Genomic DNA, 72,089 nt, shown 5'->3' on the forward strand with positions numbered 1-72,089 from the left:
CCCAGCCAGTTTCCCCTTCCCTTTCCTGTTGAGATGTAGGCCGTGCCTGGTATAGTCCCACCTACTGAGATAATCAACAGGAACCACACCAATATGAGCCCCCGCACCCGACCCAAGCAGCCGTTCCAACTCCAAATTAACTCTCCCAACAGAAGAGTTCAAATGAGGCCGGTCATGGCGTCTCAGGACAGATACAAATTCAACATTGGTGTGTCTCGATGCCGACGCAATCTTTACCAGGTCACACTCTATACTGTACCCAGGATCTCTGTCGATGCTGTTCCCTGGCCCTCCCACAATAACCACGGTGTCTTCCCTGGTAAATCCTTTACAGAGTGAACCTAAATCCTCTGTCACCTGATCCAGACTAGCACTTGGTTTGAAAAAATTTGTGACCTGGTATTCTGGTCCTAATTCCTCCTGCAGAATTTGGCCTACACCTCTGGCATGAGAACTGCCTAACAACAAAACTTTCTTCCTTTTTGATGACTTTCCTACATTCTTATTCAATTTCCTATTGAAAGTTTGTTGTGTCCTGTCTACACCTACCTCTGCTTGAGGCTCATCAGTTTCTAACTGAAGCAACAGGTCAAACTTATTTTTGACATTCACCACAAAACTGTCAGACTTAGTTCTAGGCCTGTTCCTTCTGCTACCTGTTGCCACTTCCCACCTCTCTTTGCCCTTCTCCCTCCTTAACCTGTCCAGATCTTCCCTAGCCTGATCTAGCTCAGCCTGAAGGGCAGCAATTTTCCCCTCCTGTTCCACTATCTTCCTATCTCTGCTGCAAATCCTACATAACCACTGATGAGCCTGATTCACTTTCCCAACACCCACGCCACTGCAGTCCCCCCAGTGAAAAAAACTACTGCATCCATCACACCAAACCCCGGAACTAACAATTCTACGGCAAGTCAGGCACTTCTCACTCATGGCAGAAATAATACTTTAGCTAGAATAAATCAATTAAATTACCGAAAATCAAAAAAGACGTTACAAGAATTAAGCCTATTCACAAATGTATATAAGCAAGTTTCTGATTTAAAATTCCGCTGTTTTTCTGAGATCTGTATTAAAACAACGAAGGTATACGCTATTTATTATATATTTCACTCGATGGAATGAAAAAAAGGACAATTAAACGAGATACTTTAACTTTGATTCTCCAAAAACGTTACGAGAATTAGGCTTATAAACAAATGTATATAGGCAAGTTTCTGATATAAAGTTACGCTGTTTTTCTGAAATCTGTATTAAAACAATGAAGTTATACGCTATTTACGGTAGTTTACTTATTTGTTACCGAGAAACTAGTTAAATTACCGTGAAACAAGAAACAAACACGTTTACAAAATTTAAGCCTAAGCGCGACTTTGCGAAGTTACGATCTTTTCGTGTTTTCTGAAAAAATACGCAAATAAAAGTCAAACCTTTAACGGCAAGACTAAACGATACACTAATGCACGTATTTAATTTGTTGTCGGCGTTAAACTAAATTATATTCCTGTCTAAATCACTTAACTTTCTGGAAATGTTTTCTGGCGTCACTTACTCGGCGGCCATCTTGTCTTTACAGTCACTGGCAATAGTCACGTCCACTAAATATGTTGGAATATGCGTAGAGAGTGATTTAAAATGTAATGAAAACACGGATCTAATAATAGGAAAGTTGGCTGCAAGACTTTGACTGGAAGAATCCACCCACAAAGAAGATAGCTTAACAAAAAAAATTTCCTTCGCGGTTTTAGTTCATAATTTCATCACCACCTGTCAACTTTATCATCCTTAGAAGTGTCAAAATGTTCCTGATGGATTTCTTACTCAGGTGACATCCAAAGAGTAGCCCCCATTCGAAGTCACTGAGTTCTCCTGACCGACGCCTTCTGCTGTTTCTATTTTTCTGGTGACAACAGAACACTCCCCTCCTCCTTTTATACTGAAGGGTTCAGCCCTCCTGACTTCTAGTGGCAGATTCCGCATTACATAATGTCATCTGGATACGTGTGATCAGCTATTGTAAATGCTCGTACTTCAGTGGCGGATGGTACTGTGGTGTTTGCTGTTAAGACTCAGCAGTTGTATTACTTCCTCGACCACGTATGATGGAAAAAGGCCATGATGGTAAAATTAGAAAGATTCTGTTTCATACCGAGTATTATCAATAGTGCCCCCCCCCCCCCTCCCACACACACAGACACATCATTTGCGACTGGGCCAGGCACAGATGGAATTGGCAGTTTTGACTGTGGTACAAGAAGAACTGTCGGCCAGATTCCGTAAGTTCTTTTGTCGAGTATACATGTAGATGTCGTATGGTGGTGCTAGAGCCGGAGGTAATCAGTTCGAATAATGATGGTGGAAGAAATTTTCGCATCCAGTATTTGGCTGGCAAACGTGACGGATACAATCATGTTGAAAAGGAAGACGACATGACACTCGTTTTTATTCCTCAAGGTAGCGAGGTTGATCGAAAAATGCAAGATGCATGTCGATCTAGAAAATCGTCTTCTGAGCACTACCGAAGACGAAGGTTACACTTTTCTACATATAAACGATTCACTGAAACTGTACATATAGTTCATGCTTAATAACATGGCTCTGATGCAGGAACGCAATCTCGTTGTGACCGCCGACTGATTGCTTCCCTCAGTTGACTGTCGGCTGCCGACCTGCACACTTCGAGCGTTGTTTTTATTATCTCTTTACTACTCATAGTACAATCTTTCCGAACTGTAGATGCTGGGGAAGTTCTTCTACCACATTCTATTAAACTTTTGTTGTAAGAGGCAAATGAGGAAGCTGGAGTGGGTTTGTAGAAACTGCCAGCTATTCCAGTAGCACAATGAAGAGAGTAGAGGAGGAGAGGGAAAATAAAACTACGAGTATTATCATGGCTTAACTACTTTGAAAAGATGCAGAGGGAGGAGAAGGAAATATTATTTTTGGGTAATATTGACAAAAAGGTTGTCAATGGGACTGACACATAATACTCACATGAGAAGAGTTCTTAGTTTTGCGTGATAACGAGTGGCAGTGTCCACTACATTAGATCTTTATCCCATTATTGTTTTACGAGATTTCCTTCTGGCAGCGCATTGTCAGACTTGTTTTGCTTTGGTTGATCTTTTGTCTGTGTGTCTATTTCTGTTACTCTTGTGGGAAGTTACTGAGTTTGAACGTCAGAATTTGGTAAATTATACACGGCGGAGTCATATTAAATTTGATCAATGCTTATATCAACGTGCATTAACCACTCACAGAAGGCAGACGGCAGCACTAGCAGTGGGTGGTATACAAAATATGTCTAGGGGACGCAGACAGCACTGCAGCTGCAGTCATAACACATAAAAATAGCAGTTTATCCGACGTCCAAAAGAGCATGATCGCTGGCTGTAGAGACAAGGTCGGATGCATTTCCGAAATGTTAGGTACGGGGTGGTTAAAATATACTGTGGCTGGCAATATGGCACTATCCAGAACTGGCACTGTGGCGACTTTGGTACACCACGGGCCACAGATGGCAGAGGTGAACGACTGCTGTGGAGATGTGTGCGGATGAAAGTACGTGCACTGTTGAGCAACTACAGCCCAGATCAAGCAAGGGACTACCAACAATGTCTCCTCAACTACCATTTAGCGAACGTTGTTGCGAATAGGCCTCGACACCACGCCCCTGTTTCTTGCGCAAAAACCCATGATGTGTGGGTGTGAAATCGAACCGGAGTGATGGAATTGCAAGAAAACATGTTAAATTTTAATTTCTCAATGGAAGCACTATCTCAAAAATGACCCTAACATGTAATCTTCATGTGGGAAATTGCTGTACAATACTACTGAATGACTACTTTTACGCAAACGACTCAAACGATACTACACATAACAAAGTAATATTCCCGCTCACCAGATGGGGGTCCATGCAGCAGTGGCGTGGAGTCGTTCCAAATCAGAATTGAACGTCCTGAGACCGCTCTAAATTCGTGAACGCCCACAACAAACAACAAAACGAAAACCTACGATTTAGGAAACTTCTGCTCTCTGTAGACACGAAAGCTTCATCAGTAGTATCTACAGGAAACAGATGTGAGCAGCGCCACGACCTGCGATAAATCGTAGCACGTCTTTGAGACAAAGATTCTGGTGCGCGTAACGGGTCAGCGAGAGGCCGCGCGAGTGGGGGATTTGACAGTACGGCATGGTGAGAGGCGGAGGAAGCTGAGTGGTGGTTGCGGACTGAAGCGACGCGGTGCTAACCTGTGGCCTTCTGGCTTACGAGACTTCTGGATCCGATAGAAGACATGATGGTCACACAAGACGCGGGGCGTGGAGAATGTGGCGTTGGCTGGGACGTCTGGTTGGTACGGAGCAGAGTGAAGGGTCTGGTCTTTCTGCCTTAGGATCGGTTGTTGGAGATGTGACCTGTTGGAATTGCGTCTACTGAACTTCCCGCCGCCGCCACCCAGATTAGCTGCCTTTAACGCCGACTAGGAATCCGCTTCTGTGCTGCACGTAACTGGTGGTCGGTGCAGGTTAATTCTACGTCTTGTTCATTGGCTCCGCAGTAGCGGTTCCTGCCAGAATCATACCGCTCGCTAGTTGTGTTGTCAGTATCCGATATTTGACCAAGTTCTGTTGAGTGGTTCTGCTCAGTCTGCCTGTATTGTAAGTGTTACCGGGTTAGCGGTTCACTCTGAGGTATTCTGTGTGTGATAGCTCATAATGCTCATGCCTACGTGGCCATTATCCTGCGTGTCCTGGTCGTATTAACATTGCTGATGTAAGACATCAGTGCTGTGGATATTGATTTTACTGTTGTGTTTGTGCATTTTAAACAGTGAAACTAAGAGGCCCTGCGGGGGCCGCTCTGTCGTGTAACTTGCTTCCTTTTCACGTGAAGATTAAGGGGAAAATTAGCTGGTGTGCTTTTCAATTTTAAAAGCAGTGTGAGTCAGACCTACTTACATTTTCAGGCACTTTCTGCTACTTTTGTGCGCTTTCTTCTCCCATGTTAAATTTTGTCATTAGTGTAAGCTGACCTCTTTCTGGAGCTCGTCGCGAGTCGTTTACTATCCCTTGGAAAGGAGAGGTAACATCGTAACACTAATTATTCATTGCATTCTTAGCTCGCTCAAATGAAATGGCTCCAAGCATTATGGGACTTCATTCTGGAAACGCGCTGCTGCTACCTCGATCGCAGGTTCGAATCCTGCGTCGGGCATGGATGTGTGTGATGTCCTTAGGTTGGTTAGGTTTAAGTAGTTCTATGTCTAGGGGACTGATGTCAGATGTTAAGTTCCATAGTGCTTAGAGCCATTTGAACCAATTTTGGATCTAATAGCATGCTGCTGAATGAAGGGTTTCAGGTGGCTTATGTGGTGTATCCCCACAGATTGCCCTGCTGATTGTTATTGAGGTTAGATGGGCGACGTTCAACGACCTCTACTTGCTTTCTACCTTGCACTGGAGCACACCCATTGTGCCTGAACTGTTTCCTGTTACCGTTTTGGCGGTAGTGCAGGTTGTTCCAGCTTCCTGTTTTGCGGGGGTGATTACTGTTGTATTCATTGTCACTTGCAGTTCTCTCTCCGTTTGTGTGCCCTTATTCGTAAATGTTTTTTCTTCTGCCAGGTGTTGTCTTAATTATCAGGCCCATGACTTCTTTCCCTTACTCTCTGTTCATCCAGCATGAGTCCTGATCCTCGCAGGGTATCTTTAAAGGATTCAGTATCATTACAACATTTCCCAATCAGTATTTGTTGGTGGTATGGTGAGAGCTTCATATGGCACAAGCAGATTATTTTGGCATCACTACACAGATCATCAAGAAACTGGTTCTTTTTGACCAGAGCCTCGAAGAATTTGAGATGACTCTTAAATCCTGGGGCTACCAGGTTCTTGCAAAAGAAGATATCGTGTTTGATGCATTCCTGCATCATGGTCGACCAATAGATGGCCAAGAACGCAGCCCTGCATTCTTTGTCCAATGGGCATGTTGGAGCGATTGTACACACTCTTTCTGTGACACTGTCCTTGAGGTGCCCAACGACAAAATCTAATTAACACTCCAGTGGCCACTGCAGGTAGCGAGAAGGCAAATTGTGAGATGAAGGTCTTTGGGCGCAAGGTGTTCCAGTCATCTTTGTAATTCTGAAATTTTCTGGTGGTCACAGTGTTTGAAGTCGAACGTGTCGTCCGTTCGTCCTTATAATGTCTCTCCTGAAAGGCTCTCTGGTGGTGGTTCTGTTATCACAATATTGGCGTCACTTTCTATGGGACTCTTCACATTGTTCACTTGCTCATCAGTTCTGTATACTGGGATGCGGTGTTGTCATTCGTTCGTCTCACGATGTCTATTGTACGTGCTCCCATGAAATTAAATGATTGTGTAGCATTGATGCCTGGGAAGCTCCATATGGGGAAGTTCGGCAGCCGAGTTCCAAGGCTTATTTCTGATGACGCCACATTGGGCGACTTGCGTGTCGGTGATGATGAAATGATGATGAGGACAACGCAACTCCCAGTCCATGAGCGGAGAAAATCTCCAACCCGGCCAGGAATCAAACCCGGGCGCACTGCATGGTAGGCAAACACGTTACCACTCAGCTAAGGAGGCGGGCACGTGCTCCCATAATTCTGTCAAATCATTTGCAACTTCGCCACAAAGGAAGATGTATTTCAAGCTCGCTTCATTTATTTCTTGATGTGACACCTTTCAACCCTGCTCTCTTAGCTTCATCTCCATGTGAGTCTCCTTTGCCTCTCTGTTCGCTGTTATTACTAACAGTTTAGCCTCCTGTGCTTCCTTCAGTGCATGTAAAGCTAGTGTTCGGGTCCTTTTGCCTACTTCTTTCACTTCTACTCTATTTTTTTCGATCACTGCTTGTGCCCTCTGTGTTGCCCTTCCCTCTACTTCCTTTTCCATCTGTGTTACCCTTCCCCCACTTCCTTTTCCTCTGTGTGTTGCCCTTTCTTCCACTTCCTATATCCTCTGTGTTGCTCTTCTTTCTGTTTCCTTTTTTGGTATTTCCTTGAATTGTAGTTTCCTGTGTACTACCTTTTCTTCCATTTTCCTCAAGAATGTTAACAGATCGAACCAACTCTGTTTGGTTTCAATCCTATTGTTTCGTGGGAATGTGTGTGAATATGATCTTCAGATTGTGCAGATACTTGCTTTGTTCTGGGCCTCGCTGTCAGGTGTGTCTTTCAGATCATTCTCACTTTGTGACCTCTTCAATTTCCTCGTCTATGCTATCATAACAGTGGTGGATATCAGCGTCACCTTGGATGTGATCCCAATGAATCGCATGATTGACCCCTTCGTTTGAGACTGGCTGTACTGCAGGAATGACCATCTGACCCTCCCCCGTGTTCGCAAAGCTGTCGGCCTCAGTGTACTTCATATTCACAATTGCGTCAACTATCACTAATGCTTTCTGTCCTTGGGCCCTAATGCACGAACATATGCTCTCAATGCTAATAAACACGATTACAAAATTCGCTGCATGACACAACAGATTTGCCTAGATATCATAAATCAATAGAGGACGACCACAATATCCCTCCAAATCACAACACCGGTATTACCGCGGCAATCGATATAGAGATATGGGGCAAAACCCACAGAAGCAATATACTCAGCAGACACAATTAAATGAAAGATAGGAGCCAGCAGACTAATTTAGTACTAGCATAGATCTAATAAAAGTTGCCACAGTTGGCTGCAAAATAGAAATAACGAAACGAACTGCGCTTGGTCCGCTAATTAACTAGGTGATATATCATAAGACAAAGAGTCAGTCCGCCCACAGAATCTCTCAAAGAACGAAGATTGAGCAGGGTTCGCTAATTTATGCAAAACCCCTCTGTACGGATGTGAAATCGGACGAGAATGATAGAACTGCCAAGACTCCGTCACGCACCCCTAAAGACCCGTTAAATTTTAATTTTCCAAGTGAACCGCTATCTCAAAAATGATCCTAAGGTGGGGAATTGTTATAAAATTCTACTGAATGATTATTTTTCCTCTATAAATAATAATAACAGTGATAACAATAATAATGGGTTGACGAAAACTGCAACCCACTTTAAATGAAATACAGATAACATTAAATTGATATTTTATTATGTTAAAGGCAATGGAGTAGAATAGGAATCAATGGAAATGGAAATACCTTGCGGCTAGGGCCTCCCGTCGGGTAGGCCGTTCGCCTAGTGCAAGTCTTTCGAGTTAACGCCACTTCGGCGACTAGCGTGTCGATGGGGATGAAATGATGATGATAAGGACAACTCAACACCCAGTCCTTGGGAGGTTAAAATCTCCGAGCCAGACGGGAATCGAACCCGGGCCGTTAGGTAAGACATTCTGTCGCGCTGACCACTCAGCTACCAGGGGCGGACTAGGAATCAGTCATATGACTATTACGACTATTAGAAAAGATGATTGCAGTAACGGTATAAGCATTTGGTGGGGGGGGGGGGGGGGGGAGGAGGTTGAGAGGAAGGCACTGCCATCCCTAGCTGCCCATTCAATCACATAATACGAATGCAGGCCACCAAATGTTTTAGTCACTCCCTTTGCAAAGATCAACGGCCACCTATCGTCGGTGCTGATGTATATTCCCACCAATATGCAGTCCGGTAAGACGGCCGTGTGTGTGCTCGCATGTGAAGAACCAGAATCTCGCTCATCATGACTCGGCTACCATGAAGTTCCACCCACCGTCTGAAATCAGAGTCCTCAACGTCTAAAACCAGCGACCTTTCACCTTCCACATCCAAATCAAGAATGTCTGTTTTCACGTGTTCCTGCCCCTGACTCTTTTGATTGCACCGTTCTGCCTTGCTGTTTCTGCCAATAGCGTGAAAACTGCCATGTTTAATAAATTCCCACCGCAGAATGGCTCCAGACGTGGGTCAGTTACAGCACATCTTCCTCGCCAGTTTGCTCTAGAAATTCGCATCTGACGTCAGTAGGTGATGGGCAGATCAGAATGTTGTTCACAAGCTTCTGAATTTCTTGAACCTGACCAACGTGACTTGAAATCCGCGAGGGTTCTCTTCCCACTGCGCAGGCTCAGATATTCCAAGACTTGTGTTTTCTTTCCATAAATTATTAGGTGACAGCCAGCAGCTGAAACTACCACCGCCAGCCTTCTACAGAGCCGAACCGTGCCGAATAACGCGAACCCCGTCTTAGCTTGATTGACAGGTCAGTTCTGTCAGGTGGATCCTTAGAACAAAGCCTCTGAATGCTGTGTGGTCTCCTCTGGCACTACGTGAGTTCTGTGAAAACTGTTTCACACGTTCTTAGAATGGCTCTGAGCACTATGGGACTTAACAGCTATGGTCATCAGTCCCCTAGAACTTAGAACTACGTAAACCTAACTAACCTAAGGACAGCACACAACACCCAGCCATCACGAGGCAGAGAAAATCCCTGACCCCGCCGGGAATCGAACCCGGGAACCCGGGCGTGGGAAGCGAGAACGCTACCGCACGACCACGAGATGCGGGCGTTCTTAGAATGGAACTACAAGTCTCAAGCGACGACCACTTCAGTTTTATGAAATAGATTCCGCAGCATTAAATAATGTTAAGAAAGCTTTAGCATGATGATAGTAAAATGCCCTGCCTACAGCTATTCGTGTCAGGGGGCTGATGGATTTATTATATAAATGGAAGGAGGCTAGGCAGATGACTAGTAACTTTTCACATGGACACATGCTGATTGCTATTCATCGGCAACGAAGCGCGGAGTGGCCGTGTAGTTTGAGGCGCCATGTCACAGATTGTGCGGCCACTTCCACCGAAGGTTCGAGTCCTCCCTCGGGCATGGGTGTGTATGTTGTTCTTAACATAAGTTAGTGTAAGTAGCGTGTAAGTCTTGGGACCGATGACCTCAGCAGTTTGGTCCCTTAGGAATTCACACACATTTGAGCATTTTTCGGCAACGAAGACAGAGCTGCAACTGGACTCCTCTGAGTGGGGACAGGTGGCCTTTTCAGATGAATCACGTTTTATGCTCCATAGACGTAAAACGTCTGAAAGCAAACACCGTGTAAGAGTCCAGGTCGGAGGAGGGAGTGTTATGATCTGGGTTATGTGGTCGTCGCATTGCCTGGGTGGTATCGTCGTTTTGGAAGGGAAGCACAATGGGTCAACACGGGTTGCATCTGTCCTCGGAGGCCATGCCCACCCCTATATGCAGATTGCTTTTCCTTAGCACGATGACATAGAGCAGCTGGACACTGCAGAATGTCACACAGCTCACAGTGAGTGTGCGTTCTTAGAAGAGCACCAGGATGAATTTGCAATACTTCACTGACCACCAAACTCCCCAAATTAAATCCCAGTCGACAATGTGTGGGATCACCTCAATCGGGCTGTTCACACCACGGATCCTCAACCAAGAAACGTAGCGCAACTGGTTTGGCCACTTGAGCCGGCATGGATCCACATCCCTGTCGGTATCTTCCTGTACCTCACTGGCTCTCTTTCTACACATCTCGCTGTAGTCCACACCGTAAAAGGTGGCTATTTATGGTTTTCACAGGTGGTCACATACATGTGACTGAACACTGTGATTCGTACTGACGTAGTAGACTCGCTACCTGTATCTTAGAAGTTATATCAGACTTCCGTTCATGCATAAGCTTTAGCTGTCGAGCTGCACCTCCCCTAGCACGCAGTGGCCGTTCACAATGGAGCCTCCGCCCCTACCCGTGTCCCGTGCCCTGCCGAGCGGCACAGGGTAGCCGCACCTTGTCACGGTTCGCGTGGCGCCTTCCCCCGAGGTTCGAGTCCTCCCTCGGGCATGGGTGAGCGCGTGCTGCCCTTAGCGTAAGTTAGTTTCCCTTCCTTTCATCCATAACACAAACGTGACATGTTAGTGCACGTATAATTATTGTGTAAGCCTAGGGACCGATGACCTCAGCGGTTTGGTCCCATAGAACCTTACCACAAATTTCCAAATTTTTCATACCGCGCCGTCTGCACAGACAAGGGCCAAGTTATTTTTGCTCCCTCTACCAGGAATATATCGTGTCCAATACGGATGTGACCACCACTGCATACGGTTAGTTCAGCGCTTGTCTCACAGTGCTGCGTCAATCATGGCAGATGTTTGTGTTTGGGACAAAAATAGAAATCAACACTGGTATGTCATAGCCTCAATGAGCAACAGTCGTTTGATTTTTGAAAACACCACGGAGCTGTGGAGAGTTATCAGTTATTGGGAGAGTATCTCAAAGTAATCGTTATAAATAAGGATTCACGATAGTATCATGCCGAGAGAGAGCCCAGCAGTGGTCGACGCACGGGGTAGAACAAGAATGCCCGCGGAAGGAATCGATCATCCACCTGTCGGTTGGGGATTTAACCTCTGTGGTCCCTTGGCGCTACTCGAGATCAGCAGCTGTACGATGCATCGAGTTTCCCTCTCTCCCTTCCCTTCATCCATAACACAAACGTGACATGTTAGTGCACGTATAAAGGGGGTCAGCACGGACATCCATTCCACATAGACACACACCTCATACTTCTTAACGGATCTGAAGAGGGCAACATCAAACCATTTCCACAAGCACCTTGACCAAGACGGTAAGGCGGATTTCCTGCATCCACTTCTCGGCGTTCATTACCTGAGTATGTCCCTGACAGTGATATTTGAGGGAATGCTACATTCGAATGAGTTGTCGTCCTCAGTCATCAGATACTTGAATACGTAATGTCATACGCATCGGTTTCAGCCTCTAAAGTGTCCTACCATTCTAGAGTAGATTTAGTTTGTCATGCAATACGACATGTAAACCAGGTTAGGTGCAACGCCGACTTCCAAATTTTATCCAGTTTAACACCTTCGTCTTTCCTGTTAAAATTATTACGGTGTTTATTAATCTCGATAGCCTCTCTATACATGCGTGCATAATAATGCGAGGTTTTTGATACGACGCTCGTCTCGTTGAATTTTATTTCATGATCACCTTCCTAGTAAACATGTTCCGCTAAGGCCGATTTATCCGTGTGACCCAGACGGCAATTCCTCTTATGTTCAACAAGACGGGTGTTCACACTTTGAAACCTTCCCGTCGTCTCTTCTACATCTCTTTTGTTAATATAACATTCCCTTTTACAATAAACTATGAAACCTTCCCTTAGGATTTCTACCTCTTGCTTAATAATAACAAATGAAATCTTCCCTTTGAAATTTATTCTCTTTCTCTATCTTCGCATACAAATTTAATTCCTGCTTATTAAAAGTGATTTTCTGATTATTTCGACGAAACATAGAATGTGTCGTCGTCGTGGCCCTCAGTCGTTATCTGCAATAACCCAAAACAGTTCCTTACCTTTTTTACTGTTACTGGATCGCCATCTGACTGCTACATCAAACTGCGACATGAATATACTTACTCTGTTTTGCTATACTCTATTAGCTGCTGGTGGGCTTTCATAATAAGTGGCTGTATTTATTACCAAAGCTGACGTTATTCTTTAATAGCAAAGCTGACGTTATTCTTTAATTAATTTGACTGAAGTTACGTAATTCATAGTTACACTTTTTCTTGACAACAATAAAATTTTTGCAAAGTTTTACGTTGATGGTTTTTGGGATGGATTATAATCAGCAATGCAACATTGCTGGCAAAAATTAATTATATTCTGAAAACGTTTCTTCAAATATTTACTGCCGGTAATGAATGGGACTTACTTTTTACAATAATCTTACAACTAACATTGCGCAAATATACCTTCAGTAGTCTTCAGTTTCGGAAAGAAAATAATTCAATAATATTAGTTCCTCTTATGATAATAGTTAGCTGATGTCTCTGTACATGCGTTTATAATCTCTTGTAAATCGTAGCTGGTGGCTGGCAGGCACACCTTTCCTCTCAACTTCTCGCTTCATACCTGTTACCGACTCGGTTCACTTCTCGCTTACTACTGACTTCCTACGAACGCTAAAGTGCGATCTCTCCTGCCAACAATGCTTTCTGGTGCAGACAATCCCTGCTACCATTACAAAATGTATCAATGCGCGGTCTTTCCCGCTCTTTTCTTAAAATGTATCCGTACGCGGTCTCTCCCGCCCTTTCTAAAATTATATCAATTTGCGGTCTCTCTTGTCAACAATACTTTGGTGCAGACATTCCCTGCTACCACAATTATTTCCAACATGACAAATATTAATTATTCCTACTTAATCCTATTAATAAAATATAAACATCTTTCATAAATTGTGATTTGACAATAAACAATAGAAATATACACGTCTTACAACTTCTCTTTGTGGTACCGATATAAACCTGTCCACAACCACAAGGAATTTTATATAACCCCGCTGTAGCCAAAGGGTGTCGTGCATCTTTTGCCGATCTTAAATATTCTTTTATTTTTCTGGTTGGTCTGACAATAGTTTCCATCCCATACTTGCTTAAAACTTTCCCAATGCGATCTGTGACCTTACTAATGAACAGAAGAAAAACTTTGCCCTTGGGCGATTGTTGTTCGTCGTTGCTCCTGATTATCTGCCTAGAGCGAAGTGCTTGATCTATATCCTTGCTAGAATAGTCATTCTTCACGAAAGTTGAGCGTAGATGTTCAATCTCATCTTTTAAATAAACAGGTTCACAAATTTCGTACGCCCTCCCTACCAAGATTTTCATTACACCTCTTTTTTGTATGGGGTGTTGGTTTGAATCTTTATGCAGATAACGATCAGTATGTGTGGCCTCTCTATACACCTTACGGCCCAACGTTCCGTCCCGTCGTTTAATCACAGACACATCCAGGGAATTCAATTGCCCATTCCTTTCCGTCTCCATAGTAAATTGGATTTTCGGATTAATACGTAGATACGATAAAATTCCAGTATGTGTAATATGTAGTTGACGGTTCACAATCAACACGGGCATTTTCGTCAACTAAGCTGGTTGAAGGTTGTTGTATAGGATTCCACAAAGGCATGAAACAAGTATAACTTGTGTAATGAAAAGCATATACAAATGAGGTTCATAACAATTTGAGAAAGGCTTCTTGCATCACCTGACCTTTCACGCAAAATCGCTCTAAGCCTTACACAACAGGCATCTCACTACGATTAGGTAGTTCGTAACATCATGACCGCAAAGAATACAACGAATCCAAGGAACTTTAAACTCGGCGTTTTTCGACAATTTTCAGAATAACGCAGTAATCATAGAAAGAACCGTACAGACACAAATAATGGATATCACAGCCTTTTCAGAAAGGACATTAATTCTAATTATTGCTAATTGAATATCATACAAACATACACTTTTAAATATTGAATATAGGCTACAGCTCTGAACGAAAATTTACTACTTTCAAGCTGCACTTCCCCAAAAGTACTGCATTAGAGGAACCAACAAAATGAAAAAACGTAAGTTGCAATCAGATTGTGACAGACGAAATCATTTAACCCAAGTGAAAATTGAATTGAACTATCTTCAAAAAATTACGTAAATGAAGCCGAATGATGAAGATTACAAATCCTGCAATCACGTGGTGCTGACTGCAACACAGGTAAACGTTTTCTATTCAGCGCCCCAGGCAGAGAAAAGAAAGAAATTCTACCAAAGTGTTTCGCTCTCTTAGTTCTAACAAAGTATGCAATGAAGTTCGCAACGATAAATCGGGGCCGCGCGGAATGGCCGTGCGGTTTGAGGCGCAATGTCACGGATTGCGCGGCCCCTCCCGCCAGAGGTTCCAGTTCTCCCTCGGGCATGGGTGTGCGAGTTGTTCTCAGCATAAGTTAGTTTAAGTATTGTGTAAGTCTAGAGACCGATGATCTCCGCAGTTTGGTCCCTTAGGAATTCACACACGTTTGAACATCTGATAAATCGGGAGAGACATCCGTAGCAAGGCAAAAAGACGGAGATAAAGCTATATGTGCAGTGACAATCGTCTGTTGCTAGGCAATAGAACGCAAACACAGTACGGTTTCAGATGGTGCAAGATTGAGGACGATACAGCCACTTTTCACACACTACGGGTACACACTACATTACTACAATGAAACAGCTGCTGAATTTCTGTTCCGTGTTACATTATCCAGTCCTGAGCAAAATATTCAAAATAAAAACGTGATTTCTTTCTCTGATGTGATAGTTTTTCTCGTATCACATCGGTAGTACCACAGCCTCAGAGTACCTCATAAGTAAATTTGCAGTCTAACAAAACTACTGTTCGTTAATTTTGGTACAGCACATGAATGACGTGGTAAATGGTAGAATTACGGGTAGGATTGGTAACGTCGGTGGAGAAAGAATGGTAAATGGGCTTATGAGAGGGGAACAGGCAGCCGACGACATCTCGTTGTTTTTAATGTTTGTTTGGTTGTTTGTTGTGCACGTAATTTTATATTTTGTATTCTCACAGAATATAAACTGCATTTTGTGAATAATAAATATTACTTGATAGCGTAACTTTTGCTTTTGACGCAAGTATAGTTTACATTCACAAATATGAAAAAATCTATACAATTATTGTTTTATTTTGTACTCTTCTTTAAGATAAAAGGCAAGAGTATCTTGTTATTTATTACTGATAAATGCGAAAGCTGTTTAGGAATAACAGAATCATGTTTTATGTAAGCTCGACGAAGTATTGAAATGATTTCCGATATTTTTTATTTTTATTATTTTTAACTTTTTCTTTTTTGGGAGAAATCCCTTTTTGTAGCGCCGTATGATAACTCTACATAGTTTTCTTTTAGTTTTAGTACAACATCCCTCAGTTTCACGTTACAAATCAACAATTTCCGAATTAAGCATTGAAAATTTAGGACACAGGCGGGAGAATAATTAAATAGAACAAAAATATTCTGCAGGTTACATGGTCCTTTATAAATCCTCGCCGGCCAGTGTGGCCGAGCGGTTCTAGGCGCTACTATCTGGAACCGCGTGACAGCTACGGTCGCAGGTTCGAATCCTGCCTCGGGAATGGATGTGTGGGATGTCCTTAGGTTAGTCAGGTTTAAGTAGGTCTAAGTTCTAGGGGACTGATGACCTCAGAAGTTAAGTCCCATAGTGCTCAGAGCCATTTATAAATCCTCGTTCAGTTCCTAGACGGTTCACCGCCTCCAGTTTGTAGTTCAGTCTTGTAGGACACTGATCGCACACGCAAACAGACCGAAATGAGGTAATGTCCGATAGAAATGCAACACACCTAACATGCAGGTAACGCGGTTACGGTCTTAAGTGACGAAGGCTCTAGGCAAGCTACCGTAGTCTGCGCTTACATATGATAGCGTACGGTAGCCTACGGTAGGTTTACATCTCCACTCGTAAGTCCGAGTACCAGCATCCAGCATCGCATCCACACTGGACTCACCGAGAGACTTTCCCACAGTAATTCTTAAGAGAACACGTCCCTGAACGCTTGCCTTCATGAAAACTACTAAAAATGTGTACTATTAAAGGGCTAACTCGGCTCATGCAGCATCTTACCATGTACAGGTTGCCTATCTAGCAGCTTCCGGGGCAAGAACAGTTTAATTGTCAGTATTCCACGTAATTATTAATTGCATTTAAAAATTTAAAATACTGACAGTCTTACACGTTAAAAAGGCAGTCCTCTTTGAAAACTTCAAAAAATCGATTTTTATTTTCCTTAAAATGCTTTCTCGAATATCTGCTTTATTGTAAGGTTCATCCCAAGTTCGCTAGAAACTCCGTTATCGAGTTTCAAGGCAACTTGTGAAAAAGTGTCTCCGAAAAACCACTCACAGCGGGAAAAAGTAGTCGACATCGTGGCCAATGTAGCAGCATGTAATTTCAAAGACGGCCAACAGGCGTTTTGGACATTATGAACATGCTTGTACTTGATATAGGACCAGCTTGCTACAACTTCGGCACAAAAGCGGACGAAAAGCGTACCGAATGAGAAGAGCAGCGGATCGCAGGAGCTGCCAAACCGGCCCGCAGGACTACCGTGCCCACAAGGAAGATGGAGGGGAAAGTTCTTAAGGGTTCTGGAGGGACTGTTGTATGGTACAGGGATCCCTCAATGAAGGACTGTTTAATTTAAGTACAACAATTGTAACCCAAAACTTTAAACGCTCTTTTCTCGAAATCATATTTTTCAAAATGGCGGAAAACACAACTTGAGGGCCATACGTAGGATTTTGATCAGAATTTCATGTCAGCATTTTAAATGCGTACGCAGCCATTTTGTAGTATCTTCAAGAGTTTATTTTCGGTGCACGCTTTTGTCTCGATTTTGTGGGCGAAGGAAATAAAGTTTGCCTCAACACGCAACCATTTCGATACAACTTGGTATTTTTCAGTCCTACGTATGCCGTCAGAAAATATATTGAAAATGACTTAAGACCGTAACCGCGTTACCTGCATGTTAGGTGTGTTACAGGTCCATTAGGAGGGCTTCGGGAACTGCTGTCGATGACCAATGTTTCGGTTGCAAGCATTTCTTCTACCTAGTACAGCAGCTTCAGGGAACCTTAGACCTGGTGTAAGAAATAAAATTATATCACCAAGTTTAGCATAATTTTTTGTTTCAGCTGAAAGAAAAAAATCATGAAAATCTCATATTTTTCATGCATGAAAAGATGGTTCCCCCTTAAGAGGTATAATGTTATGTTAAATCTTCAACACAGGAAGAGAAGCATTACAGTTAGAATCGATGTATGTGGCTTGAGGCAGCGCGTATTTCCTTCAGTGCATTCATCCAGTATTTGAGAATGGGACCACTTATCGATGTCCAGCAAACGTTTCACATAACCTCAAATCTTTACGAACCTTTTTCTCGTTGACACATCCTTCCCTTCCCCCGCAAAACAATGAAAAAAAACGCTTACGACATTTTCGCTGTTCATTCAGTAAAACAGCCGCATCAGGCAGGACGTTTTAATTTCTTACTTCTTTCCTGATATGTTCACAAAACATTTCACAGACAGTATCCATACAGACCACTGAATCTACTTACAAAATTATGTCATTGTACGAACACAGCTCAGGAGGTATGAAGTCAAACATTTTGCTGAGTGAAAAACTACCTTTTGCTTCAGACGGGACGCAAACTGCTCGGACTGTGATCATCCACTCTTTGATAACGAGAGTACTTAGCGACTTACAACAAATTTTAAACATAACATCCAACCTTTTCTAAATCTTTCCTCTGTTAATGCTTAGCGAGAAATATTTAACCAATTACCTCACTCGTATAATAATCAGGCGTTTGAAGCGTTTTATACATGATAGTTCGACTCTTCAAAGAACCGTGGCTAGCGGATTTAGTGTTCGTGTTCTATTAGTCGTTATTTGTATCTGCTCTTCTTTTCTCTCTTGGCTACTGGCACCATTTAAATGCTGCGTCTTGACATTAACGATTAAGGAAGGTAGTAAAACATTTCGTTTTGCAGGAGTGACGGAGTAGCTGAATAGTAAGCACCAAATATTCTGTTCTGAGAAAACTCTCTCTTTCGAATGCGAAAATATTTTGTTGATAGGGAGAAATAATCATCGTAAGAATATAAGGGAAATCAGAGCTTTCGCGGAAAGACATACAGGGTGGGGCACGAAATGTGTTACCAATTGTTTCTTTCACAATTTACGACGCACATTAGATATCCCGCTGGGATTCCTACAGTCAAGGTTACTAAATAATAAGGTTGGGCAATAAGCGCTCTGCTCTGCCATTGGCTGGCCTAGTGACGTCGGCGTGGAAGCAAGCGCTCACAAGCAGACGACACGGCATGCGCGTTTACGTCAAGTTTTTGGCGGAAGATTTTGTTTGTACCAGAATTGAGATGTCTAACCTGCTTTTCTGCTGCTAAAATATTACAGTTAAAACTGATGAGTTATATTCTTTCGCAGCTTATGCCTCACACATCGGTAAAATATCAGATCACAACCACACTGACACACACTTGAAATTCGAAACCTCGGCTCAAATAAATCAGAAAATATTCATTTAATCGCACTGAAATGAATTTACTTAAGAGCTCGAAGTTGCACACACTTGTTTGTAAGAACAGCATTCCCTCTTTCTAAAGCCGCTATAGTATTCATCAAAGTAACTTTATCTGTGTCTGAAAAAAAAACTGTCATCTGTACATGTGCTCTTATTATAATGTTTCTTATTTGGTGACAGCATTTCCAGAGTTTCCAGAGATCTCTTATGTAGTTCTCGTTTCTTATACCGTTTGGTTCTGTATTCTCTTGCGGGTGACACATTGAAAGTCGCACTACTGCACGGGAAATTGCACGAAGGAACTGCATCTGGCTTGAGCATTCTTTTTCGGGGCAAATTAGCAATTCAGACTGTAAATCCCTTAAGTAATCCGTTTCCGCGAAATGGCGAGAACATATTCTTGCATGCGCAACATTTACACTGTCTTTCCTACAACATTTCGACAACCATAGTTTTTCTAATGTTTCATTACGCGGGAAACTGTGATACATTACGTCAGTTCCCTTTGTGCTCCGGTTGTAGGAAGAACAGCCCGTAACAGCACAGCCTGGTATTGTAAAAAATAATTTTCTCACTCACTTGTAGATTCTCCAATAAGAATTTCAGAGGACGAACCATAAACTATAGAGCTGGCGAACACAATGTTGATCCCGCTGTCCACTATCGCTAACTATTTCAGTTCCGAATCAAATATCAGTTACAGCAAAAACCGTTAACACTCCCGAATTCCGAATGTTTCCGCTGTTGATCGAGTACCTCAGAAGAAAGAACTCAATCAAAATACTCCTTCAAACACTAAACAACACAAGAAAAACAATCACACACAATTCGAACTGTGTACTGTTTGGCACAGCAGCTTCCACCGTGACGTCATGCGCACAACTGAGAAAACACGTTGCTTTCTGTGCATAGCTTTGTGCGCCCCCCTGTCTACAGCAGTATCAGCAGAGCTTGGAAAATGAGTAACGAAATGACGTGTAATTCACGATACTGCCGCTAGGAGACTAGTAAGCAGCAATGGCTGACAATGGAAGACTGACGACACAGCAATGATCGGCAATTGTGTTACTTTTTCATGAAACGAAAAGCCTTGTTGTGACTCAGAGGCGTTTTCGACAACAGTTTAACACACAATGGATCCCTTGCAAGAAGACAATCCACAGGTTGTACGATAAATTTGTACAGGGTGGAGCAGTATTGGAAGCGAAGCGACCTCGGCCTAAGCCTGTTTGTTCGCCGGAGAATATTGAAGCGGTACCAATTTCTGCACAGAGAAGTCCCAGGAAATCGTGTAGAAAGGCAGCAGTGCAACTGGGAATATCCACACGCGCTGTTCAACGCATTCTTAAAAGTGACCTCCATATGTACCCATACAAGATGACCTGTGCACAGAAGCTCACTGAAGAACACAAGCAGCAGAGACTACTGTTTGCTCAATGGGCGGAGTATAGGGAAGAAACTCTCAACAACGTCTGGTTTTCAGACGAGGCGCATTTTCATTTTCACGGTGTGGTTAACAAACAAAATGTACGCTTTTGGGCCACTGAAAACCCACAAGTGCTTCATGAACGACAACATTATGCTCCGAGGATTACAGCGTCGGCAGCAATTTTCAGTCACGGACTTCTTGAACCTTTTTCTTTGAAGAAACTGAGCAGCGAGCGTTATTTGAGCGTGCTTCGCAATAGCTTCATTCCACAGCTTCTTGCTACTGCCTTGACCTTCAACACGCAGTGGTTCATGGAAGGTGGAGCAAGGCCACATACTGCAAACACTGTGTTGGGGTTTTTACACGAGCATTTCGAAATGCGGATCATTTCACTCAGGTTTTCAGGTCGCTTCAATGACGGACAAAATTGGCCCCCCAATAGTCCACACCTCAATCCACGTGACTCTACGGTCGCAGATTCGAATCCTGCTTCGGGCATGGATGTGTGTGATGTCCTTAGGTTAGTTAGGTTTAAGTAGTTCTAAGTTCTACGGGACTGATGACCTGAGATGTTAAGTCCCATAGTGCTCAGAGCCAATCCATGTGACGTTTTTCTTTGGAGGTACCTAAAGGAAAAAATTTTCCCGAAACGTCCACATGATTTAATGGAGCTCAGAAGACTTATTCTTCAAGCTTGCAGTGAAATTACGGAATACATGTGCCGTAGGGTAATCACTAACTTCAGTATTCGTTTGAAGGAAGTTAGCAAACCAAATGGTGGACATATTGAGCATGTGCTGAGTTAGAACAAATCTCCATGGACGGTTCTTCATTGTAGTATATGTTCCTTTCAGATTGTATTATCAGTGAAGTTTATATTCAAAAACAAAATGGTAACACATTTCGTGCGCCACCCTGTAGGTGTTCGTTTTTTCCGTGTGCTGTTAGGGAATGGAATAATTGAGATTTATTGTGAAGGTAGTTCAATGATCCCTCTGCCAGGGATTTAAGTGTGATTTGCAGAGTAGGCATGTAGAGGTAGATATAGATGTACCATACATGCAGATAAAATTCAAAAGCGTTTCCAGTGATCCTTAGACCTGTCTGTATCGAGTAAGATTGTGAGGCCTGGAATAGACACACAGTGGTTCAACAGCCATATTAGAAACCCAAAAGAATCGTAAAGACCGGCCGCTGTGGCCGAGTGGTTCTAGGCGCATCAGTCCGGAACCGCGTTGCTGCTATGGTCGCGGGTTCGAATCCTGCCTCGGACGTGGATGTGTGTGATGTCCTTAGGTTAGTTAGGTTTAAGCAGTTTCAAGTCTACGAGACTGATGGCCTCACATGTTAAGTCCCATAGTGCTTAGAGCCATTTGAACCATTTTTGAATCACAAAGAGAACAAAGCGAGAAACTTCCAATATTTGAATGTAAAATTTGCCAACTGTTCTGACTAAAAACTCTAAGCGGTTTTCATCTTAATCTAAAGTGAGTAAGTGGACCGAAAACAGTATTCAGTCACTCAGTGACGTTATTCGACACGGAGAACGCCAAAGTACTGAAAACTTTTTCCTACCTAAAGCATAATACAACTCCTAGTCTCATTGCCCCATAAATACCGAAATGGTGATTGCAAAACAGAAAATAAACTGAAACACCACAATAGTTGACCAGATGGGAAGTCTGAGATATTCTACAGAGATTATGTGAGTGAACTTGCTCTCATTCTAGCAGTAGTTGTCGCAAGCGACTGGAACCACGATGTGTGACCAGAGACTGAAAAAAAAAGCGCAGTTCATTCCCATTTTCATGATGGTTCACAGTATAGGAGCGCATAATTATAGACTCATATCACTGATTGTGCTAGCATAAGCTGTCGCCAGCATACTGGTGGGCAAAGAGGTAGCAAGAAGATCGATAGTAGGTGCTGGGTCAAGCACACCTGTCAGGAGAAAGGCCACAGACAGACTCGCAAGCAACGTACCGCCAACGCCCGCTCGACCGCAAGTATTTAGATCGCTGCCGCTGACCGCAGCGCTCAGTCTGTCACTAGCGCAGTCTCAGACTAGCTCAGTCACTCGCCCACTGACTCGCACTCCAAGTTCGCGTCTGTCAGTACCTTGTGACCAATTAGTGTACATAGCGGGACTTGTAATTTACCAACAGTGAGAGCTTGTACCACAACACATGGACGCTGTTAAAGTTAAGTAGCAGCTATCTGCTCAAGTAAATAAAGAAGCCTGTTAATACGTGTGTAAAGTTGTGTTGAAGAAAGAGGATACCGGCGACCAAACAACATCCTCTCCCTTGCTTCCCATGGTACAAGACTCTACAGTGTCGACAAGCATACAACACTGACGTCATGCTGTCTCAGATATTGTGTAACATGTTTCACGCTCAACTTCTAAGACGTTTGTGGAAAACAAGAATCTGTATAAAAATCAGCACATATTGTGCAAACAGATCTTGCGAAACTCATCTTGCTCTGTTCCTCTATGAGATCCGCAGCGCTGTAGACATCAGAGCTCAGGTTGATTCTGTGATCCTTGACTTCAGGCACTGCTGTTTAGTGAACAAAATGGGAGATTGTTGGATCAGATTTGTGACTAGATTCGGGACTTCAACACTTTTGTTAACGGAACAAAATCGACCAGATGTTAAGGCAATTTCAGGAGTACCCAAGTAAGTCTGATAGAGCGTTACAGTTTACAAAATATGTAAATGCTCAAGCGAAAATGTCAGAAGCTCAATGAGGCTGTTCGCAGAGAGGAAGCTGTTGTCTATAGGAACGCCAGAAGACCAGCAATTTACAGGAAGATGTGCAGAGAATTGATGACTGTTCTAGTTGACCCTGAACGTATCGTCCTACTCATAAATTGACGAAGAAATCCACTACTGCACGATTACAATATTGGCGACAAATTTCTGGAAATAGTTTCTACCGTAAGCTACCTACAAGTAATCATCCAGAGCACCTAAAGTGGAATGAGTGTATAAAACAGGCTGAGAGTCACTGAAATAATCCTAAGGAAATATAATTCATCCGTGAAAGAAGTGGCTTACAAAATACTTACAAGACCTGTTGTTAAGCATTGATCATCAGTCAGAGACGCTTATAATGTTGCACTGTTAGAAGTTATAGGCAATATCCAAAGAAGAGCAAACCATTTCGTCACGAGGTTGCTTAGGAATAGCGAGAGCGTCACTGAGATGCTCAATAAACTACTGCGGCAGGCACTACGAGGGAGGCGTTATGCATCGCGGAGAGGTTTTTGACTTTAAATTCTGACGGTGTTCGTTCCATTAAGAGAGAGGCAGCATACAAGTATTACCTCGTCCAACACACGTGTTGCGAAATGTCCCCAACGAGAAAATTCGGAGAAATTGGAGCTCATACGGAGCTGTAGCGACAATTCATTTCCAAACGACATTCGAGAATTTGACAGGGAAGGGGGTAAAATACTGTACCGTGGCTCCAGAAGTCGTCTCCGCCACACACCACAAAATAGCTTGTAGCGTGTAGCAGTAGACTTTTTCCTCCTACAGCATTCGTTACAGCTGGGTAGTATATCGTTCCCAATCAGCCGTTTTGCAGTACCAAGCCGGCCGCGGTGGTCTAGCGGTTCTAGGCGCGCAGTCCGGAACCGCGCGACTGCTACGGTCGCAGGTTCGAATCCTGCCTCGGGCATGGATGTGTGTGATGTCCTTAGGTTAGTTAGGTTTAAGTAGTTCTAAGTTCTAGGGGACTGATGACCACAGTAGTTAAGTCCCATAGTGCTCAGAGCCATTTGAACCATTTTTTGCAGTACCAAACTGCTGCCACTTTACCTCATTACTCACTATAATATGTGAACTATAGGTTCTTATACTATTCCCTGTAGACATTGAGTAAAAAAAAAAAAAGAAAAAAAAAGAAAAGAGGCAACAGAAGGAATTATCCGAATGGGGCGGAAATCGGCAGATTTGATGTACATGTGCAGATAAGTAAACCACAACAATATCAGAAAAAATGGATTAATTATCAAGAGAAAGTGCTTCACAAATTGAGCACGCCAGTAACGCGTTAGTCCACTGCTGGCTCTTATGAAGCAGTTATTCGGCTTAGCATGGATTGACAGAGTTGCTGGTTGTCCTCCTGATGGATTTTGTACCAGATTCTAACCAATCGGCGCGTTAGATCGTCAAAATACCGAGACAGTTGAAGAGCCCTGCTCCAAACGTTCTCAGTTGGGGAGAGATCCGGCGCCTTTGGTGGCCAAGGTAGGGTGTGGCAAGCACGAAGGCAAACCGTAGAAACTCTCGCCGCCTGCTAGCGAGCCTTATTTTACTGAAATGTAAGCCCAGGATGGCTTCTCAAGAAAGGCAACAAAACGTGGCGTAGGATATCGTCGACGTGCTGTAAGGGTGCCCCGGATGACAACCAAAGGGGCCCTGCTAAGGAAAGAAGTGGCACTCCAGTCCATCACTCGGGATGTCGGGTCGTATGGCGGGTGACGGTCGCGTTGGCATTCCACCGCTGTCCGGGGCGTCTCCAGGTACTTGTTCGGCCTGGTATCTCATTGGCTGGAGTAGAATTGTCTTCAGTGTGACTCCTGCTTCGAACTGAGCCCCGATAACCAGCGATAATCTCTTCCATCTGGATTCCCGACAGAAAATGCTGATTCGAGTTCTATCTTTATTATTGCATAGTAAATGTACGAGAAAGTTCAACGCGTATCTTGCTCCGTAGTGAAAACGTTAAATGTTCGTAGAGGTCAGGTGGCGGTGAAGACGGGTTCCACTGGGTGCAGAGAGGAGCTGGGCGGTGTCAGGAGGCAGGCAGCCCGGGCCGCGGCTGGTGCCCGCGTGTCGTGTGTGTCGCAAAGCGCGGCCCGTCCCGGCGACGCGGCGGCGCCAGTGCGTGGCGTAAACAGCTGCGGTCTCCACACCGCGGCCCGCTTCCGGCTTCCGTATTCACAATCCCAGCACTGCGTTACACCACCAGCCACGCACGCTGTCCACACAGTCGAGATAACGCTTCTTAATGCTGTTCATTCATGTGTAAAGGTAACTGTACTAACTATAGGCGCATAGGCCTCCTGGATTCAGCTTGTAACATACAGGGCGCAATTAAAATGGTTCAAATGGTTCTAAGCACTATGGGACTTAACATCTCAGGTCATCAGTCCCCTAGACTTAGAACTACGTAAACCTAACTAACCTAAGGACAGCACACACATCCATGCCCGAGGCAGGATTCGAACCTGCGACCGTAGCAGCCTCGTGGTTCCGGACTGAAGCGCCTAGAACCGCTCGGCCACAGCTGCCGGCAGCGCAATTAAGGTATTAGTTTTTTGAAACTCGGTAATTTTTTCCCCTTGCAGGGCAGAAGTTTAAAATTTGGGTCAATTCTGCCTGCAATCTTCTTCTGTAATGGTGCCTTGTACCGCAAGGAAGCGACGGAGAGGATGTTGTTATGGGTCTTCAATATCCTCTTTCTACCGCACAAATGGACACGTGGATTCTTCATTTACATTAACTGGAAACATTTACTTAACTTGTGGTACAAGTTCATCACTAATAGCCCTCTTGCAGACCGATATAATGCTATTACAAACTATAGTTTCTCACTGCTAGTAAAGACCGGCTGCTGTGGCCGAGCGGTTCTAGGCGCTTCAGTCCAGAACCGCGCTGCTGCTACGGTCGCAGGTTCGAATCCTGATTCGGACATGGATGTGTGTGATGTCCTTAGGTTAGTTAGGTTTAAGTAGTTCTAAGTCTAGGGGACTGATGACCTTAGATGTTAAGTCCCATAGTGTTTAGAGCCATTTGAACTGCTAGTAAAGTACAATTCTGGTTCAGGTAAACTAGTCCCGCTGTAGCCACTAATCTGGTCACTATGAACTGTCGTACCCTGTTACGAACTAAACCCGCTCTGCGAGTAATATGACAGACGCCAAAATGGATGATTGAGTGGCGGCGGCCTAGCTACGTGCTGTCGAGAGGGCGTTGGCGGCATGTTGCTTGTGGACATATCTCTGGCCTTCCTCTTCTAATAGCGACACTTGATACAGGGCCTAGTAATCGATCTTTGGGCTTCATCTTTGCGGATCAGTGTGCTCGAGACAGTTTATGCCAGCTCAGTGCAAGACTGTGGCGCTCTGCGACATCGACTTCGGGTGCGGCGACGTTAAAAACAGCAGGCTGTTGACCGACACACGCGAAAATAATTCACAGCTCAAAAGTTCATGTGAGATCTAATGTGGCCTAGTGATGCCACATTGCAACAAAATTTAATCATAATTCTGCCCAACGCCACTATGCATGTGTCACATGATGGGAAGTTGGTCACACACCCTCTTACCAACATTTCACATCTTTATATATATGAAGATGGTATCTATTCCTTCGGACATGTCCGAAAGAACAGATACCATCTTCACATATATATAGTTAAGGCTCACCGGCCATTTGACCATCTTTTTCAGTGCGGATGCATAAGTAGTGCCCCAACTCTTACGGGAATCGGCAAAAAGCTTGCGATTAATGTATATAATTGACAGGGGCACTATGAATATAGTGTGGACAATAAGTTGGGAATGTGGGTCTCACGGGAATCGTGCCAGAGTTAATTCCCTGCAGTCGCAATATCGTCTATGTCCTCGGTGACTCAGATGGATAGCGTGTCTGCCATGTAATCAGGTGGTCCCGGGTTCGAGTACCGATCGGGGCACACGTTTTCAGCTGTCCCCGTTGACTTATATCAACGCCTGTATGCAGCTAGGGGTATTCATTTCATTTCATTGTAATTTCATTTCACATCTTCTTTTGTCGCCTCTGTAACAGTGGCCACAACAGACTAGCGTTCAAGTCATGCGGTTTTTTATCTTTGGGGTGGGGGGAAGCTTTCCAGATACACCGACTCTCAGAATCGACACGAAATGACATCGGTGGACGGTGCAAACGGAGTCAGTGAAACCATCCCTTCCTGCAGACCATTGATTTCCACAGATTATTCGGTCAACGACAGTTTACAGTGGAATGGTTAACAAGACGACGTTCTGGACAACACTGCTGACACCCCACAGACGATTCAACTCATCGTGGAGATGCAGTCCGATTGAATGAGAACTGATACGTTTGTGGTGTAGCACGATCAGAATCGTTGCTCTGTATACAGAAGGGGGGTGGGGTGGGGCGTGGGGGGGGGGGGGCACCACTAGCGACCGTTCTAACTATTCGACCAAATTTGAACGTGATCCGAGGGAGCAAAGGGTGTTTTTGCTTTATCAGTCCTCTCGTTCCGCGCCTTCTGTGGAGTGATCACGGGGACTGTTTGAGAGGGGCTCCAAAATTGGCACATGTGTGAATAAACCGGAAAAGGGTGCTTCTAAGACCCCTCAGTTCGGCAACACCCTTGATGCCATCCGCACACCTTTTTGAACACTTTAAAATTTTCCTGCACAGAGACTTCGACATCCTTTCAGCTGAGTGGCACTCCACTACTGCTCCAGCGCCTGTTTGCAGGCATGCAAGACATAAGAGGTGTGAGAAGGGTTGCCTAACCTCAGGCGCTGGAGCAGCAGTGCAGTGGCTGGGTATCGTACAGGTACTTTTTTAACGTGTACGACAAAGGTGCGCGGGTAACATCAAGGGTGTTGCCGAACTAGGGCGTCTTAGAAAACCTTTTGCCGTGTTATTCACGCATGTGTCAATGTTTCGGCCCCATCTCCTTGTGATCACTTCACAGGAGGGCTAAAAAGGATCCACACCCCTTGCTGCTTCAGATCACTGCTATTAAGAGTCTATACAGAAACACAGAAATCGTCTGGGAAACATAATCGCAAAGCCAATAAACACAAACAAAGGGATAAGACAAGCACGCCATATTTCCGCGACAATCTTAGATATATGCGAAGGCTATTCGGAATGTAAGGAACGATTGTTCACGAAATGGAAACTACAGTGAAAATCAAACCATTTTATTTGCAATAGTTAGCTACACATTCCAGCTGCTTCTGCACATAGGCATCGCTCCGACTGAGACGTGTCGTAGCGTTGTACCAACTTTCCAATACCCTCGTCATAGAAGGCAGCTGCATATTGCGATTTCGGGCAATTTTCCACGCTGGACTGCAGCTCGTTAACTTCGCCAAGATTGAGCAGAGATGAAAATCAGAGGGAGCCAATTCTGCGCTCAGTGGTGGGTGATCGAGTACTTCCCATCGAAAACGCTGCAGGAGTGTCCTCACTGCCCCCACGGTGTGTGGCCGAGAACTGTCATGAAGAAGGAAATGAATGACAGTCACGTTACGTGAGATTTCATAAAATCAGGCGAAATCTCACGGAAGGCTCCCATACCTGGCGGAAGCCACTGTTTTCTAGTCATCCTTACGCGCTCACTGTGCGCCTAGAACTGAGAAGAGCGACGTGTCACTATCTACGGGCGTGATAGAGAGCCGGCCGGTGTGGCCGTGCGGTTCTAGGCGCTTCAGTCTGGAACCGCGTGACCGCTACGGTCGCAGGTTCGAATCCTGCCTCGGGCATGGATGTGTGTGATGTCCTTAGGTTAGTTAGGTTTAAGTAGTTCTAAGTTCTGGAGGACTGATGACCGCAGATGTTAAGTCCCATAGTGCTCAGAGCTATTTGAACCATGATAGAGAGAGTGCCCAACACATTCGTGCAAACATTCATCGGACTTTCACTGTGCTTTCCATTTCGGGACCGATCGTTCCTTACTTTCTGAATAGCCCTCGTGCACAGAAGAAGTGATCACAAACTAGAAAATGGTGAGTAAAAAAGCGAGTATTTATAGATTGCAATACTAGAGACGAGAGTAAATTCAATCTTATGTGTGGATGTCCTAACACTGTAGATATTTAGGGTGATCTTGAGATGGGAGTCTATAAGCTGCAGCTGATAGTCTCAGACTAAACCTGAGATTGTCTGCATAGGAAACGAAAATGATGTAATTTCAGAGCATACAAAAGAAGTTTCGAACAACGAAATCTTGGAGCAAGTTAAACATTTTAAGTATTTGAGATGGAACATCACATGTGAATACGATTATGATGCTAACTAAAAATTAAATAAATTTGCTCCCATATGTGGAACGATCGTAAAAAAGGTTCGCATAATAAAGCCAGGGAAGAAACAAAGGTAAAGTTTTACGAAATCATAGCAGTAGCAGCCCTTACTTATGGAAGTGAAGCATGTGTCATAACAAGAAAACAGAGTGCAGCCGACTCGTAGGAATTACTTTAATCCTAGTACCAAGCGTCATCAGGTCGCAGAGATCAAAGTGGCTTTGTGCAGAGATTTTTATCAAAATTGTCGGGTTCTTGTAGTTGGAGAATCATGAAACCATCTCACTAGCTACTAAGATTTTAGTATTAACACTTGAATTTAGGCTGACGTTAGTAACTTCGTGGGGTAGTGTTCACCACTAAAAACAAAAGCCACCTGAAACCTATTTCTTTCTATTTTTTCCTAAACCGTTGTTAAAAAATCAGTAAAAGAAGGAATCTGTTTATGAAAAATCAATCTTTATTGAGAAGGGAAAAATGATAATACCAACAATTAAGGCTCTTACATTAAGATTGGTCGCTGAAACCGAGCTTTTGGAATTAACTTAAAAAATAAAGAAAATTTACCTCAACAATGTTCAGAAATATGTCTGAGATCAAATAGATATAAATTAAGTTAGCTATAAAGAAACAATAAACAATAACTTTCAGCAAAAGGAATGACAGTAGGTACATGAACTAATCAACTAAAACAAATAAACTTGTCCTATTCTAAATTTTCATTCGCCACGGTCAAGACATACGTTTCTGTTCGTAAAACTATCCAGATTGTCTTAAAATTTCTTGTTTTTTCTTCGAGAAAGGTCTCTATTTCACTGTCAGTCTCATAATCAGAGAGGTGTGTTTCATTGTCGCTAAACTCGGTTGCCTTTTGAAAAGAATCTAGTGTATCCTATGACTCCGAGTCTTCACTAGCTAACAATAGTTCCAAAATTTGATCATTGTTCAAACATCGATCCATTCTGTCTAAAACAATCAATAACAACTTATGATTACAAATAAGAAAAGTAACGTTTATAGCTTTGTGAGGTAGATTTTGATCCCTACGGAAATAATGGCCATTGGTTAGCAAGTGTCTGCACAATACAAAAGCAAAGCTGGTGCTAAGGTTATGTAGAAGCGGAGTATCACGTTGCAGTACGAATGGAATTGTAAACAAAAGAGTGGCGTGTGGGGTAATAAAGTATCCCACAAATGTAGTCAAGCGTTAAAGGAAATCTGTATGAAACAGGAGAAGCAACTGTGGGGATTGTGGAGGTTTTGCATCACCGTGACCAGCCCCGGCTTAACACGGCCGTCAAGTGTATGAAGAAAGAGCTGAGTGTGTTCCTTTTGACTGAAGCAAAGTCTCATATCTACACTATTTCCATTTCTGTAACTGATGATGGGGATAAGCAAATCAGAGGACCCGATTATTGCAGAAAGTTTTAAGGGGGGCTGTAAACACTCAAGGTAGAATTCCTGTGATTAATGGATTCAGAGGGCACTTGTTTTAGGTTACTCAGATTATAGACAGAAAAACATGTGCCGAGCAGTCCTCGTACCTGGGGAAATTGAAAACCCGCCGTTTAAGGCGCACAGGCCCTCCTTGGAAATAGCTCCCCCCCCCCCCCCCCCCCCGCGTCTGCTTTCGCGAACTCAGAGGGGAGAACGGTGTCGATCCTGTCGTGTCGTTCAACAGTAGAGAGCTCGCGGGAAGTTTTGGCTGTGCTCGGTTTCGCGGGTGATGGTTCGTTTATCTCTAGTGTCGGCAAAACGTGAGGTTCTCTACATAGACATCGAGTGGCAGCATTTCGATCGCACTTGTGGTTGCAGCAGAGTGATGACATAGACCACAAGATCAAAGTAACACTGTTCGAACACGCATTGAAGGCCCAACGGTACCGACCGGCCGACGTGTCATCCTCAGCCCGGATGGTGAGGTCAGCACATCACTCCCTCGGCGGTTGGCAGTTTTCGTGACCGGTTCCGCTGAATCTCAATCAAGTAGCTCTTCAAAAATGACTCAAATGACTCTAAGCACTATGGGACTAAACATCTGAGGTCATCAGTCCCCTAGACTTAGAACTACTTAAACCTAACTAACCTAAGGACATCACACAGATCCATGCCAGAGGCAGGATTCGAACCTGCGACCGTAGCAGCAGCGCGGTTCCAGATTGAAGCGCCTAGAGCCGCTCGGCCACAGCGGCCGGCAAGTAGCTCTTGAATTGGTCTCATAAGGGCTGAGTGAAACCCGCTTGCCAACAGTAGACAGCGGACCCGGATGGTGATCCATCCATGTGATAATCAAGCCTTCGGTGATCTGACGGAAACTGGTGTTACCACTGCGGCAAGGCAGTTGATGACAGAGACCGACAGGTTATAATTAAATTGCGTCGCCCCATGGAGGTACAGTATGGACTATAATTATCATGTGGCAGTGGAACTTGGTAGATATATTAATGCGTTGCTGCGCAGTCGATTTAAACTGGAAAATAGTTAGTTCCAATTTTCATCACCTGATGCAAATCAAGGGCTGTACACTGTTTGTATCACGGAATGACATCCACACTCTCATTTGTCAAGCCATAATGTGAGTGAGCGAAAAAATGGTTCACATGGCTCTGAGCACTATGGGACTTAACATCTGAGGTCATCGGACCCCTAGAACTTAGAGCTACTTAAACCTAACTAACCTAAGGACATCACACACATCCATTTCCGAGTCAGGACTCGAACCTGCGGCCGTAGCGGTCGCGTGGTTCCAGACTGAAGCGCCTAGAACCGCTCGGTCACTACGGCCGGCTGAGTGTCGAGAAGAGAGACTGCGTGCTGTTAGTAAAACTATTTTAGGTGAATGGCAGCAATTACAGTGCTGTATTGAGAGAGTATCGCGACTGAAAGGTCTGAGGAGAGCCCTGATGTCATTAAATGGTTTAATAAAGATGACAATGAAACTATAAACCACGGGTGAGCTTGGCGTAGCATCCGGAAGACGAAGGCCTTCTCTCCCGGTGGAAGTTATTGACGAGGTTGTTGTTGCAGTAACTGACTACGGAGCGTGTGCCCCGGGTATTGCTAGCGGTCGTGCAGTGTCATAAGAATTCTCCATCCCATGGTCAACAGTATGGAAATTCTTGCTGTCTGATTTACTCTGGCACCTGTACAAGATCCAGTCGGTGCAGTAACTTAAACTTCATGATCTGCAGCAACATTCTGAATTTGCTCTTTGCACGAATCGAAGTTGATATCTGACAGACTAATATTCTATGGAGTGACAGGGCAGATCTTACGCTAAAAGATGCAGCGAATACACAGAATTGCCGAATTTGAGGTACTGTTGAACCGCGGGTTGTGCACGAAGAGCCACTGTACTCACTGTGTGGTGTGGATTCACAAGCATCTTTATTCTCTATCAAGTCATCTTTAAAGAGAAAACACCAAGTAAACAGCGACGTTTCCATATTATAGAAACTTGCTTGTACAGCATACGATTTCTGCTTTGGAAGAGCGCAACTGTGTGGACACTCTTGTTTTCATGTAGGATGGGGCAGCACATTTTCCTCGCCCAGTGAAAGATCTGCTTGATGCAACTTGTTATCTTCATATGTTTTCCAGGTGCATGGCCTGCAAGATCACCTTATCTGAATTCTTGACACTTTTGGCTCTGGAGATATCTAAAAGAACGCGTTGGTCTCTACCGTATATGAAGACCTATATATGTTGTAAATTTTAAGTTGACAAACCAGAATAACTCGAAAAATAAGCTTCACACGAAAAAAAGAGTAGAATCCAAAGTTGATTATTTTCGAGGGGAACATCTGCTGGTGCCAATATTAGCCTGCCACCCCAGCCCCCTGGGGATGGAGTGGGAGGCAACTTTAAAATTTTAAATGGGAACCCCCAATTTTTATTGCATAATCAGATTCTACATAAAAACTACGTACATTGTGCCTTAAACATTTGTTTTGATTCTTGGTAGTTGGCGCAGTAATTCAAGGAAATCCATGTTCTCATTTTTGCGTGGAAAATGGTTTCGGACAAAAAAAAACTTATTTACTTCATAAATATTGATTCGCTAAAACTAAAACTCTCCCTCTCTCCCCATATGGGGATGATTTGTTTGATAATTAAAACGTCTGAGGCCTCGTGACGACGAAACAAATGAAACTTATCCGAATCTGCGAAAAAAATTAATATTTGGGCCAACATTTGTAAAACTCTAATTCCTCTCTCTCAAATCCCACCCTATGGAGAGAGAGAGAGAGAGAGTTTTAGTTTTACGAATCAAAATCTACCAAGTAAATAAGTATTTTTTATTTATCCGTAACCATTTTCCACACAAAAATGAGAAGATGGATTTTCTTGAATTACAGCGCCAACTTCCAAGAATCAAAACAAATGTTTAAGACAAAATGTACGTAGTTTTTTATGTAGAATCTGATTTTGCAATAAAAAAAAATGGGGATTCCCATTTGAAATTTTAAAGTTGTCTCCCACCCAACCCCCAAGGGGCTGGGGTGGCGGTCTAATTTTAGCAGCAGCAGATGTCCCCCTCGAAAATAATCAACTTTGGATTCTATAGATTTTTTCGTGTGAAGCTTATATTTCGAGTTATTCTGGTTTGTCAACTTAAAATTTACACCCTGTAGAGCAACATGTTGCTCAGATTCCACCTAACTGGTGTGAACAACTGTTGATCACGTCGTTTTACCGATGTGGCATCTCGTCGACGCCTCCAGTGCTCATATTGAACAAATTGTGTAAGCGGCAGTTTGTAATAAAATCCTAATCCATTAGATACGGAAACATTTCTGTGTGTCTTTCTTGCATTCCCAGCACTAGATTTGCATCGGTTGACCAAAAGGGGGACTTACTTTTTTTCTAGCGTAAATCAGCTCCTCATTAAATCCTTTGGCTACCTACCAAGTTTCACTCCTATACCTTAATTACAGCCCGCAGTGGACCTCTTTGAGTAGCTGCACTTTCATTATAACCACTCGGTGCCATCTGGCACTTTCCTAGTAAGCGAATACGCTTAGAGTATTTTTAACACAGACATTTCCTGCTACGTCGATTAGAAGGACAATTTGTGTAGTTTTGCTTGTGGTTTCCCGTGCCCTCCTGAGCAACTGCTGTCACGGACTGGAAACTGGATACTGCTGCTGCGTGAGCGCTTTCACACTCACTTATCGTTGCTAATTAGGAGATATTTGTGTCTGCTGTGTGTGTCCTAAACTACTGTGGACTCCACGATCTATAGTTACTGGTCTAATACGCAGTTCTGTTAGCGGTATTTTTACAGTTTAGTGTCGTAAAATTGAGGCGAGACTTACACTGACATCGTTTCGGAGGAGTTCACTAATTGTGCTGGCAGTTGGGTGACGTCAAGCGAAGCCGGTACGCCATCGAGAGGACATGATTCAGCAAGTCTACTGTGTTTTATTGTTTAATGCATTGGTTCACCGCTGTTGCGAGTGATTGGCTGAGTTAAACTCGCTTGCTTCACATAAGGTTAAATCGTCTCAAGGTCGGTCTGTCTTATTTGTATGGACTGACAACGTGAGCTGTGCCGAAATAGAATCAGAGTGAACTTGGAGTAGCACCGTGAACTTGTGTTATTTTGCTGCTTCGTCTTATATTCCTTGAAGATTCCTGAGTGCACGCGCTTTCGGCGTATCTAGTTTACGCTGTCTGACTCACCTTCGCTGCGTATGCTCTGTTGCAGTTGTTCCCAACGTTTCTTAGACCAGTACTCCTGAGTGCAATTACATGTTAGATAGTACCCCTCTCCCCCTCTTCCATCTGATGCTCCCCCTCCCTCACTTTATGACCAACTTTAGCACATAATTAAGCTGTAGAATGAAACATTTTTACTGAAACACTTTTATTCTCAAAATTATGAAATACGTGAAAGATGAATGACATTTTGTGTGTGTGTGTGTGTGTGTGTGTGTGTGTGTGTGTGAGAGAGAGAGAGAGAGAGAGAGAGAGAGAGAGAGAGAGAGAGAGAGAGAATGATGAAGCAATTTACTGTGCGTCGCCGGCCGCAGTGGCCGAGCGGTTAAAGGCGCTACAGTCTGGAACCGCATGACCGCTACGTTCGCAGGTTCGAATCCTGCCTCGGGCATGGATGTGTGTGATGTCCTTAGGTTAGTTAGGTTTAAGTAGTTCTAAGTTCTAGGGGACTTATGACCACAGCAGTTGAGTCCCATAGTGCTCAGAGCCATTTGAACCATTTTTACTGTGCGTCGCAAGTGCTACACACAGCTCTTTCTCAGATAAGAAAGCCAACTATCCACAGTGAGTGTAGACACTTCCTACAAAACGTACATCCCCTGCGATACTCCCCTACAATGCGACACTTGCTTGACCTGCAGTCTGCAACCCCATCTAAACTCAACCAAGTTAAAATGTGTGCATTATACATATTGTTTATGAATCACTTGATTGTTGGACTCCTTACTTATGAACTGGCACGAATTGGACGACTTCAGGCTGTTAATGCTTTGTCTAACAATGCTAATAATAATAATGATGTGTACAGCCTTACGTAATTCTCCTGCGTCGTACTGTCAATTAATTCATTTACCTGTTTCGAAACGAGTAATGAAGTAATTTCTGGACTACTACGGGTACTATCTACAATTTGAAGACATTTTCTTGAGATGTTTGGCATTTGTTACGTAAATGCCTCACTTTTATAATCAGTAATGTACAGGACAAAGCATCACATATGTGTGTAGCGGTTGGACTTTGTGAAGAACCTCTAACCTTCACCGGATTAATGCTACTAATCGAGAAAAAGTAATTATTGATAAGTTACATAAATAATATTAGCCTTACGATATTGTGACAATAGTAATGATCTTTTGAAAATAATTTAGTTTCCTGACTAAAACAGAATCGAATCGGTTGGTTTTTACTCCTCGGTAAATTTCATTTTATCCCTCAGGGGGTATTTATCCCCATGTTTGGAACCACTACTCTTTTGTATCATTGTAAATGACTGAGGATAAATTGTACGGGGGCCGTTAAATGCGTAATGCAACATATTTTTTCCTGAAAGCAGGTTGGTTTTGTTAGGATTCCAATACACCAGTACCCCACTTTTTTTGGCTACAATAGCCTAGCTTGTGATGTTTTAAAATTCCCTTATTAGTGTCTTTTCTTTCTTAATTTTATATAATTCCCACTCGAAATGGACTCTCTCCGTTCAATGTGAAGGCCACATGCCACCTTTCTCGGATGGCCCGTATGCCCGCATGGTGCCACTGTACTGGTCGGCGTCGGAGCCAACGAGTGCATTCTTCATTGAGCCATACAGCTGGAAGCGGCAAGGTGTGAGATCTCAACGGTTGAGTCGATGCGGAACAACAGTCAAAATGAACTTTTGTGAGCTCCTCTAGGATGGGCAGACTTGTCTGGGGCCTTGCGTTGTGATGGAGAAGGAGAAATTCGTTTTCATTTCTGTGGTTGAAGGTAATCCAGTACAATTAGAAGGGAAACTCTCCATCGCACGCCCTCAGGCATAGTGCTACGATGGCCTAGTGGATAGACCATCAAAAACTGAACACAGATCAACCATAAAAACAGAAATAAGCTGTACTGTACTGTGAAAAAACAAGCAAAATATAACCAGTGAACGGTCCAAGCTCACCATGTGCAACATCGAGCGAACTAGATCAACCGCGGCGTCGTGGTTGTGTGGTCACAGTGTTGACTGCAAAATGCGTATTCAAAATTTTCTCGTGCCCCTTTTTTCACAAAATTATGAACGTTTCGTCCGGTCATTGACGTGTGTGTTCTCCTTCTGTAGCCTTGGCAGTCGTCATACTATGCACTGGTTATATAATAAGACTCATGTGTTAATAGTATATTACCTTCACGAGTAAATGTGATGAACAGTGAGAGCAGAGGAGATGCCACATGAGTCTCTCACAGAAATGAAAACAACAAGTAGATGGATGTGAACTATGTTAGAACAAAGGAAATTAAGAGTCAAAACTTCCAGAACGGAACGCAAAGGTCATAACACGCGGTAAAGTGATCGTATGGCACTGCCGCCGAGTGACAGTCTTAATTCAGTCGACGCCACACTGGGCGACCGGTGATGAGGATGAAATGATGAGGAGGACAACACAATTCCCAGTCCACAAGCGGAGAAAATCTCCAACCGGGTCGGACATAACATGTGGTACTTGTGTAGAACACATAGGAGGTACATACGTCTGAATGTCCCTTCCTTACACCTCGCTGTTGCAAACGGGCGTTACACCACTACACAGAAACAAATTTGAGTACAGCGAACAGACACGGACAGTTCATAATTTTGTGAGGAAATAAAAGGAGCAAAACGGAGATTCGAACACGGACCTTGCGGGTTTTTTTATAGAAAAATGAAATGATGATGGTGTGGTGATGGCCCTCAACCACATACCTTCAGACTCAGAGTTGAAATATTAAAAGTTTTGGAAGGTTTGGTTGTCTAGGGGCAGCGATACGTAGTTGCCGCATTACGGGTCAAATACTGATGAGTCTACAGTATACGATAAGAATACGCACATGAATCGAATGGTCGAAGGTTTCTATCACTCGGCAATTGCGAATTACGAGTGTAACATATAAATTTATAAATGAAAGATTGCAATTAAATAAAACCTGCAGGTACTGTCTTAACAACTTTAAATGACGAGTACGGTAGTAGAAGTACTTTTGAGAATACGGTATATTTCTGCAAAACACTTATTGGAGTCGATGATCCAGCAATTAAATAAAATATAAGTTGAATAACAGGGAAACAATACATTCCTACTTCACGTAATTAGTTTTGAACAACAACATAGGTCGTGAGATATTCACTTCCAAACGCATACTACGTCTTCACTGCAGAAGCCACGGAAATCTCACAAGTACACAAGTCGGCACACCGAAGTATTTCTATCTCTCGCGATCACGCACAAACTGCTCCACTCCAATTCTTTTCCGCGACTCTGCGTCCGTCGCGCCGTCCAGCACCTCCCGTGTCCTGTGAACTGTCCCAGACTCTCTTTCCTATCTCGTACTGTTCTCCCACTTCCATCCAGTCTTCCCATTCACGAGCGCTGTGATTGGCTAGAGCGCTCGCGGCATGTCTTCAAGCCAACGCACACTCACAATCATAAAGAAACACATTCGAAATACTGGATTTTCATTTAAATAACTTGAAATTAATTAAATATTCCTACAGATGGACCATAAACACGCTCTAACACACATTATTAAAGACATAAATAAATTAAATAGACATATAACAAAGGAATAGCAAGCAAAAGTAGGCCAGAAGCCTAACGTCTCTGCGCTTTCTAAAACACGGTAAGTAATTGACCAGTTTCTTCATGAATAGCATATATCGGATATTAACAAAGGCATAGATGAATAAATATATTTATAAGCATGCTGCTACCGTTTTCTCGTGTAACTGTGCAGCACTTTTGGCCTGACGCGATCGCTAGTAATCGGCCACTTCGAGCTCCAAAACTCATGTACTATTCAAGTTACATGCCTGTAATTTATACCAATTTAGGTTAACACTAATAGCTTTCTAAAGACATGTCGATCGAGAAAATCGGATGAAGCGCTTAGATTTTGGTAATTCGTTGCTGGGTGTTACTTGTATAATTTAGTCAGGTATTAAACTTTTAAACAAATAAAGATATTGAAAATCTGATTACACCATCAGAATCGTCGTGGAAATAATGGTAATGTACATGTTTCTTTTTGAGTTATCATCATTTATCTGACTATCGATCTGTGAAATGTCAGCTATTATGGTATCAGAAAGTCCGCCCTCTTTGGCAGTCCCGGCATAGACATCTCCTTCATCGACACAAAGCACCGTCCTCGTCACAGCGTCGACATGGAATTCCCAGCCACTCGAACGGGCTGGACCCCTCTTGCTTCGGCCAACGCCCGGCACCACGTGGTCGGCCTGCCAACTCAGAATATTTTCAGGGCGCCACAACTCGCCAGTTACCTCACAACCTCCCCCTTCGCAGTCAAACACCGCGACCACGTAACCACGACGCCGTGACTAGTCAGGTTTGCTCGATGTTGCACACTTAAGCTCGGACCGTCCACATTCTATTTTGCTTCTTTTTTCACAGTTCATTACACCTTCTTCCTATTTTCATGCTTGATCTGTGTCCTGCTTTTCATGGGCTATCCGCTGGGCCATTTACCACTACATCTGAGGGAGGTGGGATAGGGAGTTTCCCTCGTTACTAGTTAATCGTTGTACCACGAGGGAGGACATAAAACAGAATAACCCCTTCAGAGACATTGAAGATCGTCGCTATAGCTTTACTGGCTGCGCCATTGAACTTTTTCTACGAGTAAGAGGTGGTATGGCGCCACTTCATAGTTTGCCGTTTTGTTTCCGGTTCGAAGTGATGAACCCAGGTTTCATCGTCTGTGACGATGTTCGACGACAAATTGTCATGATCAGCCTCGTAACGCACAAGCAATTCCGATTTTCACGGTCTTATGCTAGACGTTGAGGAACCCTGCGGGCACACACTTTTGAGTTCCCCTGCTGGTGGACCACGGTGTCAGCACTACCAACAGAGATATCCAGTTATACTGTGAGGTGTTTGACTGTGATCCGTCGATGACGTCGAATGAGAGTACGACATTGCAGTACATGCATGTCCAAAGGAACTTGGCACCGTAATTAGAATAACACAGGCACTGCAATATCGTTATTTATCTGCCGACACTGGCCAAGCGACTTTGAAGTACACTCATACTCATAAATTAAGGATAATGCTGATACATGATGAAACAACATTCTGGTGGGCGGTTTGCGGGTTTAAATCACCTCGGGGTATGAACATGCGGTGCGTTTGACCTGCGGTCGTCACACGGTGGCACTGGTAGCAGTCCACATACGCACAGGTGTGTTGGTGCATGTCAGAGTACGGTGGAGCGTGTAAGTGTACAGACGTTTTCAAACGTGCTAATGCTGACTGTGTGTTGAAAAAGGCCCAAAGAACACATGTTGCTGACGTTATGAGGGGCAGAATACTAGGGCTACTGGAGGCTGGTCAAACACAGCAGGTTGTAGCACGGGCCCTCCGTGTGCCACAAAGTGTGATCTCAAGATTATGGCAACGATTTCAGCTGACAGGAAACGTGTCCAGGCGCTACAGTACGGGACGTCCACAGTTTACAACACCACAAGAAGACCGATATCTCATCAGTGCCCGCAGGTAGCCTTGCTCGGGGCTTACTGCAGCCGCTGTAACAGTTGTCTCCAGACACACAGTCTACAGACGACTGAACAGACATGGTTTATTCGCCCGGAGACCTGCGAGGTGCATTCCCCTGGTCACAGGAGAGCCCGTAAAGCCTGGTGTCAAGAACACAGTACGTGATCATTGGAACAGTGGTCCCAGGTTATGTTGACAGACGATCCAGCGATAGTCTGAACAGTGATTGCCGCAGGGTTTTCATCTGGCGTGAACCAGGAACCAGATACCAACCCCTTAATGTCCTTCAAAGGGACCTGTGTGGAGGTCGTGGTTTGATGCTGTAGGGTGGGATTATGATTGGTGCACGTACACCCTGCGTGTCTTTGACAGAGGAACTGTAACAGGTCAGGTGTAACGCGACGTCATTTTGCACCAGGATGTCCACCTTTTCAGGCGTGCAGTAGGTCCCAACTTCCTCCTGATGGATGGTTCAAATGGCTCTGAGCACTATGGGACTTAACTGCTGAGGTCATCAGTCCCCTAGAACTTAGAACTACTTAAACCTAACTAACCCAAGGACATCACACATCCATGCCCGAGGCAGGATTCGAACCTGCGACCGTAGCGGTCGCGCAGTTCCGGACTGTAGCGCCTAGAACCGCTCGGCCATCCCAGCCGGCGATGGATGGTAACACACGGCCCCACAGAGCTACCATCGTGTAGGAGTACCTTGAAACAGAAGATATCAGGCGAATGGAGTGGCCTACCTTTTCTCCAGACCTAAACCCCATCGAGCACGTCTGGGATGCTCTCGATCGACGTATCGCTGCACGCCTGGGATGCTCTCGGTCGACGTATCGCTGCACGTCTTCAAACCCCTAGGACACTTCAGGAGCTCCGACAGGCACTGGTGCAAGAATGGGAGGCGATACGCCAGCAGCTGCTCGACCACTTGATCCAGAGTATGCCAACCCGTTGTGCGGCCTGTGTACGCGTGCATGGTGATCATATCCCATATTGATGTCGGGTTACATGCGCAGGAAACAGTGGCGTTTTGTAACACATGTGTTTCGGGACGGTTTTCTCAACTTATGACCAATACTGTAGACTTACTGATCTGCGTCATGTATGTTCCCTATATACCTATCCTATTAGCGCCAGTTTTGTGTAGTGTCACGTTGTGTGGCACCACATTCTGCAATTACCCTTAATTTATGAGCATGAGTGTAGAACGTCTGACCCGTACGGGAATACACACAATGGATGTACGAGTACAGGTCGTAGACGCATGGTTGACGTCATATGGAAGTTTGGGTCTGGACGCGAGTGGTGCACGGGTAGCCAAATGGTATGGCGAGCGCTCGCGATAAACGGGTAATCCGGGTTAGAGTCCCGGTCTGGTAGAAATTTTCACTGTCGTCATTCCATTCTAGAACTGATGGAAGTTCTTCTTCGCAATTGCAAATTCATTTGCTGTGTTTCTAACAAAAGTGTCCGCAGCATCGCAGGGGTCACAGCTGAGCGTCGCCTGCCGGCAAGCGGAATATCGGACAGATTTGCGCTATCTTATTGCGTTGATGACAATCGCCTAGCCCAACGAATCACCGTGTTCTTCTTCAGTGTCTAGTCTTCGTAGACATTCAGCAAGCACTATTAATATCTACGATGCTGTGGTTTTTGCACAAAAGAAACTAAGTGACAGCTGTCTGCTTGAAACACTCCTCCACTGCAGACAACATGTTGAAGGCTACATGTGGCCCCGTTACCTGTTGGAACTTCGAGGCTGAAGCAGGAATATTCCGTGAGGTCCCACGGCAAATTACGCATTGTTTCAACTGAAACTGGCCGAAAAAAAAAATGTGCTGCTTTATTTACTGAGCGCCCCTCGTATTATTGGCCTTAGTTGGATTTAGTGCAGATATTAGTCCCTCCACACACAACCATAACTGCGAGTAGAGTACTGCGGCTTGAATTGTTGTTGTGTGCTCTGCTGATGAATGGTCACGGTGTTCATCGGCTTGCCCGGCTTGTGTGTCTTAACCCGTCATTAGTAATGCCAGTGATAAATTAGGCTTGCTTCCCATGCCATGGCCAAGCTACAGCCGTACCCTGGGGGGGTACATTGTATTAATTGGGCTAATACTGGCCTAGTGATAAGGTGCAAACCTTTGCCAAGAATGAAGACATAAATTAAGCTACAGCTCGTGTAGGTAGAATAGAAGGGTTAGTACTCGTTAGTTATAAGTCATAAGAGTTCAAAGGGCTAATGTCTTAGTTTAAGTGACGTTGTAGTCATCAAGACTAGTTCGATTCAAAGCGCATTATATAAGTACAGTAGTTTGGGTATAGTCGAACGAGTGGCCACTCGCTTGTCCGTCCTAGAAATTATCGCTGCTATCTTGGGGTTTGGTGGGACGTGATGCACATGTAACTAATCTTGCTATCTGTGTAGCGTGTGTTCCGATACCGTGAACCATGGTGCCCTTCACACCTAAGGTTGATGCCTAGAGGTCATCCATACAAGAGTTGTTTAAGGCTCATCAGGGAGTATAGCGCTCATTCAAGAATTATTGACTGTAAATTTTGTCTTTATTTGGCGTAATCTAAAAGCGAATTTTAAGCACGTTTCATTATTATCATTGTTATTAAAAACTTTCTTGGCTTTGTTAATTTTTAACTTCAGTCATTAATGTGTCTTACACGCCTTTTATATACTGAGGTGACAAGTCATGGGATACTTCCTAATTCGTTTCGGACCTCATTTTGCCCGGCAGAGTGGCACGGGAGTGAACAAGTCGTTGCAAGTGCCCTGCAGAAATACTGATTGAGTCATGCTCCCTCCGTAGCCGTCCACAGTTGCAAAAGTGTTGCCAGTGCAGGATTTTGTGCACGAATTGACCTCCAGATTATGTCCCATAAATGTCCGATGCGATTCACGTCGGGCGGTGTGGATGCCAAAATCATTCGCTCGAAATGTCCGGAACGTTCTTCAAATCAATGGCGAACAATTGTGGACTGGTGATATGACATTGTTGTTTGGGAACATGAAGTCTGTGAATGGCTGCATACGATTCCAAGTAGCCAAACTATTTTCAGTCAATGATATGTTCAGTTGCACCAAAGGACCCAGTTCATTCAATGTAAACATAGCGAACAGCTTTATGGAACCACCACCATCTTGCACACTGCCTTGTTGACAACTTGGGTCCATGGCTTCGTGAGGTCTGCACCATACTCGAACCCTTCCATCAGCTCTTACCAACTGAACTCTGGACCCGTCTGACCATGCAATGGTTTTCAAGTTTGTCTGAGGTCCAACTGATATGATCACGAGTCCAGGAGAGGCGCTGCAGACGATATTGTGCTGTTAGCAAAGACACTCGCTTTGGTCGTCTGCTGCCATAGCCCATTAACGACAGATTTTGGCGCACTGTCGTAATGGGTACGCTCATGGTACTTTCTACACTGATTTCTGCGGTTACCTCACACTGTGTTGCTTGTCTCTTAGCATTAACAACAGTACGCAAAAGCTGCTACTCTCGGTCATCAACTGAAGGCCGTCGATTGCTGCGTTATCCGTGGTGAGAGATAATGCCTGGAAGTTAGTATTTTCGGCACACTCTTGACACTGTGAATCTCGGGATATTAAATTTCCTAACAACTTCCCAAATGGAATGTTCCATGTTTCTAGCTCCAACTACTATTCCGTGTTCAACGTCTGTTAATTCCCGTCGTACGGCCATAATCACGCTCCTTTATATGTGAAACACCTGAGTACTAAAGGCAGATCTACCAATTAGTTGTCCTCTGGTATGGGGTTTTCTAAGAAATTACGCAGAATCAACAACAAACATAATTTGGAATTTTCAGGAAACCTACAGCCACAAGTACAATTCTTCAACTCCAGACACCCAGCCTGCCTAATTGGCCGAGCGGTTCTAGGCGCTACAGTCTGGAACCGCGCGACCGCTATGGTCGCAGGTTCGAATCATGCCTCGGGCGTGGATGTGTGTGATGTCCTCAGGTTAGTTAGGTTTAAGTAGTTCTAAGTTCTAGGGGACTGATGACCAAAACAGTTAAGTCCCATAGTGCTCAGAGCCATTTTGAACCAAACACCCCCAAGCTCACATATTCTGAAGCTTCAGACACATGCTTCACAGGCTCAACAGAACTCCACTGGAATAACTCAGCTACACACAGGAACTAAACACAGTACACCACATAGCCAGAGAGAATGGGTACAACATACAAATGATAGACAAACTGGAGAACGAAATAAAAAAAATTAAGAGGGAACAAACAATGAACAAATCATCAGTCACAACAGAGAACCAAGTACACAAACTCCAGACAAACACAGGAAACCAGGAACACGCTACAAAGAGTATAGCATGGCACATACTAACATACAGTAACAAAAATGTCCACAGGGTGAGAAACATACTCAAGAAACTAGGGCTAAAAATATCATTCCGCACAAATAACAGTGTGCAGAAAAATCTAAGCACGAAGAACCCCGCTGCAGACGTATTCTCCAAAGCTGGAAATTATCAGTTAACCTATAGTTCATGCCAGTCGGTCTACATAGGCGAAACATGCAGAAATTTCAAAACAGGTTACTCTGAACACCTCAGAGCCATAAGAAGTGATAGTACACACTTCACTTTTGCAGAAATCTAATACAAGAAAACCACCATCCAAAAAACATGGAGACATCTTAAGATCGTCAGAGAACGCAACAGTCTCTGTCAAAAACTCTCAGTAGAGGAGAACTACCACACACGAAAAGTAATAACACAAGAAAAGAGAGTCCTGACTGAAAATACAACTATGTGCAAAAAAACACTGTTTGGAACACATAAAACATAACAATCAAACTGTCTCAAATATCGAAAAACTTCTGTTTTCTCCGCTCCCTTTCCACCCCACCCCTCTTTCCAGCTCTCTCTCTCTCTCTCTCTCTCTCTCTCTCTCTCTCTCTTATAGATATCTCTCACTGACTATGGAGTCAGAAGTGTCTACTCAGATCAAGTATCGCTACATTTCGTGAAAGTACATGTGAGGTGAACTAGTGAGTGAAAATTTTGTGGAAAACTGTGTGGAAACAGAGCAATGAGTAACAGTTGATCGAGACATCAACCAGAGGCACGCAAGAGAACGAAAAATGTAAGTACAGAAAAGCACTTCACCTCTAACCACGAAACAGTTCTTCACAAATACACAATAATTTTCTTCATGGCTAGTCTACAGATAACAAGCTGACAAAAGAACGACCAAAAAGGTCTCGAAAACCGATGTATAATAATGCAGTTCATTTAGCGATGTAATTTTAAGGTGAGCGTCTAAACAAAACAAAGTAAAATGCACATATTGTAATTCTTAGGCCTACAATAGATAAATTATCATAAACTTGATATTGTACTTTACAGAAATAAAATTTGACCCACAGAAGATGACACATAGGTTTAGAAACATGCCTGGGTAAATATATATAAGAAAAATCAATTGTGTTTGCATAATGCTGATTTTCAAAAAAGTCCGATTTTTAAATCGCAAACACGGAAAAACATCAACAGGAGCTTAAATCTTAGTAAAATGAGTTATACAGAGAGAAAAGTTAAATATCAGGGATTGTAGACTAGACCGATTTTCGTGAAGAGTCAACATCGGAAAAGGGATTGCGATATATGTAAAAGTTGCACATAGTCAAAAATATTAAAACCAGCAGTTTTTGTGACGAATTGGATGAAAGGAACATTACGAAAATCCTAAGATATAAATTACCAGTTTGTAAAGGAAATATTGAGAAAAGATTGCGCTACAACCTCAGGTTAGACTGAGGGGTACTGAAGGAAACAGGCTTTAGCCTAAGAAGAAGAAAACCTAGAGGCATGTGCTTGCGAGTTGTTACTGCAGAATACTGGTCTTTTAATTGTAACAGTTTACAGCCTCCTCTAGGAAACTGTCAGCTGTTTATGAGAAATCTAAATTCATTACTGAGCTACTTGTCAGAAAAACCAGTAATTTGTGAGAATTTCAGTGTCGATTTCTAAAAGATTATGACACGGAAAAGTAATTGGAACCATTATTCCACCATTTCAGTCTGACTTCAGTAGAATCAGATAATAAACCGCTTCAGTTTTAAAATATTTATTTGTTCAATCAGGAACAATTTCGGGGATTATAAACCAATCTTCAGGTGAACCGTACCTTGCCTTCATGTGTGCCTGTCACCAGCCCATAGCCTGCCTTCCAGTGTGTGGTGGCCACGCACCTCGTTGTTATTGTTTCACCTGAAGACTGGCTTATAAGCTCCCCAACGGGCAGTTATTGAACAAATAAATTTTTTACAACTGAAGCCGTTTATTATCTGATTCCACGATACTCAGTCGCAGATATCCTGTCAAAAAAAATGTATGCTGACTTCACTAGTTACTTTTCTAACTTGTATGCAGCAAAATAGCAGGGCCCTGATTGAGAGCATTGTTATAGAGTGTGCTCAGACTGGAACATTGAGTGTGTACCCAACTGTTGTTAATCGACTATGAGATCATGATGCTCGAAGGCATATCAACAGAAAGCACTGAGGCTTGTTGATGATACCATGATAAAATGTTTTAAGAATAAGTCAAAGAGGGTCGTATCAGATGACGTATACTTGGAAAGAGATGCTAATGGGTAATTCAATGTATTCACAGCAAATCTGTGTGAATATCTGAAAGTAGATTTCCTAAAAAATTATGTAGGAAGTCCATTAAGAAACAAGGAATCCATAGGTAACTGAAGGGATGAAAATGTATTGTAAGAAGAAATGGGAAATTTATATAAAGGTCAGGAAAAGTCAAGACCCAGCGTCACTTACTTTCTGCAAAAATACTGTAGTATTTTAAGGAAAGTCCTTAAAATGTTCAAAAATATGTAGATCATGACATAATTCATAATAAACCTAATAAGATTAAAACTATATGGGATACCATGAAACTGAAGATTGAACAGTCAGTCGCAGCACAAGAAGTTATCACAGTTAAACTGAATGTCAGTGTTGTGGCTGATAATTAACAAGTTAGTCTTTTTACAATCACTTATTTTGAATGCAGCAGCAAAATCTGTAAACGTGGGAAATCAACACAATATATGAGGTGCGACAATAAAGTAATGAGACTGATGTGAAAAAAAAAGTTGTTCACCGTTTTAGTCAAGTTCAGTGTTGTCTCCTTCAAAGTAGTTCCCTTGTGATTGCACACACTTTTTCCAGCGCTTCTGCCATTGATGGTAACATTTCTGGAACTCATCTTCTGTAATATCCTCCAAGACCCTCGTCACAGCTTTTTGGACATCCTGTGTTGTTTGAAAAACTGTCCCTTGACCGCCGTTTGACTCTTGGAAATAGAAAAAAGTCGCACGGAGCATATCTGGTGAATAAGGTGGCTGTGGTAGTACTGAAATTTGTCTTGAGGTCTTTCTAAAATTTCTTTGTAGTAATGTTAGTTAACTGTTTGTCCAGGAGGCACCCACTCTTTATGAACAATTCCCTTGGAATCAAAGAAGGACACAAGCATGCATTTCACTTTTGATTTTGACATGCGAGCTTTTTTTGGTCTGGGTGATCCCTTTGAGCACCACTGCGAGCTTTTGCGTTTTGTATCTGGAATGCACTGAAAAAACCAACTTTCATCACCAGTGATAACACAGCTCAACAATTCTGAATTGATTTCCGTTTGCTCTAACAGATCGACTGTCACATTTTTCCGTGTTTCTCGCTGTTGCGGTATGAGATTTTTGGGGATCATCTTTGCACAAATCTTTCTCATACCAAGATCTTCAATTATAATCAGAAGAACCGTTTTATGATTGATGTTCAGTTCTTCTGTAATCATTTTCACGGATAAATTTCGATAAGATCGTACGAGTTCACGCATCCTGGCCAAGTTGACATCCGTCTGTGGGGTTGATATTCGACCACTGCAGTCTTCATCTTCAACATTCGTTCTGCCTTCACTAAACATTTTATGCCAATGAAAAACTTGAGCTCTTGACATAACCTCCTCTCCAAAAGCCATCTGAAGCTTACCATAAGTTGTCATCGCATTTTCACCCAATTTAACGCAAAAAGGAATGACATACCGTTGCGCAATATTATGCAGTTCCGTTTCTGTGACAAGAGACACAAACACATGTTAACTTGTTACAGCACAACTCACGACTGAGCAGGTGCATCGATGTGCCACTTGCACTAGAAGCAGCTTATAGACCAAGGTCAAAGATATTGTGCCTACACAAGCCTGCAGGGTTGCCACATCTTGTAGAAAAAATCAGTCTCATTACTTTATTGTCACACCTCGTACATTAAAAATATCATGCCACAAAACTTATAGCAACTAGAAGTAGCACTAACATCATTCACTGAAATTAATAAAAGAATACGACTTCTGTGAATCAAAGGAACTATAGTGTTGGTAGAATTTGATACAGAATTCTTTAGAGTTGTTGTAACTTATTAACTAAAGATCTTAATGATAAATGTATTGCATCATAAGCTTAGGGTTTTTTTCAGTCAGTTTAAAAGATGTTACTGTTAAATTTCTTTGTTATCTTCCAATTTCTTAGCGACAATGTTTTTCAAAATATTCGAAAAAGTAAGGTACTCAAGAGTAGTCTCACTTTGAAGTAAAAAAATGCACTTAGAACATCACAGTTTGGATTCTAGAATGATTGCTTGACTGAAAATGCTATTTATACATTCATTCACCAAATGTTACAAGCCTTAAATAATGAAATGTCGCCAGCTGGTATTTTTGCGACCTTTCCAAGGCATTTGATTGTGTAGATCATGTAACTTTCTTAGAGAAATTTAAGTTTTATGGAACTGATGGTCTTACAAACAACAGGTTTGAAACATACTAACAAACGTAATGCAAAATGTTGAATATTCAAACAATGTCATATTAAGAGAGAGTTTGTGACTAGGGAGAAATCCCAAAGGAAGATCCAAAGATTCAATGTTTGGTCCACTCCTATTCCTCATTTTTGTTAAGGACCTTTTGCTTAACTTCACTCATGCAGTATGTTTTTTTTTTAGATAATATTAGTGTTATAATAAATCCGATTAAATTGACAGCAAAATAAGAGATTTTTGAATAATATTTTTCAAAACTTTATTGAATGTTTATCTGAAAATGGGTTCTCATTTAATTTTGAGAAAACATAGGTCTTCCAGTTCTGTACAACAAACAGTTATATGAGCAGTAGATGTAGCGCATGAACAGAAGTCAGTAAACAGTGTAGAATGTTCGAAATTTATGGATGTTTTAATTGAAAAATATGACTGCACAAAGAATTAAATTCAGTGTCTCTTGCTCTTTGTATAGTTAATAACAGAAAGAAATGAAGCAGCCACCTAACTTAATTCACACAAGCCCACTGAATAATATCTTACGTAATAATTATCTGAGCTAACTCATCACTTGCAAAGAAAATATTGATTGCACAAAAGCGAGTAGTAAGAATAACATGTGATTTTCACTCAGACTCATCTTATAGGTACCTGATATATATATATATATATATATATATATATATATATATATATGAGAGAGAGATAATGAAATTCTTCATAAATAGTCCATTACAATTTGTGAAGAATAGTGACGACCATATACACAGCAGCAGAAAAAATTACCATTATTACCCATTATTAAATAAGTCAATGGCTCAGAAATGGATTCAATATACATCAAAAAACATCTGATCATTCACCAGGTAACATCCCCATCAGGTGACAAAGTAGGATATGAATGTAAACTAAAATAATTTCTCCACATTCCCTGTAGATGAATTTTTACTTACAGGCTGGTAGCCTGTAAATAAAACTTAGATGTAATAAAAATCTAAGTTTTAAGTGTTGTTTCATAAGTAGGAGGGAGAAATAATATGTTCATTAATGTTAAAACTAATCATGTTTACATATACCTTAAACTGATTTATTCCATATCATTTCAATAAAAAGTCATTCAAATTAGTTATGGAATATGTAACTACCATATCTATACAGTTGCTATAACTACCATAATCAAAAATGTACGCTGTATACTTGATTTGTAGGGATTTTATCTTTATGTTGACCAACTAAGATCATGTAACAATTTCAGTTCCTCTTCTTCACCTGCTGTTTGCTTTTTTCCTGTACTCCATCATCTTCTCCCTACGTTGTCATTTCCCTTCTTATGTCCATGTTGTTTCTGATTTCATTTCTTCTGTCTTGAAATCCTCTAAGTTCAGTATTTTATTCTTAAAATGGGTCTTTCTGTTATTTACAGTTCACTGATATTGTTGCTTTGCAGTTTTTTCTTATTTCTGTAATACATGCTTTGAATGATAAAGTATTCTCGGGTTTCAAGCCAAGTCAAGTGGTTAATTGCCCACAGCTTTCGGCAGAGATCTCTTCCGCCACTGTCAAGTGGCTGACAATGCTGGAAGTTTGTGGGCATTTAACCCCTTGATGCAGCTTGAAACCCAAGAATATTTTATTAATGGATATCGATGCGAGAGCATGCATCCGTACGTCCTTTGAATGAAACTACAGTATCATATAGAATCACCTCACGTGTAGTAGTTGGTATTCTACAGATAGCAAACATTGGCTAATATCAAGTAATACGCAGGTGAAACGAAGATTGAAAATTATATTTTATTATGAATAAGTTAATTAACAGGTAAGTGAGTGCAGAGATCTTGTTTTCAGCGGAAATAATTAACTTTTTACGTTATAACGAACCCCGGAATCGGTAACCTATATGCCTAATTACTGTGGCTTCTAAATGCTGAAATACGTATAGTGTAAGGTGCGTTAAGTGATTTAATTCTGTTTTTAAGCTTTTAATCTGGGTTTCAACGGTTGATAAGTGTGGATGTTGCCGTAGGGTGGCCAGACAGGAGTTACATGAGTAGATTGTGGGCTGGAACTCCACTGGAGTGATTGAAGAGGGCAGCTGAAAGGATAACTCAGGAAGGTTTCTCCCATCTAACGGCAGGCTCTCCAGAAAAGACAAGAGAATCGAATCGCTGAACAGGTGGCAAAGATTTGCCCCCTTCAGACTGAATTAGGCTGCGCAAAATTTGAGCTATATAGTTGAAGGGAGAAACCGATTGTGAGAACTGAGTAAAGGTTAAGAGTAATGGGCAAAAGGGGAACACCTATGGAACTTCATCACATTGGAGCCTATGGTACATAGTAAAATTGACTTGTTACTTGAAAAAGGAGGGCAAGAGCCTCATACAGTTGTATGTCACATTAGGACGCAGAAAAGAATTAGGTGTGAGCTGGATAAAATAGGAGCAGTGAGTACACAAACAAGTGATGGGGTTTTGTCGAGGTCCTGCAGTGCGACGACCAGCTTTGGGATAACACTGCTATGATACAAGTCAAGTGAATACAGGGCTATGCTGACTGAAATGAAATCTTAGATGAGTGCTATTCCTGTTGACACCTTGGGGTATGAAGATATACTAGAGACATCCTGAATAAGAGAAGGATAGATGTGTTGTATGAAGGTCTTGGAGAAAATGTGCAGAGCGCCACCATCACATAAAGTGATATCACTGTGGTTACTGGTGTCAGAGACGTACCTTTTTTACTTACATTAGAATTCAGGCACCCAGTTACGACAGATGTTAAAATAACAAAAGAGTCTCACAAAATTCTTAAACTTGTGCATGAAAGTAAGGTCATCTTATTCCATTAAAATATTAGAGGACTGAGTAATAAGGTAAAAGAGCTCCTTGTCTGTTTGGAAAATTTTAAGAGCTCTGAATAGATGGACATCCTCTGCCTGTCCGAACACCACATAACTAGAGGTTTAGGGAAGTTAAAAATAAAAGTTTACACTCTAGCATCTTAGTCATGTAGAACCAATATGGGAAAAGGAGGAATTGTTACAAACATTATGATATAACACAAGTTCAAAAACATTCAGATAAGTGGATTTTTTAGTGATCAGCGTATAGAAGTGTTTAGGTGTGAATTAATACTGGCACATAGTTCACTTTTAACTATAATTGTAGATCCCCAACGTGAACTATTAAACTGTTTATGAAAAGTTTGCTTTCCTTACTGTGCTGTGTGCCTGACAGCAACAAGCAATTAATAGTATGTATGTTATGAATTTAATGTAGATTTTCTGAAGGTTCCTGACAGGCAAAATGACCTGGAAACCTTATTTACATCCTACAATTTAATCTCAGTAATTAACTTCCGTACACATGTGGATAAAGAGAGTAGGACCCTAATAAATAATGTTTTTTATGAAGCTCAAAGCAAGGAAGTAACTGTACTCCCAGTAACAAATCCTCTCTCTGATCATGAAGCTGAGTAAGTTGGGACAAATACGATAGTGCCTCACAGTATTGATACTTATCAATGGAAATCAGAATAATTATTGACTCCAGAACAGAAGCCTTTAACAACAGTTTACAAGAGATGACCTGGGATGAAATTTCTAATGAAGTGCTGATGTAAAATTTAATCTATTCCATGATAAATTCATATCATTATTTGAAAATAGATTTCCACTTAAGCTAATCAGGAAGAATACTAAACAGCCAAGTAAAACACCATGGAAAACCATAGTGATTAAAGTATCTCGTGACAGGAAAAGGGAAATATCTATTGCCAAGAACAAGTAGAGATCTGCATTAGTTGCAAACAACAAAAACTACTCCAAGTTACTAACAAATATTATTAAAACACAAGGAACATGCATAGCCCTATATTGTCAGAAATCATTAATTCTGATTACAGACTTAAGGCTCCATGGAAAGTGGTGAAAGGAAAGACAAGACAGATGGCCAAAGAACAGGAAAACGTCAGTACTAAATGGAATGGAAGGGCTACAAATGATGAGTCGTTAGTAGCATATGTAAAGTTGCTTAATAATCACTTCTTAAATATAATAGAAAATATAGCGACAATGAGTTCAAGAGAAAAAGCACATCAGTATGTTGAAAAATAAACTCTCATAAAATTCAGTCATATGGAGCTATCAGTAATCTCTCATTCTGAAACTAAGAAAATTATATATTCTCTAAAAAATAAAGCTCATACAGATTTGAAGGTGTTTCCAACAGAGTACTGAAGATTTGTTCCCATACAATACACCCTATTTTGTCTGAAATACGTAATCCATCACTAACTCAAGGCATTTACCACAGGCCGGAATATTCTATTGTTAGGCGCCTCTATAATAAAGGGTATAGGAGAGATGTGAATGACTATCGACCTCTTTCACTACTGACATAATTTCCCAAAATTTTTTGACAAGCACAAAATGAAATGAAAAAGACATTAACATCTAAAGCCCACCCAGTGCATGGCCATCAACCGGCACAGCAAAGACATCTGTCTAGAAAGAGCTTCCTTCGTAGCACAGAAGCACTCGCTGACACTCCACACCAACACCAGGAGAAGAGATGGCAGGCCAGATGCCAGTATCTGGAGGAGTGGCTGATTCCAGAAGAAGCTCTTCCCCCAGTCCACACAGAGAAATGGTCCACATGGAAATCACTTACCGCCTGCGTTCCTGTGTCACAAGATCGAAGAGCAACCTGCGCAGGTGGGGCTTCCAGGTGGACTCTCTCAATTGTGACTGTTGAGTTGCCGTGCAGACATCATCACATCTGCTGGAATGCACATTACCTCCAACTGTGTGCCCTATGGAAGATCTTGTGAATGCTACACAAAGTGTACTGGACGTTGCTAATTTTTGGGCATCCATTGTATAGTTAAATTAACCAATGTTTCTCAGTTTTATTCTTTGACTGGTTTAATTTATAAACCATAATGTATGTAGTAATGTAATGCAGTAATGTATGCAATGATGTTTTAGTTTGCTTCTGACACGAAATAATAAATAAACATTGGTAGGTTGATTGGACACATGATAAGGGATCAAGGATTAGTCAATTTGGTAATGAAACGAATTTTGGGAGGTAAAAATTGCTGAGGGAGACCTAAGCATGAATACAGTAAGCAGGTTCAAATAGATGTAGGTTGTAGTAGTTATTTGGGTAGGAAGAGGCTCGAATGGGATAGGTTAAGGTGGAGAGCTGCATTAAGCCAATCTTCAGTCTGAAGACAACAACAGCATACATTGTGAAACTCTGAATAGATTGACGAGCAAGTTGCCTGATCGCTACAGTATTACAGAACCAACTGATGGGCTACAGCGCACTAATAAACGTATGAGCACCACACGTATCACATACTTGTTTACATGTAAGGCGGACATTCGTGGCACATTATTTCCTGCTGATAGAACAATGGTTTGTGATGCTGTCCTATTGTTATTATTCGTTCACGTGCACACATGTTATGTCACTGAATCCCTCTTCGGAAGTTCTTCTCAGTGCCACACAAGTAGTACAAAGATGTTTAAAAACGTCGGTGTCACAATTCGGAAACTCTAAACGTTAAAGATCACCTGCATACGTAAAAAAATTACTTGCATACGTTTATAAAGGCGCCATATTGTCCCCTACAACTATGTTATATTCATTAAATAAGTCTGGCGCCCTGTCATAACAAGGAACGAACCTGCTACCGCAGAAAGTAGTTGCTGTATTAAGAGGAGTGCTTGCACGCAGCAACTGCTCAATATTCGGGGATATTACAGAAACGATTATTCGAAGCAGAAAGTAAGATTTAGGCATAATTTATTGAAAACATGACATACAGGGTGAATAAAAGTTTGCGCACTCACATACTAGCAATACGAAAATGTCTCTCACAAAATTTCGCCCTGTAGATATTTCCAGCAGTAAATTGAAGTTACAGGTAATCACATGTACCGTAACTATCACTGTCAGCACACACGAGTAATGCCGTGCAGTTGGTGCAGCGGATAGTGTTTTGGGTTAGCATGTGCCAGGTCGAAAGTTCGATTCTGGGTCGAAGGGTACTTGATTTTATTTGCTATATATAGTGTGCGTGGTACGGTATCTGGCGTCTTAATCGTTATACAGGGTTTAAAGTGAGTCCTCTACAAAACATATGCACTTACACACTACGAACACAGAAATGGAAGCACAATCGTTTTCATTGGTCAGGTTTTAAAGAAGCCTTTTGCACGTCGTGGACTCAAATTGTTTCGCTCCACTTCATCTATTAGTCTCCAAACCTGTCTTCTGTGTATCCTCCCCCCATGGTCCTAACGATTAGTACCAACTATTATTATTTACATGCTCAGGTCCATTACATTTCGTTAATGCCTTATGTTACCACTAGGGCTAGCAACATACTTTGCAAATAATTTTTATGTTATTGTCACCATGGAACCACTGTTTAGTAAATATCTCCATGCATTATTATTGCCGGCCGGAGTGGCCGTGCGGTTCTAGGCGCTACAGTCTGGAACCGAGCGACCGCTACGGTCGCAGGTTCGAATCCTGCCTCGGGCATAGATGTGCGTGACGTCCTTAGGCTAGTTAGGTTTAATTAGTTCTAAGTTCTAGGCGACTGATGACCTCAGAAGTTAAGTCGCATAGTGCTCAGAGCCATTTGAACCATTATTATTATTATTATTTTCATCGATAGAAATGTGGAAGCATCAAGTCCATTACCGTAAGGGAAACAGTGTAATTCGAAAACGAAGTGGCTCAAATGGCTCTCAGCACTATGGGACTTCACATCTGAGGTCATCAGTCCCCCAGAACTTAGAACTACTTAAACCTAACTAACCTAAGAACATCACATACATCCATGCCCGAGGCTGCATTCGAACCTGCGACAGTAGCTGTCGCGAGGTTCCAGACTGAAGCGCTTATAACCGCTCGGTCACACCGGCCGGCCTCGAAAACGAAAATTTCACAGTTAGTAGTGTCAGGATGAATCATGGAGACCAAAAGCTGATGCGCGTTGTGTGGAAGAGCCCGCTGCGACTAATGACGTGTTTATACGTATGTGCTGTTCACTAGACGATGACTAGTTGCTAGCAGAGTAACGAGCCAGTGGCAGACTCCATGTACATTTGTACGCATACCGTATTTTCTTCTTGTTTTATTCTAAATCAGTGTGGCAGACGTATGGAATATACAAACGAAGAATAAGTGGATATGCTTCTGACGCTTGGCGCATCTGACAACCGGGCTGGTGTTGCCGCTCGTGAATATGCTGTTAGGTATCCTGGTCGACTTCATCTAGATATAAATGTGCTTCGTCGTCTGAAGCTTCGCCTTCGGGAGACAGGTTCCCTTCTTCCACCATTGTGTGACAGCGGTCGTCCTCGAACTCGCCGCACTCCAGTCTAGCCACAGAGGAAACTACTGTAGAGGTCATATACCAAGAACACTAACGAAGTACACGTAGTGTGCGCAGCAAGGCAGTTGCGTGTCTCGCAACGCACGGTCGTTGACACGGTGCAGGAGCGTCGACTACACCGCTATCACTATTCTTTAACGCAATACCTGCACCCTAAAGACCGCCGTCTGCGGATGCGATTCTGTGAATGGTGCCATCAACAACAAGAAGCTAACGACTATTTCATAAACACTGTAATAAATGGCCGGATAAAGCAGCGTTCAGTCGCGAGTGTGTCTTCATATGCACAATGCCCACTATTGGTGCGACCTCAACCCGCACGTCACCCGTTACAGTGGGTATCAAGTTCGTTGTGGCCTCAGCGTCTGGACCGGAATATTGCGATACCGAAGTTTGGATCCCAAATTGTTACCTGACAGGTTGAGTGGACGAAGGTATCATGCATTCCAGTCAAACTATTAGCCTGACGCACTAGAAGATGTTCCACTTATGGTGCATCTCAACACTTTGGAATTAATGTGTGACAGTATTTATACAGAACATTTCCAGAGAAATGGCTCGGACTTCCGCTTTCACTTAACATAAATCCCCTAGATTTCTTTCTCTTTGGAAACTTGAAGGATCATGCGTATTCTGCTGCGCCGACACTTGCTAAAGAACTGTTAGTGCGTGTTCGTGCTGCTCTTGTATCTGTGAATGCAGCCATGTTGTGAAGAGTCCAGAGAGTCGTGCAATGCCTCGAAGTGCTCTGGGCCTCTGCTCTGAGGACAAATGTCTTTTGCAAAAGTCTTGCGCTCGTTAATATCGAAATTATTATTGTCACTGGTTACTACTGAGTTCCATCTGAGCGAACGTACTTCATGTAGCATAAATGACGGCTTTGTTATGTTCACCGTTACAAAACACTGTACTACGTAAGTGTCGGATATGTATGGCTTAAGAAACGGTGTATACTACAGTATCATATGGCAGAATGAAATTGGCAAATAGAAACAAGCAAGCCTCGACCCAGAATCGATCTGCACACTTCTTCCATACAAACACTAAACGCTATCCACTGCACCAACTGCACAGCGTTACTCCGACGTCCTGACAGAGGTAGTTACCGTACATACAATTACAGTGTTGCCAAATTGCCAATCTTTAACATCCATTTTCCGCCGGAAACATGAGCAGGACTAAATTTCGTGAGAGACATTTTTTTTTTTTGCTAGTATGTGAGGAATGGTGCTGCGAAGTCCGTGTGCGCGAATCTTTCTTCACCCTGTATAGGATGACCCATGAGGAATGGTCAGTATCCAGGTATATGACAACAACGATCATTTGAAGCAAAAAACGTCCACTAAACTTGGGCTCTAAAATGGATAGCTTAGGAGGTATGAGTACTTCATCATCTTTAATAATATGAAACAATACTCTTTTGCTGCAAGCTTTTTGCCTGCCACATTTTTCATATTTTGTCTAGTAAACATCGTATTTAAACTGACTACTTTAAGGGCTATGAACACCTGTTCGTAGAGTTTCACAGTGGCGAAGATGAACAAGTACTCATAGCTCGTAAGGCATGCATTTTACTTGCCATGTTTCCTAGATTTACACAAATATTCAGCTTTAGTGTAATGACGATCTGAAGGCGTCACACTGATGTTGAAGTTCTGAACACTGGTCCAAATCCAGATCAGTGACAGTGACTAAGCTAATACTGGTTCCACTCGTGCTCTGCTATCTACCATAATATCAAGCTCTGTCTCAGTTTATCAGGCACACTGAAAGAGGCGGTATATACTCAGATAGTGTGCTGTAACTGTGGCAACGTGACAACCGTCCGGTGACTAAGGGCGCCATAACTGATGGCAACTCCTGAGCGATGCCAACTGGCTGAATGAAGCAGTGCGTCCACTATTCTACAAATAACCGAAGGAACAGTCAATCAATGCAAAAAAAAAAAAAAATGGTTCAAATGGCTCTGAGCACTATGCGACTTAACTTCCGAGGTCATCAGTCGCCTAGAACTTAGAACTAATTAAACCTAACTAACCTAAGGACATCACACACATCCATGCCCGAGGTAGGATTCGAACCTGCGACCGTCAATCAATGCAAGATGTACTTATCTGTGACACACTTCTTTGCCATAGAAGCAATGGAGAATTTGCGAGCGTCATTGTCGTTGAAAGCACTAAGCTACAATCTGTTTTCCAGACGTGCAATGTCGACATTTACAACAGTATACGTACATCTGAAACTTGAACAACTCGTTGGCTCTGCACTATGATGTTGACTTCTTCAGTTGAGGTCACGAACTGGGGCAGAGCCCTTGCACTAGACACTACCTGACGAGATCGCTGCTGTACTGAGAGGGTGGGCGCGGTCTTTCGGAGTGTCTCCCATTGGTTGTTGAGGATTGCAGCGAGTCCTTGCTACTATCTGTGATATCGATTCACGTTGCTGACTTTGGTGTGGCAACACGATCTCTGGATGATACCATAATAAGTTTGTTAATATTGGTAGAGATTATTGATAAGTAGCAAAAGGCTCTTTTTTTTTTTAAAAAAAAGCACAGTTTATTTCTGCAACAATCTACCTCTTTACTTACTGAATATCCTTTGCACTTGTGTACCCTGTTTGGGATGGACAGAGCACCGAGTGAAAGCCACACATCAATATACTTAACCGTGCTGAAGAAACTTGGGTAGGTTGTCTCACCTGCCTCATATCATTAACAGCAACAGCTAGGATAATTCTTAAGACCTGAGATGACTGAACCACAATGTAACAATGAATAACACAGCCACCAATAGACTGTTGACTTAATTGTATTTTAAAAAAAACTACAAAGAGTCTTCCTAAACGGGGAACACACAATGCAACGATATAGCTGGGGTAGAGTGTAAGCTTGAACCAGTGAGATGTCTGCTGCCAGGAATATAGGAGATAGTTTGAAGGGCGTCGTGCACGTATTTTTGTAGTCACGATTAGCTTCTTCAGTGAGAGAGGTTCTCGGTAAAGTGGTAACGATTTCTGTCCAGTCTGCTGGAAATAGCTTTCAAAGCACCGCGGCCGCCCCAGCTGCGGGATAAGATATGGGGAGTCCGCGGGGGCCACAAATCAGGCCGCAGTGGAGGGAAGGCGGAAAACCGAGCCGAGCCGAGCCGAGCCGCGGCCAGCCTACCGGAGCAGCGAGGGCACATGTTGGTCGCTGCGCCAACTTATCTCTCCAGATTTATAGAACCAATTTTTCAGCTTCGCAGGTTCTGCGCTTTTCACAGTAGCTCATTTTTCTCCGGTCGGTTTCTTGCGGTCTAGAACCATCAAACTTTGTGAAATATGGCCACTTGCGCCTTAGCTTCCTTTCTAAGAACTCAAAAGTGCGTCAGCTTTGCTACTCCGTAAGATGAATACGGTAAGCTGTGCGAGACACTACGTGAATCCAAGCTGCTGTCATTCCTGCCCTGTACGCTTTAAGATGTAATATTTGTTCCGCATCAGTTGAAGAGCTGATTACAAAATAGCCCTTGTCAAAACTTTAGATTTTTCTGGTTCACAAAACGCTGTAAGCCATTGTTTATCCTGTTGTGCTCAAATACATAATTTATATCCCTTCCTAGGAGTACTTGAAACATCTCTGCGACATTACCAAATTACCTTCCAGGCTAGCAACAAGTAAAATTTCTACAGGGTACAGTCCTCACTAACACAGGCAACGTTTTTTATAAAATTTAACTGAGACTAAAATGGAATGACACGACAGCTGCACTAATTATACATGGTGAACAAAACCAACAAACAGCTGAGACGGACTCCTGACTGGAAATGGACGAAAAGAGGTGCTATGAACATGTGTACGGAAATGGATCGTTGCCGTAGTTGATGACACTGACGAATGAAAGTTCGTCTGAGCATGTGCAGTGTGTTCCTTGTGTGCAGCAGGCTCCGTGATTAATGCAGCGTACTGTAAGCAGCAGAATGGTCCAGTGCTCATGTTGGGAACAAGCCGAGATGGTGTTTATGTGCGGTCAAGCAGGTGGAAACTGTCAGGAGGCAACAAGGTTACACCAAAACAAGTACCCTCACATACACCGACCACGTTACACAACATTCCAAGCCCTCTTCGGGCGTTTGTGCGACAATGTCTGTTTTCATAAAGACGAACGTGCAGGGAGGCGGCGGACTGTGCGTACACCAGATATGGAGGACCAGGTTTTACAAGATATTGAGACGAACCCTAGGCTACTGGCTGCCAACAAGGTGTAAGCCAAAGTACAGTTACTTGTATCCTGCTTGGCAGGCAGGTGTAAACGCGAGCATTGCATTCCACGGAGGCGACTTTGAACACTGGTTGTGACGTGGTTGCGATGCAGCTCTGTACTGTGTTCCAGGACGGTTTTTTGTCGTTGCACGCACATCCTCCTTTTCTGGACGCATGTTCATTGGATCTTCTTTCCTCCATTTCCAATCAGGAATCCGTCCCTGCCACTTGTCGGTTTTATAAATGTTCGTCGTGTACTTTAATAACATCATGGTATGCTAGTATATTGTAGAACAACATAATAGCTTATTATCAGGAAAATCAGTGACTTTTTCATGTTACTTACGTGAAATTAGGAATAAATGCTGGTCATTAGGGAGAAAAAGAACAACCTCTCAAAAATGGTTCAAATGGCTTTGAGCACTATGGGAGTTAACATCTGAGATCAAAAGTCCTCTAGAACAAGGAACTACTTAAACCGAACTAACCTAAAGACATCACACACATCCATGCCCGAGGCAGGATTCGAACCTGTGACCGTAGCGATTGCGCAGTTCCAGACTGAAGCGCCTAGAACCACGGCCACTGCAGCCGGCAACAAGGTAAGCGTTTTCTTCTCAGTTTCAGATGGTCGTTCACTTTAGATCGCTTCGGACGATTACCCCTCGACATTTCGCAGGGTCTTCCGTTCTCGGCGATTTTTTGCTACTAAAGTAAACAGCAATGGATTCTTCGCTTATTTAAGACGATACGTTACGCTTGTTTACGTTCTGGGTCAGCTGTTAATCCCTGCAGCAATCGCGGATCGTCGGAGTCTTCCAGTATAGTCTTTGTTGTGTTAAGGCTTATTGTCTGTGGTTTCGTAATGCATTCTGAGGACAGTGTCCAGAATCCAAAAAACAAAGGAAAATGTAATACTACGTTAGCTGATTACATAAACCACGCTCACAAAGGTGTTCCCGCCAGACATTCTGGAGATGAGAGTACGTAAACACTGTTTCCTTTCGTTCTTTTTCTCCGCCAGTAGTTTTTCCCATTTGCCTTTACTGACAGGAGCGCATCTAACTGAACTCATGTCTGTTTCCGTTTGTTGCACGCCCATAGACTACGATGCCTTCAGTCACAACAGCTGAATAAAGGAACGAATTTCCTTGGATTTATGTTTCCTTTTCAGCTGGTCATGTCGCAGTTGATAGTGTGAAACGCAGAGGCCACGCAAAACAGCGCACGGAGGACAAGCATGACGATTCACGTTCATTGTTTTGTACCCGTTTTGCACGGTACATGGGTCGGTCATGTTAGAAACAGTGTAACTCCACATTTTACTGCAAAATGAATGATTTATGTCCAGGCCTTCTGTAAGGGTAGCCGCAGTGTTCTGTATAGAAAAGACATAATTTCCATCTACCTCTGTGTATTTTTGTGTTCGGTAAGTTCGTGTTAGTTTAAGAAACTACGTAAGTTCTGGAGTTCTGGTGTTTCTAAACTTAACGTGGCAGTTCCGTTGATTCTGTTCGCAGTGTTGTGTGATCTGTTTATTCTAGTAATAAGATTTGTCTCTGCTGATGAGTTGATTTTCTTTTAAACAGAACTTTCTTGGTCTTGGTTATCTTATTTGATTACAAGGTGCAAGCTGATAGCAGTTTTATTTTGAAGTTCTGTGATAATGGAAAACTGCACAAAACGAAAGAGTGGTGTGAGGAATGAAGCTGTGTACAAGAGTGAGGTAATTAAAAGAGCACACTTTCAAGGAAGAGACTGCATGAACTATACAGGGAAAACAATTCCGGAAAGAAAAAAAGGCGAGAAATGCGACTGTAAAAAGCATGTTTTGCTAATGTTCATATATTTCATCAGACATCTTTATTAGATAGAGTAAATAATTTCAAGAACAAAGCCTAACAGGATATATGCTTACAGGGTCTCGTCGTCTATGACAATGTACAAAGACCTCGTCCGTTTAAAAATGGGTAATTCATTAAGCGAGTCACGGTTTTAACTACTTCATCAACTGACAAAATTAAGATGTTCATTCATCAAAATACTGTCTTTTCCAATAAAACAGACTAACTATTCCTCCAACGTGAAAAATTACCTTGATGCAAATTTAAAGTTGAAAATCATGTTTCAGATATGTAAGGAAAAACATCCTAAGGTAAACATTACGTACCTGTACTATGCTAAATACTTGAAAGACCATTTTCATCTCAATTTTGGGAGTCCTCAGGTAGATGCCTGTTATAGATGCGAAGTTCTGGGACAGAAACTGAAGTCCATCCTTTAACGTCAAGGCCAAGAAGTTTGCTCAAGTAGAATTAATGATCACAAAAGAAGAGCTAAAACATTTTGCATTGCTCTTCAAGCTTCAACGAATCTATGCATAGAAAGAGAGGATCTGGATGTTATAACATTTGACTCCATGCAGAATACTTCACTGCCTAATATTCCGGTGCAGGAGTTGTTCTGTCTTCGACAGTTAATCCTCAACATTTTTGAAAATCATAATGCAAAATCAGGAGAAGGTCATTTTTGCCTCTATGATGAAACCCAGGGTAACAAAGGACCAAATGACGTAGCTTAAGTTTTTTAATGACTCGTGTAGAAAACGAACGTTTTGATAAAATCCACCACTTCTTTCCCCTGAGAGGACACTCTTTTCTCCCCAATGACAGTGATGTTGGTGTTGGGAGGAGGTTTTTGTCAAAGCACGATCGAATTTATTTTCCAAAGGAATTATACGAGATAATTGTAAAGTCAAGATTCCCTGGATAGTTCATGGTTACAATGGTAAGCGTTGAAGATGTATTAACTTCAAGGGTTGGTGGCCTCCCTATATAAGAAAATAGTAAATTCACTTGAAAGTTAACATGTTTCAAGATGTCCCAGATATCGACGTTAAGGCATTTCAAATACCCGTCTCGGCATCCAAGGACAGTAGTTGCGTCACTTTTCATCAAAAAAGCCGGGGGCATACATTCATCCTGAGGGGTATTGGGAAGCGAAATATTTTTGTACCGCAAACAAAGGCATACAACAGACAACTATCAATCACTGAAGCTAAATATTCTGACCTGAAAATGATCTTGCAGTATGTTCTGAAGAATATCAGCAATCTTACCTTGAAATTTTGGACAGTCATTCATAATTTGAAGGAACTGTTTTCTGTCTTGCATTTGTATTGTCAAGTCATAACATTATTTTTGTTGCGTGATGTAAAAAAATGTTAGATGCCTCAAATTAATGGTAATATTAAAGGAAATGTATTACTAATGTGCCACATTTATTTAAGTTTGCTGCATAAATCATTTTCGTATGTTTCACAGCTTTTGAAAGTAAAATTATTATTAAGCTAATTAAAATAGCACGTTTCAGTGACAAATTTTGACATGCGTTTGAGTTAATGTTAGGAAAAATGTAACTCCAATCCCTTTTATCATGTTTTGGCTGGGTCTACTATGAGTTGGGTATTATATTGTATGTTACATTACTCACCTAAATAAACACTTTCGAAAGCACGAGGCAACTTTCGATATGTGTTGAACTTTCTCTTAAAAATACTTTTTTATGTTTCCTGAAAAATATGCATTTATGGAGTTACGCTGTTTCTAAAATGACCGATTCACATATCTCTTCATTATGAAGTATGTGAGATTGCTCATGCTACTGTAAAAGAGTTACCTCTCTGCACAGAGGCATTCACGGTTTTGCATGCAATGTCTTGAGGTTGAAACTACACACTGAATAGCAGTGCCCGAACTTCAACAACAATTCTCCAGAAGATGTGAGAGGAAAGCACAATTACAAGATACGAGCCATTCCTCGGTCACTCCAATACTTATTTCTACTTTGTTCAAATTATAAAAAAATTACGAAAATCTTTCAAGGTATAGATCACATTTACACAACACAATTAAAATACGAAGACTAGCTAGTTTCGGTTGTAAATAACAACCGTCTTCAGATCATGCTCACATTAAACCCAGGCTGAACATTAACTGGATATACCTCTAATAATCACCATGGAGTGATAAGACATTTGGTTAGAAAGCAACATGAGCAAGAAGGTGTTCAACGTGCATCACGTAAGAGCATGGTGCACGACTTCGCTCAGTTTCGCTGTTGCTGTTACCACCAAGTTTTTTATCCATGTTGGTTTATACGCAAATTCATCTCGCTACATAGTGATTATTAGAGGTGCATCCAGTTTGTGTTCAAGCAGCATTTAATACGTGCGTGATCTGAAAGCGGTTGTTACTTACAAGTGAAACGAGGTAGTAATATTTTGATTATTTTATGTAAATGTGATACAGGTGTTAACAGAAAAAAGGAGACGATGCACCCGGAAGGGGAAGGGGTAACGAAATGGAACTTCACGGGTACGTAATTTTATTTCAGTGATTACAAAATAGAGTCAAATTACTGAAAAAATTGCCAGTATGAGCCCACTTATCAGTATGACGTTGCATGTCTATGGCCTATATGCACGCATTGATTCGATTGGAGAGAGTGTCATAAAGCAGTTGTATCGTCTCCTGAGGTAAGCCGACGCCAAATAGTTGTAACTGGCGCTTGATGTCTTGGATCCTGGCGCAGTACTGGAGTTGACGGTCGAATTTTTCCCACACATTTTGTATCGCGAACAGGTCTGGGGACCTCACTAGACGCGGGAGTACCTCAACATAACGGAGATAGTTCACAAAGACACTTGTTGTGTGTGTACGAGCATTCGTGTTGAAAAATAGCACCAAGATACTGGCCCTTGATAGGTAACACATGAGACGCACGATGTCCCTGATGTATCCTTGTGCCGTCAGTGTGCCCTCAATCCCTATGAACTCTGACCTCCCCATGCTATGACACCAGGAGTAACGCCACTGTGCTCCTCCAAAACGTTACAAGAATAGGATCTCTCAGCAGGCTGCCATCATACTCGCTGACGAAGATCATCCAGGGCAGCGAAGAACCGCAATTCACTGCTGAACTCAGTGTGAAGCCACTCGTCAGCAGCCCAAGCTTCCAAGGTCACCACACTCCAAATGCAGTTATTTCTGCTGTGGTGTTAACGGCAGCCTACGGTAATTCCCTAGTGCAGCCTGCTGCGAGTCTTCTGTCAGTAGTGTTAGATGACACAAAACGTTACAGAGAGTCCAGTACTTGTTCTCGGAGGCCAGGCACAGACATGAAGGAGTCACAACGTCCCTGGTGCACAGTACGGAGATCCTCCCCTGTGGTGGTCGGATGTGGTCGAGCGGAATAAGTTTCCATGAGGTCCAACACTGGACCACTGTTACATCCTATAGCCCAATAAGTCTGGATAGAGGGCCAAAACAAGGCACCTTTGAAATTATGCCAGTTGCTAATAATACTGTCTCACACAAGCACGTAACATCTCTATCTCTTTCGCAGTGATCACTCAACATCTGTCGCTTTTCATGATCACTCAACATCTTTCGCTTTTCACACCCCTTAAACAGCCTATAAGGCCTGCTGAGAAGTGACACCCTTTCTGGCTAGCCACCTAGATAGATTAGATTACGTTAGATTAATTAGTCATTCTATAGTCCCACAAAAGAGGGGCTCCTCCTGGGTGTGGAACATTTCAGATAAACATATTACAAGAATGCAATTAGAAAAACTTGAGTTTCATTAATTTTAAGGATCCTCAGCTAATAAACAGTAAAATTATGTACATGAATTAAAATTAAACTTCTAATATTTACAGGTTTAATGCTTGTATCTGATTTCATTAAATCCATCAATCACACAATAGCTAGTTACTTGGCTATTACAACCAAGTATTGTCAAAATTAAAGTAAATTATTCATTTCAGTGATCTTCAGTTAAGAACAGTCAGGCTATGTACAAGATTTAAAATTAAACCTCCACTATATACAGACTTAAGACTTACATCTGCTTTCCATACATCCATCATTCACACTGTAGGTAGTTACTTGGCTATTACAACCAAGTATTGTCAAAAATTAAAGTATAATAAATTTTAATTAAAATAGTCTGCTGCACTTTTTGAGAAATTCATGGATGGAATAGAAGGAGTCGGTCACCAAAAATTCTTTTAAATTATGTTTAAATTGTGCCTTGTCTGAAACTAAACTCTTAATGGTTACTCGTAACTTAATGAAAATATGCTCTGCTGAATACTGGACTCCTTTCTGGGCAAGAATAAGCGATTTTAAATCTTTATGTATAGTGTTCTTATTCCTAGTATTGATACTGTGTACTAAGCAGTTAGTTGGAAAAAGAGATGTATTATTTACAACAAACCTCGTTAAGGAATAATTATACTGAGAAGCTGTGGTTAGTATGCCCAGTTCTTTGAATGGGTTTCTGTACTCTAAAAATTTTTTCTCGGCTAGTGGAGTTAACCCAAAATATGATACCATATGACATAATGGAGTAAAAATAAGCAAAATAGGCCAGTTTTTTATATTTATATCTCCTATATCATTCGCATTGCAAACACAGACTTGTTTAGGCGCTTTAGCAGTTCGTTAGTATGTCGCTCCCAACTGAATTTATTATCAAGTTGTAATCCCAAGAATTTTACACTCTCAACTACTCCTATTTCCAAGTCATCATATTTTATACACACACTAGAAGGAAGTCTCTTGGAAGTTCTCAACTGCATATAGTGGGTCATTTCAAAGTTTAATGACAGTGAACTGGCTATGAACCACTTATTAATGTCAGTAAAAATTTGATTAGCTGCCCTTTTTAAATTTATATTTGATTTACTATTTTTTTGCAATGTTTGTATCATCTACAAATAAGACAAACTTGGCATCTGGTAATGTAACAGATGACAGGTCATTAATATACACAAGAAAAAGTAGTGGACATGGTATGGAACCTTGGGGAACACCACATGTAATTTCTTCCCAGTCAGATGATGTCTGATTGCCTACTGCTGAAGTGATACGTAATGACACTCTTTGTTTTCTATTAGTAAGAACTGACGAAGACCCTAATGACAGACAGGATGTAATAGTTGCACTTGTAATCACAAAGTTAGATTTGTCAGTGATTGCAGAGGCAGTGCTAACTGTCTGTACTTGCCCTTTCTTTATTTGGATTCTATAACTGCAGGTGTAAAAGACAGACACTGGGTCGTTCAGGGCAGACAAGAATGAGGTAGCGATGGACCGCTACGACGGTTGCTCCCCTGGGAAGTAACAGCGGTGTCTTTTCAGAGCTGGGCTGTGAATTCACAGCAGGAAGAAGGAGGCGGGATGGCCTTTTGTGCATTTTAATGGCTAGGCACCGGATCCCTCACGGCATCAGCCTGTGCAGGTGGTGAGGAAACACACCAGCGGTGTAAGGGAATTCGGAGAAACGTTATTTCACGTGTGGAGAAGCATAAGCCCTGGATATTGATTACGTGTGCAGAATGCTAATCAAAAAGCATCGCAATCTATGCTGTTATAGAGGTGCGGGTGACTCTCCCAGTTAATAATAAAAGAGCAAAACGTATTATTTCCTTTTTGTTTTCCCATGGTGGCGAGACCGCGCTGACGGGAAGGAAACATCTTGTCAGTGGTGGATGAGCTGTGACGCTCATTCTAAGTTCCACTTTTTGAGCAGGGATGGGTACTAAAGAAGTGGATTGGGAGTGGAGTTTCCACAGAGCTGATGGAGGAGGTAAAGGAGACTTTATAAATTCCTACGGTTGGTCGGTGTTGGCGCCAAAGCACAAGACTGGACAGAAAATTTGAGGAGGGGTGAAAAGGAGGAGTGCAATTTCAATTAACATTCGGATAGGGGCACAGAGTAGAATTCGGGCCAGAGACATGAAGAAGAGCTGACTGTTAAGATTGGGACGTGTACATGTAAGAGAGCAGGCATGCAACACCACAATGGTGGCAGAGGACATCAGCCGAGGCACTGACGACTGGTACTGACGGAGAGCCACCTCGAGTACTGCAGTTAGACGCCAGCCAGCATTGCACAGCAAAAATGCATCGCTGTTGCAGTATGCCAGGGACAGATAAACACAATGATTCGCTTGTTCAAATAGAAGCCATGGCCTCAGCAGCAGAATTATCTTCATTCGATGTCAGTTTCTTGCCCTTCAATCACTGCTTACCTACACCAGCACTTCGTGCGTCGACAAGCATTATAGGATCGCGCCATACCATGATTGATAATGTTACTGGCCTCCTAGTGTTCGAATAAAAAATGATGATTGTCAATGTGAACTGTCATACACTGAAGACCCGAGAAACTGGTAGACATCGTACAGCGCTCCCGCAAGCACGCGGGAGTGCTGCAATACTACGTGGCATGGACTCGACTACTATCTGAAATAGTGCTGGAGAGAACTGACACAACGAATCCTGCAGGGCTGTCCGTAAATACGTAGGAATGCGAGAAGGTGGAGATTTCTTCTGAACAGCACGTTGCAAGGCATCCCAGATAATCTCACTTGCCCGCGAAAGGCAAAGATCCCGAGTTCGAATATCAGCCCGGCACGCAGTTTTAATCTACCAGGAAGTTTCATATCAGGCCACACTCCGCTTTAGAGTGAAAATCTCGTTCTGGATCCTCAATAGTGTTCACGTCTGGGGAGTTTGGTGGCCAGCGGAAGAGTTTAAGCTCAGAAGAGTGTTCCTGGAGCCACTCTGTAGGAATTCTGGACGTGTGGGGTGTCGCGGTGTGCTTCTGGAATTGCCCACGTCCTTCGGAATGCACAATGGACATGAATGGGTGCAGGTGATCAGACAGGATGCTTACGTATGTGTCACTTGTCAGTCCTATCTAGACGCATTAGCGGTCCCATATTACTACAACTGCACACGCCCCACATTATTACAGATCCTCCACCAGCTTGAACAGTCCCCTGCTGACATGCAAGGTCCATGGATTCATGAGCTTGCCTCCATACCCGTACATGTACAATCTGAAACGAGACTCGTCCGACTATTCAACGTTTTTAGTCATCATCAGTCCAATGTCGATGTTGATGGGCCCAGGCGAGGCGTAAAGCTTTATGTTGTGCTGTCATCAAGGGTACACGAGTGGGCTTTCGGCTCCGATAGCCCATATCGATGACGTGTCTTTGAATGGTTCGTATGCTGACATTTATTGATTGCCCGGCATTGAAATCTGCAGCAATTTGCGGAAGGATTGCCCTTCTGTTATGTTTAACGTAGGCTGTTTAGGTTTTTATGTTGGTAACGGCAAGTAGCGCTCTGTTTGAAAATCACTGACTGTGCTGTGCGCAGTCTGTTGCTGGTTTGCATTGTTGGAATATTTGCTATTGTAGTGTTGGGCTGTTGGATGTGAACAGCCGTCAGCAGTGATAGATGTGGGGAAAGAGATGGCAGAATTATATATATATATATATATATATATATATATATATATATATATATATATATATATGATGACATTTTAACCTCATTAAGATAAATACATTGTTTGTTCTCTATCAAAATCTTTCGTTTGCTAACTATGCCTATTAGTAGTTAGTGCCTTCGGTAGCTAGAATCTTTTATTTAGCTGGCAGTATTGGCGCTCTCTGTATTGCTGTAGTTTGAGTAATGAAGATTTTTGTGAGGTAAGTGATTCATGAAAGGTATAGGTTATTGTTAGTCAGGGCTATTCTTTTGTAGAGATTACTGAAAGTCAAATTGCGTTGCGCTTAAAATATTGTGTGTCAGTTTAGTGTTGATCAGAATAAGTAAAGAGAGAAATGTCTGAGTACGTTCAGTTTTGCTCAACTGTTTGAAAATCAAATAACGTAGAGGTTTTCCAGCACTGTCATTTATAAATTTTTCTAAGGGGATGTTTCAAACGATTCTCTTCAGTCGTTGTTGGTCCCGTGCTTGCAGGATCTTTTTCCGGACGCAACGATGTCGGGGTTTGATGTTTTACCGGATTTCTGATATTCACGGCACACTCGTGAAATGGTCGTACGGGAAAATTCCCACTTCATCCCCACCTCGGAGATGCTGTGTCCCATCGCTCGTGCGCCAACTATAACACCACCTTCAAACTCACTTAAATCTTGATAGCAGAAGTAACCGATTAACAACTGCGCCAGACACTTGTCTTACAAAGGCGTTGCTGACCGCAGCGCCTTGTTCTGCATGTTGACATATCTCTATATTTGAATACGCATGCCCATACCAGGCGCTAAAGCGCTTCGGCCTATATTAACTGAGATGAGATAGTGAATCATAAATGTTCAGTCCTTGCAAACTCCAACGTCGTTTATGAAATAAATTCTGTGTATTGCAGTTTATGACTCTACTTTCATAGCTAGTAAATCCCACGTCATAGTAAAGAGTCAGAGGAACTTCAAGGAAACTTCATGCTGGATGCAGCGCTTATGGCCCGTTACACCAGGTCGCATTACCCGAAATCAGTTGAGCAACTTCACTAAGTAGCAATGCACCATAAGGAGAGACCTGCTACTGGTTATATTGGTCGTATCTGACAAAAGAAGCACAACTATGGTCGATTTTTAAATACACAGGGTGGTCTCGCACTGGTAACAACAACAAAAAACACGAAAACCACCAATGCACTCTGGTGGCTGTTCTACCTGTCTCAGAGAAGTGATGCTCTTAATCATTTATAAACTCCGCAATGATGTGTATGTGTACGAAGTTACGATAACATCCGGGGTGCTTCACTCTCATTGTCAGGTAGTGTAATTCATCCAAGAATGAAACGACTAAGATAATACAAGCTGTCATGTGTAGGATGACGGGGGTATTTTTTAAGGTAAATCCCCTTTCTAAAGAATACCTTCAGCAGTTTAAAACATTCTGAAAAACAATCACTTGCCAGATAGATTCTAACATACCAAATGACACACACACTACATTTCGTAAAAAAAAAAAAAATATACCATT

The sequence above is a fragment of the Schistocerca americana genome, chromosome 7, assembly GCF_021461395.2.
Source record: "Schistocerca americana isolate TAMUIC-IGC-003095 chromosome 7, iqSchAmer2.1, whole genome shotgun sequence".
Classification (NCBI taxonomy): domain Eukaryota; kingdom Metazoa; phylum Arthropoda; class Insecta; order Orthoptera; family Acrididae; genus Schistocerca; species Schistocerca americana.